The following is a 72,089-nucleotide window of genomic DNA, read 5'->3' on the forward strand; positions in this document are numbered from 1 at the left end:
TTAAGTAACAGGGTCACAAGCAAGAAAGGGCAGAATTGGGATTTAAACTGCCATGCTATATTGCTGTTTGGCACTTGTATAAGAAGTAATGTTTTCAAGTTCTAAAGAAACCAGGCACGGAGTGCAGGTTAATTTACATTAATTTACATGTTTCCCCCACCCACCTGTTTAATTAATTAATTAATTTTGGTTTATTTTTATTTCTTTGACACTGGCTCTGAACCGACACCCCCACCTGTTTAACACCATGACTAGGAAGGTGCTTCAGAATGTGGCAGAAAGCAGTCCGGAGTACTGGACTGGAAATGTTTCAGTCAGGGAGGCATCAGGTTCTCTTCTAATTGTGGGTTGCATATTCCCCTCTGAGCAAATGAGTAAGTTATTTAGCTTATTCAGCACGCAGTTTTTTTTTTTTTTAATGTGTGTGTGTGGCAGTTCTCAACTTCTCAGTTTTGAAATCTTTGCATTCAAATGGCGCTTCCCCAGAGCGCTTTCCTTGACCCTCGCAACATCCCTTCTCCCTCTCTTCATTCACTTTAGTTTCTTTATAGGGCTTATTATGACCTGACATAGAACACTAGATCTGATGTTTTTTTACTGTTTTCCTAACGCCTGGAACAGTGCGTGGTACGTGTGTTCACTTCAATTGTTACTGAACAAATGTATCCTCTGGGAAACTGCGATAGGTAACAACTCTTAGAACCAGGATGGGATCTATCACAACAATATATACACTTGGCACTGACAATTCCTAAACTGCCAAACGGAAGCAAAAGCTATGTCTTCTGGAATCTGCTGTTAAAAGGGAAAGTTACATTTCATAAACTTGGCTTGAAAGTAGCTGACTTGGCATAGTTGGGCATTGGGTGGATATGAAAGAAAGCCCTAGAGATCCAAGACAGTGAGATAGTCTCTACCAGGATTTCTTTCTTTCATTTTTCCTGAGGAGGAGGTTTCCTGAGGAGTAGGAATAACAGCAGCCACCCATGGAAGTGCTGAAGCTTCTGTCTTCTGGGAAACTGTCCTCCTTGCTTCTTGGAGGGAGCACAGCCCTAGACAGTCACGTTGAAATGATATCCAAAGTGTGCTAGACATATAACTTCAGGGTTGATCTTTTTTGTGTCAGTTTTTCCAAAACACATCTTTAAATAACACCCATACGTTTCTAGTTTGTGAATAAATTAGAATGCAAATCCACATCCACTCCCAAAAACCCACAGTCATTTCCTTCCCTGTGCTCACTAGAGCTTATCTTTAAGTAATTATCAAACCGGTTGTTAGGCGGGTCTCCGGGTGGAAAGCTGCTGAACCCAGGGGAAAGATGAAAGATGAAAGGGAGACAGCTGAAGGCATCAGCAAAAGTTATTATGACAAACAGCTTTATAATAATCATTCCTCAAAGCTGGGAATGTGTGTTTCTAATGTCTGGCTTCTGTGAAGTGTGGTTGCTGCTGTTTCTACTTTACCCCCAGTCTCTAATGTTTATGGAAGAAAGAAATCATCTAAACTTCTGGTTTGGTCTTTCTCTTTGTGAAATGCAGCAGTCTGTCTGTTGATGTCACTTGACTAGTAGCCGCATACTGTCTACAGAAGTCAACTTTTTTTAATACTGAGCAGTTTTGGAAGGAAGAGAAACACACTTAGAAGCTCGAAGCTTTTATGTGTTTGAGACTCATTTGCCCAAAGGCAAGGTTATTGAGTTCTAGAAAAATTCAGACACAGCCTGGGTCACTTTAAATATTTGCTTCATTTTGTAAAACACTCCACGCTGGTGGGTACTTAAATGATTAGATGGAGGGTTGTTAACGTTAGGTCCGTGAATGAACTTTAGGCCATCTGAGTAACCACTGACATTGTAGGCAGAATTTTACGTGTTGTTTCCATTTACGTTTTTGGGAATAATAACTCACAGCTTTCATTAGGTTCTCAAAAGAATACTTCAGTGCCGTGGAGGATCTGTGTGGATGAGTGACAAATGGGAAATCCAGAGACTTGGGTTCTTCTGTCTCCAACAGCAGCCAAAACTTCAAAAAAGACGTTACTCTCTGGACTTTTAGTCTCCTCACCCATAAATGAGGAGGTTAAATTAAATCAATCAATGTTTTCCCAAAGTTCATTCATGTACATAGTCATTTATGGACTGTCTTTATGATTATTGCCATATCCAATCACAACCTGTTCTATTTACTTAATATTTTTTCTTACATCTCATCACTTAAAAATCTATTTGAAAAGAAATCTGTTTTGTGCATCTATAAATGGAAAATCAGCATCACATGATGTAAATTTTAAAAAGGTTATTAATTTACTACATAAAGATTATTGTCTTTACACCAGTGGTAGGTGTGCCACACCTGACACATTGGCATAATAGATGTACAGTCATACCTTGGCATCTGTGGGGGATTGGTTCCAGGACCCCTCTGAGGATACCAAAATCTGAGGATGCTCAAGTCCTTTATATAAAATGAAATTGTATTTGCATATATCCCATGTACGTACTCCCAAATACTTAGTCAACTCTGGATTTCTTGTAATACTTAATACAATGTAAATGCTCTGTGAATAGTTGTAGCACTGTATTGTTTAGAGAATAATGACAAGAAAAACAGTCTGTATATGTTCATTGTAGGTCCAATGACATTTTTCATTTGCAGTTGGTTGAATCCATAGATGAAAAACCCCCCGGATACGGAGGGCTGACTGTATTACACTTAACCCTCTAGATTCACTCTTCACCTTTTTCTACTCAGAAGAGCCCAGACAACACTTTCTTCACGAAGGCATTAAGAAATGAAGATTGTAGTTTTTCTCTGTGGGCCAGATATGACAATGAGGGATGCTGCTTCTGAATTTCAATGGGAAAAATAGGAGCCTGAAATAGTAGACAGAGGCCAGAGGGTGGTGCTTATCTTTCAGAGACAAGGATGCAATGACCAATAAGCCACAGGATGGAATGCTAAGCAGCATGTTTTGACCAATAGGGTTCTGTATGATGGCTACTTGATCACAGGTCTATAGGAAAAAATAGATGGACATCCTATCCTACATTGATTGTCCACTTTCCGCTGGACATAAAGGTGCTGCTTGACACAAAAAGACAAAAAAAAATTCTATGTTCACTGAGCCTAACTCAAATCGCTGTGGTGGGATTTATAGTTTCTTACCTGGTTTCCAGACTTAAAGCTCCTCAACTGAGGGGACATCAGGTTCCTATGAGGAAGTAACCTGAAACGTGGCCAAATTGTATACCATGACAGTTTCCCTAAGCCACTGCCAGAGGGATCTGAAGCAATTAAGTAGGGAGAATGTGTAAGGTGGGGTGGGGGAAGGGAAATACCCAGACTTTCTGGGGGGTTATTAGGAAGTGATTCTGAACCTTAAAAGCCTTCATAGTTTACTCGTGAAAGCTTATAGAAGTAAGATGAGAGAGAGATTTCTTTTTTTTTTTGAGATGGAGTCTCGCTTTGTCACCCAGGCTGGAGTGCAGTGATGCGATCTCGGCTCACTGCAACCTCCACTTCCTGGGTTCAGGCAATTCTCTTGCCTCAGCCTCCTGAGTAGCTCGGATTACAAGCACGTGCCACAAAACCCAACTAATTTTTGCATTTTTAGTAGAGATGGGTTTCACTATGTTGGTCAAGCTGGTCTCAAACTCCTCACCTCAAGTGATCCACCCGCCTTGGTCTCCCCAAGTGCTGGGATTACAGGTGTAAGCCACTGCACCTGACCTTTTTTTTTTTTTATTGAGACAGGTCTCACTCTGTCACCTAAGCTGGAGTGCAATGGCGTGATCCCAGCTCACTGCAACCTCCACATCCTGGGCTCAAATTATCCTCCTGCCTCAGCCTCCCAAGTAGCTGAGACCACAGATAGGCACCACCATGCCTGGCTAATTTTTGTATTTTGTTGCAGAGAAAGGGTTTCACCATGTTGCCCAGGCTGGTCTCTAACTCCTGGGCTTAAGCAACCTGCCTGCCTCAGCCTCTCAAACTCCTGGGATTACAGGTGTGAGCCACCACATCCAGCCCAGGAATAGATACATATGTAATAATCCTACAATGATTCTTATACCAATGGAATGAAAGCTATAGTAGGAAGAGCCAAGTGTAAGGAAGCCCCTGGAACTGTACACCTTCTTCTTCACTCCCAACAAGATAGCAAGTCTTATAGGGAGAATTGCAGAGATTAGCATTACCACAGAAAAATTGGAAGATATAGAAAAGGTGTCCTACCACCTCCCCATTTAACTCACCTGTCTGACTGGTGGAAAAGCTAAATAGGTCATGAAGAATTACAGTGGATTGTTGCAAACTTAATCAGGTGATGATGCAAATGTATTTCCAGACGTGATAACACAAATGTATTTCCAGACGTGATAACTTTATTGGAGCAAATCAGCATAGCCCATGGCACCTAGTATATAGCTATTGATCTGGTAGCTGTTTCTTTCTGTTCTAATCAGTAAGAAACATCAGAAGTAATTTGCTTTTTAAAAACAGGAACAATGTAAATTTATACTCTCTTGCCCTAGGACTATGTCAACTCTCTTACAATCTATCCTAACAGTCCTGAGAGTCCTGGATCATATTTATATTCCATAGAACACCATGCTCATCCAGTACATTGAAGACACAATGCAACAGGATTTGATTAACATGAGGTACCAAGCCAGAGAGTAGAAGATAAACACCAAAGCATTCATGGTGCTAACAACATTTCTAGAGGTCTAGTAGCATAAGGCATATTGGGATAGCTAAAGTTGTTTGCAAGTTATTGCATCTTGCACCACCTTACAAAAAGAAAGAAGTACAATTCTTGTTGGTCTTCTTTGTGTTTTGAAGGTAAAGTATGCCACATATTGTATAACTCAGAAGGCTGGACATTTTGAGTAGACAGAGCATGAAAGGGGTCCATCCTTGTCACTTGGGCATTATGACCCGGAAGACTCAAATGTGTTGGAAGTATCTGCAGCTGTATGAGACTCGTGGCAATCCCTGATAGGAGAATAACAGCACAGAAACTTAGGGATTTCTTTGTGAAAAGTAGTTTTTGCCTTGCTACTGGATTCCAGCAGACACAATGTGCCTGACTATGGGATGCCAAACGATTATGTTATTTGAGTTGCCCATCTTGAACTTTGTGATATATGATCAACTGAACCGTAAAATGAAACATAACAACGTTTTATTTTAGATGGAAATATATATGATATCGGGCTCCAGTAGGTCTGGAGGGTTTAGTTAGATTGTACTAGTAAGTGGTTTTGACTTCCATGTACTTCCTCTTGATGAGTATATGCCTGGCCCATGGATTTCTGTATGGTATTCTGGCATTGGCAGAAAGTAGACAATCAATGTACTACAACCCCACTCAAGGAGAACTTTAAGTGGAATTTCTGGTTGTCTATTTTGTGTGGAAGGAGATGATGGCCTGTGATACAGATCTACACTGACTCAGGGTTGGTACCAGATGGGTCACCTGGTCAGGGACTTGGAAATAATAAAACTGAAAGATTGGTGATAAGGAGGGTCTAGAAGACAGGTTATCTGTATAGTCTTCTCAGAATGGGACATAGTATGAAGACTTTTTTTTTCTCATGTAAATGCCTGGTAGAAGAAAACCAAAGTAGAGGAAATTCTCAATAATCAATATGGCTTCTTCTGAGAGTGACATTTAGCCTCTTTCCCTGGCCACCTTGGGGTTTGCCCAATGGTCCAGTATTTGAAGTGACAATGGTGGCAGGGATAGATGTTATTCAAGGACTCAACAACATGTTGTCTCCACTGCAAAGTTGACCTGGCTATTGCCATTATTATTATTTTTTGAGATGGAGTTTTGCTCTTGTTGCCCAGGCTGGAGTGCAATGGCACGATCTTGGCTCACTGCAACCTCTGCCTCCTGGGTTCAAGCGATACTCCTGTCTCAATCTCCCGAGTAGCTGGGATTATAGGCGCATGCCACCACTCCTGGCTAATTTTTGTATTTTTAGTAGAGCCGGGGTTTCATCATATTGGTCAGGCTGGCCTCAAATTCCTGACCTCAGGTGATCCGCCCACCTTGGCCTCCCAAAGTGTGGGATTGCAGGCGTGAGCCACCATGCCCAGCTGCTATTACCATTGTTAAGTGTCCAGATGGTCAGTAAGAGAGACTAACTTCGAGCCCCTTCTACAGCAAGACTCATCGGGGAAACCGGCATGTGTGTCTCACAAAAGCATGCTCCGAATTACAAAGAAGGACAAGCAGGGCGATGGTTGGAGTGTTAATGGAAAAACACAAACTCATCAGATAATGGGAACAATTCCATTCTTCCACTGTTGCTGCTGCTATTTTGCTTAATTCTCTTTACCAAAAGGATCAGTTGGAAAAGAAGGAAACTGTTATGATTCAGCAATTTCATCTGTGAGCTTTATCTCATTTCATTCTCATAACAACTCTCCATGCTAGGTCATAGCCCCATTACAGAAATGAAGACACAGGCGCAGAGAGATTAAGTTTCACATCGAAAGTCTCATGGATAATAAGATGTGATACCGAAGTTTGAACGCAGATCTGTTTATATGTATTGTACCATACTGCTTTTTAGGAAACTGTCTGCGATACTAAGATAGATCTCAGTGGGTATCTGCTGGCTACTGTGGAGGTCATTCTACCCTCGCACCTTTGCCAGGGACACTCGGGGAGGCAAACTGAAATTTTTCTTCTGTATCTGTCTTTCAGCTGCAGTCAATGGGGTGAGGATGAGCAGAACCCTGCTTGAAGAGAGGGAGGCAATAGGTGGCAGCTACATGCTCCTGGTAAGGCTCCTGAAGTACCCCAGGTTGGGAGGCATCTCAGGGCTCTTTTTCCTGGGTTGCATCTATAGAATCTCCATCAATGGATGGAGAGAAGTCTGAGTGTCATTGAGTCGAAGACCTGGGTCGAGCCACTTAGGAGAAGGTGAAGAGAAGGGGGTAGGAGCTACTTTGTAGGAGTGACCAAATCTGGGCTGGGAGCCCTTTAATTTAGGTGTATAGCTCTGCTCGATACACACCTAGTCCTGGTGACAAGCAAGGGTCATTTTCTGCATCCCCCTTTCCCACATTATATTTCACAGGAATGAGCTAATTCTCACATGACACCCACATGGCTCTTTTTCTGTTTCTTCCTCTTGGAGAGTGAGACCTCTCACTCTTGAAATCATTTCTAGAAACTGTTCTGAGACAACTTGTCTGATTCCTCCTAGACCCTCCGATGCCCCTCAGGCTGGGTTAGGTACCTCTTCTCTGTGGCTCCAGGGGCACCCTGTGCTTGGCCTTTTCATAGCACTTTTCACGTGTGCTGTGGGTTGAGTGTATCTATTTTACATTATTGTTGTGGGATAATACATGTAAAGTAATTGAGCTTGGTCTAGGGTTTTGTTATGGTGATTGTCTACTTGTCAGTCATGTTCATCGTAAGCTTTGAAGGAAGGGACTATATCTCTGATACCTTGCACTGCACCCAGGACATGAATATTCAGTAAAGTTCTGATGAAAGAATGAATGAATTGAATACAATGAGTTAAAGAGTAGCAAAGGTAGAGGATGAGTATGCTTTTCTTGAACCATTTAAATATATATAAATAATTAGCATACAATTCCTGAAAATTTCAGTGAGAAAAATTCTTTATTTAAAATAGGCTAGATTTTTTATACTAGATTAAATAAAATACTCTATAAATGAGACTTTTAAATTCAATTATACCAAACCCAGTAATACCAGTCAGGAGTTTTCCACCAATCCCCATTTAATAAAGTTTAAATGAATTAGCTTAGAATTATGAGGATATTTGCCTTTGCTTAGAGAAAAAAGCAGTGCCACATTTCCTGAATATAATAGTGTCATGCTAGTAAGAGAAATTCTGTAATGCTTAAGACAGCTAAGAAAAAGTGATGATTAAATGCTGAGACCCTTAGACCCTTGCTCTGATGTTATTAATAGTGTTTCTAAATCACAGAGACAATTGACAGATTTTATTTCAACAAGATATTGAAAGCAAGAAGGGGACCTACACTATTTCTAGCCACTTGTATTTATTAATATATGCTTAGCGCTTTTAATGCCTTTGCTGCAGAAGGGTAATAAGTGTTTTAGCAAAAAGGTACACTGTGGGGACAAAGCTGGGAAGCTTGTGCATACAGAAAGTAGCTAATATCTTAGAGCTGTCAGGGCTCTTGGAAATGCCACGCATCATACATCATCTCGGGCTCCTGGGCTCTGTTTCCTGGAATGGATGTTTGCAGAGAGTTTGGGGCCATTGTGGTATCCATGGTTATTTCATCCTGGAAATCCACGGATGTGGTCATGTCAGCATCGTAGGTCCTATAAACATCAGCTAATTCAGGGGTCATCAGTGGGTCAGCACCTGCTGGGGTGACGCTGGGGAGTCCCTTCATCTTCCCTGAAGGGCTCCTTGGCAGGCTGGGAACATCATCCTTAGGGAGAGCAAGGAGTCCTGCATGGGCAACAGGTTCTAGCTCTGTAAGGAAAGCTGGGTTTTCTGGATCGTCTGGGTTGGCCTCCGGCATAGGGGAGCCTTGTGCACCTCCTTCTCCCTTCTCAGGGCCTTTGGTCGCAGCCACTGGGGAGTCAAATTCCAGAGTGAAGTCACCGCCCATAGCTGGCTTGTGGGGCATTCCCCCCAAGCTGGACCTCATGCCTCCAAATCCTGGAAATATGGCTTCATAGGCCATTGGGTCTCCTCTCCCGCCCTGGAAAAAAGACATTCGTTAAAGATGCCATTATCACATGCTATTAACTATACCATGCAACTCTACCTGGTCGCATTCACCAAGGATCTCTAAAAAACTGGTAGAGAATAGGAAGTTGGCTGATAGCTTTGTGTAAGCTCATTTCTCACTAAACGGGCTTTGAAACATAATGAAGAGGATTCTGCACTTATCTGGGTGGATCTTGGCGTGATCTCCACAAGAGGGAGATAACAGGGCAGAAGCAAGACTTGAGGCAAAGTGAGTTTGAATTTAATTTTAAGAAAACGAGTAGGTGAAGTGAGTACTACCATCACAAAACAAATAAGAACTGAAACTCATAACTGCATTTGTTGAGGGAGAATCTTGTCAATGGCATTTTTCAGTGTACCCCAAATGAAGTTCCATGTACGTTTTTTTTTTTTTTTTTTTCTTTTAGGGGCCTCATTGTATGGCCCAGGCTACTGGTCCAGAACTCCTAGGCTCAAGTGATCTTCCTGCCTCAGCCTCCCTAGTAGCTGGGATTACAGGGGCGAGACACTGCACCCAGCTAAGACTTAAATTTTTTTAAAGCACAAAGTTTAAGAAAAAAATTTGGCTTCCATGGAGTAACTAAAATATTTTCTTCCTGTGGACAAACAGAATTCCAGAACTGACCATGTTTCTTTTTCTACCTTTGCTGCCAGAAATATGGGGTCCAAAATCTTAGGCTGTTTGTAGCAATTGAGCAGGACTGTGTGACTTGCATATCTGTATTCTGATTTTCTTGAAATTATGACTCATTTTAAATCCTACCTTCAACTTTTTGGTTATATTTATTGTGTGTTTTTCACAAGCTCTGCAAAATCTTTTGGGAATGAGGCAGAATAGAAATAATTAATATTATATGACAGCAATTAACACTTACTTGAATTTTGAACTTCCAGTGACTTGTATTGGTGTTATATAGATACAATACTCTTTCCTTCTCCTTTCTCCTGACTCTTCATTCTTTCTCAGCTTTCACATCATCTCCTCCAGGGATGATACTGTGAATCCCTGGACTGGGCTAACTGCCCTTCCTCTCTGACTCTTTCTCTGTAATAAAACTGTTATTGCTTTTATCCCACGATTTTGACATTAGATATCTGCCCTTGTACCTATCTTTTCCATTCAGTAGACTGTAAGTTCCTTGAAAACAAGATTTTTTTTTTTTAAAAATTTATTATTATTTTTTTTTTAGCAGGGTCTTGCTCTGTTGCCTAGGCTGGAGTGCAGCGGTGTGATCTCAGCTCATTGAAACCTCTGCCTCCCAGGTTCAAGTGACTCTCCTGCCTCAGCCTCCTGAGTAGCTGCAACTACAGGCTTGAGCCCCTAAACCCGGCTGATTTTTCTATTTTTAGTGGAGATGGGGTTTTACCATGTTGGCCAGGCTGGTCTCAAACTCCTGATCTCAGGTGATCCACCTGCCTTGACCTCCCAAAGTGCTGGGATTATAGGCGTGGCCACTGCGCCCAGCCGAAAACAAGAATCTTACCTCGTTTTGTTTATAGTATTTTCCTATGTGTGTGGCACATGGAAGGCACACAAAAATACTGATATGTAATTTTTCTTTCACAGATAATATGTGTGTTTGTTAACTCGAAAGAATCTGTAGTTGACAATGATTTGTTAATTCAATATAGCTTTTGTTTGTCTTGCCTTGTGCTCTAACAAATGTAACAGATAAAAAATTTCTTAGGAAAAGAGTTGTACGACTTTATTGATCTCAAATCCTAAACTTGCATGGATAATGATAACATAATACTAGTATATGCTCATTGACAATGCACGTTGACATTTAAAATAATCACATTTTAAACTTGGTTTTCTTTTGCTTTTTGATCTTTCAATTCTGAGATCTGAAGTACTTGTAATGCTGTTGAATTTGATGTTTTGAGGGACCAAATGGTCCGAGAAAGAACAAGAACTCTGTATGAACCACATGTATCTTTTTGGTTTGAAGTGTTTATAGTTCAACGACGGCCTTTCAAGTGGAGGTTTCTCCTCTGTTCATCTACAAGCAATGGGCAAAACTCTACGCTCAAGAATAGTTATCACCCAGAAATGAAAGACTACATAGGAAACATGATGAAATCTTTGGATACTGCTTCAGACTTAAGCTTAGTTTTTGGAGTGGAAAAATCTGAGTCCCATGCTCATTTGGTGACATTCATGGCAGACGTCTCTTGCAGCCAGTCATAAGTGACTGTTCTTCCCTGGCCACTATTTTAAGAAGAGTTAGAAGACATTACTCACTGCCATTTCTTCTGAACTCATGATGCCAAGTCTGGCAGGGGCATTCTGTTCAAAAAGAAATACTGCATCAAAGTACGAACCAGCTACCTTCTTATCTACTCAAGACAAAGTTAAAAGTTATTTAGTTTTCACTTAAACCTTAATATTAATGCTGTGTACAGAGGTAAAGTGGAGAGGTGAGTCATTATGGAATAAATGTAGTCAACTTGGATAATTCAGAGCTAAAATTTATTTTTTCTTTAATACCCTTGTGTGCGTGTGTGTGTGTGTGTGTGTGTGTGTAGCCAAGATTATCCAAATAGGAAACTTGCCTCCTTAATATTTCAGTTACTAATGTAGGCGTTCAGAGAATGTTTATTTGGAATCTCTTGTGTGAGACCTAGATTTTATAATTGTAGGTCTTAAGATAAAATTTAATTAAAAACAATACTTTTTATAGAATATGGACTTACCAGTTGATTTGCTCCAAAAGGCATGTAAAACATTCCTGGATAAAGCTAAATAAAATACAATCATTATCACAAAATGCATTTTCCAATGGAAAAACTTTTAAGTAAATTGCAAACAGAGATGTGGTATTAAAAAAAAACTTACTGGAGATTGTTTATTTTGTGGCATTGGTCCCCGAGAAATCAAACGCGCTATTTGGAAAATCTTTAAATGGTGGAAAACAGAATAAGTAATTCACATAGGCAAATCCCCATTATAGTAATTTTTGAGTCACATGAAATACATTTTCAGATGGATTAGTATAGAAATAAGTATTTAATATTTAAGAAAACAAAGGAATCCATTATACTTCATATTCATGGATTAATGGGACAATGAAAAAATTCACTCTTCTTTTTTGAAATATAGAGACAGTTTTTACGACAAAGTGTCTCATTGAGATCTGTACTTACTGATGGACCTTGTGGATCAGGAAAATCCAATCCTGGGAGCTATGTTACAGATAAATATTAAAATTATCAGTCAAAAAATGAACAAAATAGATAAAAGCAAATAAAAGATAGACAAAGTGAACAAATAAAATAAAAACAAAAAATAGAAGTGTCTCATTGAGATCTGTACTTACTGATGGACCTTGTGGATCAGGAAAATCCATTCTTGGGAGCTATATCATAGGTAAATATTAAAATTATCATAAAAATGAATAAAATAGATAAATACAAATACAAATTAAAAATAGACAAAGTGAACAAATAAAAAAAGTAAAATACAGAAAGTGTCTCTTTGAGATCTGTACTTACTGATGGACCTTGTGGATCAGGAAAATCCATTCTTGGGAGCTATATCATAGGTAAATATTAAAATTATCATAAAAATGAATAAAATAGATAAATACAAATACAAATTAAAAATAGACAAAGTGAACAAATAAAAAAAGTAAAATACAGAAAGTGTCTCATTGAGATCTGTACTTACTGGTGGACCTTGTGGATCAGCAACATCTGCTCCTGGGAGCTATATCACAGATAAATATTAAAATTATCAGTCAAAAAATTAACAAAATAGACAACAAGAAAATAAAAAAATAGACAAAATGACATTAAAAATGAAAAAATTGACGAAGTGAACTGATCACATGATTATCTTGTTTGCAATTACAGTAAAACAAAATGAGTTTCATTATTTTACTTTCTTTCAGTGTTTTGGGAGGTATGACCCGAGAGTTTGCAATGGTCTTTTACTAACATTACTCAAATGTACCAGCAGGGGAATGAGGTACATCTATCATGGCTTTGCTATCTCTTGCAGATTAGAAGTAATGAATTTTGGAACGGGAACATACCTGGTTGGTTTGAACCCTGGCTCTGCCACTTAGTTTTTGTGTACTCCTGGGCCAATTTTGTAACTTCTCAAAGTCTGTCTTCCTTTCTTTAAAAAGACTGATAATATGTATTTTTATAGGATTGTAGGCAGGATGGTATGGGGGAATGACACATGCCCACAACATACTGGTTACATGGTACCTTCCTTTTCTTTTACCCATTACACTTTTCTCTACATTATTACAAGACACTTTTTGCATAGTTGTCACCTTTCTGTCAGACAGATAATGGAAAATCCTACTTGTTATGCTGAGGGATCAATCACTTTTCTCAGTCTTTCCAACACCAAAAAAAAGACCAGTGATAGGAAACCTGGACTTCTCTGGGGTTTTATTCTATTTCCTATGGAAGTTTTCATCTTTTGCAACTAAGAAACCCAGTTTTATAGGCACAGGATCTTTTAGAATCCATGCCCTGTCTCTGATGGCAAAAGATAGGAATGGATATTTATGTTTTACTCAAAAAATAAATCTCAGATATGGAAGACTGATTAAGAATATATTTATATCATGTATTATGCCTGAAGGCTACGATTATTTAAAAGTGCCCTGCAAATTAGTTTTCTTCTATTAGGTTAGCTGGTGATTCTGATCTGACTTCAAGAGAAAGGAAGTACCTCAGGCTTTGGTGGCTTATCTGATGGTGCCACCTGCTGCTGAACCAGAGGCAGTTCTCCTTCCTGCAAGAGCAGCTGTCCCAGGTGAATTGGAGGCCGAAGTGCTTCTTTCTGTGCTGTGGCCTCGTCGGCGGTTGCAGCAGCGGCCTGGAGGAAAGGTTTCAGTCCTGGCTGTTGAGGCTTCAAGGATGGCTGTGATGGGAGAGGTGGGGGATGCACAGGCAAAGAATATTCATACTGCAGAGAAATTTGAAAAGAGTGTCAGGAAGGGATGGCTCATTAAACAACGGTGCCTAGAATTTCTAAACAAAGGGGCTTGGGGCACTTTCTATCTGGAAGGGAGGCTAGGGGACTTGTCTTGAAGTTGAGTTTACATAGGAAGCACCAGTTAGTGTTAATGTTGTTTGGGGAGGTCTTGCGTGTGCCTCCCCTACCTGCTTTGGGACCACCATTGCTCATGAAGGTGAAGCTACATGAACCTCCTGGTAGGATGAGACATGTCCTTCTCTAAGTTCTCATAGCTGTCTGTATGTATCTGTATCTTTATTTTACCACTTTCTCATTGGATGGTAATTATTTGTTATAAATCTTTGTCCCCCAGTCAACGGAGAGAGAATGATATGTCTTGTTTCTCTTTATAGCCCCTGTACATAACATAGCTCCTAACAAGTGCCTGGCCCATGGTGAGTACCTAGTATATTTTTCAAATTAATGAAAGCATAAAGCATAATTAATTAAAATGCCAATCAAATTCTTGCAACATGGAAATTCACTTTGGAAACAAGGGAAGAAACAGTCACCATTAACATAATTTATTGTCCTACTAAATGGGACCTCGTGGTAATGCTCCTGCTGTGGAAGACCACCTGGAACTAAAATTCCCTGTTAATCTTGGTTCTGAGTCCATATATTAAATGAAAAAATTCCCTGTTAAAATCACCATGTTTTGTTGCTTCTTCTAGAAATTACTTGTGGCGAATGGCTCCCTATTGTTTGTAGAATGATTGCAAACTCCTCAGACCAGCAAGGAAGTCTCACAACAATTCGGGGCTCTGCTTTGCCTCTCCAGTCCTCACCCCTCTCTGAGCTCACATCTCACAATTCAGCACTTTGAAATATGTTGTCTTGTCCTATCTGAAATTTCACAATCCTTGGAGCCATTCGTAAATGTCTTCACTTTTACTACCAAATCCCAATTTGGTTTATGTATTTATTAGGCACCTAATCAATAATGGTTAACAGATTGATATATTTATTGACTTCTGTAGGGTTCATGATGTTTTATTTTTTTAAATTTCTTAATTTTTTTTTGAGACAGAGTTTCACTCTATTGCCCAGGTTGGAGTGCAGTGGCACAATCTCGGCTCACTGCAGCCTCTGCCTCCTGGGTTCAAGCGATTCTCCTGCCTCAGCCTCCCGAGAGTAGCTGAGATTACAGGTGCCTGCCGCCATGCCCGGCTAATTTTTGTATTTTTAGTAGAGACGGGGTTTCACCATGTTGGCCAGGCTGGTCTTGAACTCCTCACCTCAAGTGATCCATCCACCTTGGCCTCCCAAAGTGCTGGGATTACAGGCATGAGCCATCGCACCTGGCTATGGTGTTTTAACCAGGATTATTGTCATCATTTGAAATTAGCCTTTGAGTAATTATTTAGGAAATCTTGATTCAAATGAAAATTGTCCAGGGTGTAGCCTGCTTCGATTTTTGAGGATTGTTTGCTGATATCTTTAACATAGGTCTCATATTTTGGAGGCTGTATCTTCCTATTTTAAATAAATATGCAAATAGTTTCAAATTTAAAAATATTTCTTAAACACTAAAAGCAGTTATAGGCTTTGATTTATTTGGCACGAGAATAATTTTTTGTTAATGCTAGGACTTGGCTATTGCTAATTTATCACAACTCAAGGAAGGCAAGTAAGAAGAGGTTTTAAAGCCTGAGGTTTCAAACATATTGATGCTATTCACTCACCTGTTGAGTTTCATGTTCCCTTGGCCTCATCCATGGAGGAGAGGAATGTGGTGGGAGGAGACCGTGCATCCACAAAGAATTAAGTGATTTCCCAAAGCCAAATCTAGAATACTAAAGACATGGATAAAAAAAGGCATGCTTATATTTAAATGTTAAATATAACATTGGTTATATTTGGTTTTCTTTTCTTTTCTTTTTTTTTTTTTGAGATGGAAACTCGCTCTGTCACCAGGCTGGAGTGCAGTGGGCGATCTTGGCTCACAGCATCCGCCTCCTGGGTTCAAGCAATTCTCCTGCCTCAGCCTCCTGTGTAGCTGGGACTACAGGCACGCACCATCACGCCCAGCTAATTTTTGTATTTTTAGTAGAGACGGGGTTTCACCATGTTGGCCAGGATGGTCTTGGTCTCTTGACCTCATGATCCGCCCGCCTCGGCCTCCCAAAGTGCTGGAATTACAGGCATGAGCCACTGCGCCCAGCCTGGATTTCATTTTCTAAAAAATCAACAGATAGTGTAAATATAGCAAAAGCAAAAGTGGTGTTGCTTAATTTAAAATGGATAGGTATGGTTGGACATGGTGGCTCATGCTTCTAATCCCAGCACTTTGGGAGGCTGAGGTGGGTGGATCACCTGAGGTCATGAGTTCGAGATCAGCCTAGCAACATGGTGAAATCCCGTCTCTACTAAAAAATACAAAAATTAGCCTGGCATGGTGGCAGATGCCTGTGATCCCAGCTACTCGGGAGGCTGTGACAGGAGAATAGCTTGAACCCAGGAGGCGGAGGTTGCAGTGAGCTGAGATCGCACCACTGCACTTCAGCCTGGGCCACAGAGTGATACTCTGTCTAAATAAATAAATAATAAATAAAAATAAATCAAATGGATAGGTAAACTCTTCCTTTCAATGAACTTAAATTTCATTTTGAGCTAGTCTGCAATATTTCCATAAACTTGTTTGAGATTTAGATTTTTTAAGCACTTACGTTTTGTGCCATATAATAAAATTAATACTGCACAAAAATATTCTTTTTTTAACTAAATAAAATTCAATACTATTTTTATTTTTCCCTGTCACTCTATCTTATTTTGTTTTAGGCTCTCATTCACTTCTTGGTTCTTCCAATATTTAGTATATTGTCTATTCATAAATAAATTTAATGAATTATAATGCTGCTGCTAATATTAACACTAGCACCACCATGAATACTTGCAATAAGAAATATGATTACCTGAGAAAGTGTGTTTAATCCTTGCAGACTTCCCAACTGTCTCATTGTCTATCAAGAAAAAAGTGGGTTACTGTTTATCACATATGCTGTGTTTGACACAACTGATTTCTCGTGATATTTGACATTATCAACACAAAGTTTGATGTGGATCAGTTTAACAAAATGAAAGTAGACACAAATCATCATCGAAAGGTGGAAATATTAAATTTGGTTCTGCCATTGTTATTATTACTGCTATTAAAATAATGCAGTTGCTTTTATCATTAATTAAAGGAGAAAAAGTATTATTTAAGTGGAGGTTACATTGAAACATGGGAAAATAGCTCATTCCACTGAAATATAAATGTAATTGTGAGGAATTTGCTTCATTGACTCTTTTCTCCCCATTTATTTTACTTTGCCCCTTACAAGTTCAGCCAGAAGAGGAATTTGAAACAAACAAATAAATAAAACTTTTACCTCTTTCTCAAACAATAAATCTTTCAAAATATTAAATATAGAGACTATTGAAAGAAATGTTAAGTATCTGGATAGATTATCGAGAATTCCACCATTTCAACAGAAAGTCAATTTCACTTTTTTCATGGGAAGAGATTCAGAACGCTTTGGATTGAGTTTAAGCTAAAAAAGAAAAACAACCCTCAGTGTAATTAGCTTCCATGTGAAGTAAGCGTCTAGCTCAAATAGGTATTGATTGCCCCCAGCTTACCATGACACACGGGAATTTCACAAGACCTTGTGAAAAATTTTTAATCTTATAAATATCTTTCTATATATAACTGTCAATATTTTTCATTGACATGACCAAAATTTCTGTTTTGCTGGGGTTTTCTAAACAGAATATATATTACATGAGAACTGCAATAAGACAAATACACTGTACAACTTATACAGGAAGTATCATAGTACAATGTTAATGCTATTTTCCAGACTTATAAAAAATTAAATTTTGTACAGGTACATTTATTTCATGAGAACTTTGTCATGTAAGATAGTATAAGGAGCAGGACTAAAAGTAAACTGTGAGTAAAGAGCAATGTATTTTAATTAATGTAGTAATTTTATTAATATGTATATTCTATATAAGGCATTAAGTATTAATATTGCTTTTGTTTGCATAGAAATAATGTTCTAAAAAGTAAAACACCTGAGAGTTTAAAATTGCAGTAGAATTATAAGACAAAACTCTAGTAAATGTCATAATTTTTCTAGCACTCCTCAGGATAACAGCCACAAACTTCTGGCTAGGAAAACTGAGAAACACACCACCATATTTCTCCTGTATCACAAATATACCAATGTAAAGTTAATATGTAAAAAACTCTGGCAATACATACCTCAAGGCTCAAACTAGCCATACCCGGTGTTCCAGTTTGCTGAGGAAAGAACTGAATGAAAATAAGAATAATTTTGAGTCTCATTGGTACAAAACTTCCTTCAATGCCCATTGGGCATAGGATATTGCTCCAGTACATAAGGGCTACCTGAGGGGCCACCATTTTGGTTTATTATGCAAATAACTTGAGTGCTTGGGCAGAATGAAGAAGAGCATAAGTTATTTGGGAGAATCAACACAGTATTTGAAAATTTTGCTCCCACCTGCATCATCTATCCTTTGTCTGCATCTTAATGCTTCGTTGCTTTAAAAGCAAAATATGATTTAAAGTTACACACAAGGAGAAGTAGAATAAAGCAACAAAATAGAAAACTACTAGTACTTTATATTCTTAAAAAATTACCACAGAAAAAAGTAAAGGGGACAAACTCAAGCTGAATTTTCATGTGCTTTTGACAAATCTACATGATTTTGGTTTACCAGATGTGGCATGGGATCATGACATTCAGAAAAATCATATGCAAAATCTAACTTGATTCCTATTCAAAGGACTTCAGCAAATTCTCTACGATTTTTAGTGAAAGATTATTTTATGTATAAACCTACTATATTTTGGGATCATATCAAAGATTTTTTTTCCTTTAATAAAAAGCATTCTAGCACAAAATACTATTATACTTAACGTGTTCACTTAAAAGTTGTTCAAAAATATACCTATCTATACAATTAATTTTTTAAAATGTAAGATATTTTCCTTTCCTTTTTTTTTTTTTTCCCAAGACTAAGTTTCACTCTATCACCCAGGCTGGAGTGCAGTAGCGTGATCTCGGCTCACTGCAACCTCTGCCTGCCGGGTCCAAGCAATTCTCCTCCCATGTAGCTGGGATTACAGGTGTGCGCCACCAAGTCTGGCTAATTTTTGTATTTTTAGTAGAGATAGAGTTTCACCATGTTAGCCAGGCTGGTCTTGAACTCCTGAGCTCAAGTGATCCACCCACCTCGGCCTCCCAAAGTGCTGGGATTACAGACATGAGCCACTGCACCTGGCTTCCTTTTTTTAAAAAATAGAGATGGGGGTCTCACTATGTTGCCCAGGCTTGTCTTGAACTCCTGAGCTCAAGTAATCCTCCTGCCTTAGCCTCCCAAAGTGCTGGGATGATAGGCATGAGTCACCATGACCAGCCTTTTCCATTTTTTTTTTTTTTTGTTGTTGTTAAAGATATTTTTCTTTCGAAACCAAGCCTTATTACTTTACACAAATACCAGTAGAAAACATGGAGAATGGAAGAGTAGGAATTAGAGTAAATTGGATTTTGAGAGTCTCTGGTTCTTCGGATACTCTCACTTTCTAAGACCAAGGGGTTGTAATGCCATCTTTCCTTCAGTTATACCACAAGGATTTATGGAATGTTTACTAAACATATTGGTATTATTTTTCCTTTATGAGTAAGAAGTTAAAGAATTACACCCCCTACTTTTTCACCCCCAACCTTTTTCATATAAGTAAAATCCCACCTTCTGGGTCATGGTGAGAATTTCCTTAAATAATTCAGTTTTGGACAAGAATGGAGGGAAAGGGCCAGGCACGGAGGCTCACGCCTGTAATCCCAGCACTTTGGGAGGCTGAGGTGGGCAGATCATGAGGTCAGGAATTTGAGAACAGCCTGGCCAACATGGCGAAACCCTGTCTCTGCTAAACATAAAAAAATTAGCTGGGTGTGGTGGTGGGCACCTGTAATCCCAGCTACTTGGGAGGCCGAGGCAGGAGAATCGCTTGAACCCAGGAGGAGGAGGTGGCAGTGAGCTGAGATCTCAGCATTGAACTCCAGCCTGGGTAACAAAGCCAGATTGTTTCAAAAAAAAAAAAAAAAAAAAAAAAAAAAAAAAAAAAAAAAGAATAGAGGGAAAGGCATTATAAATGTGTAGCAAATACTCTGGGTAGGAAAGAGGTTAGCTGTATAGACAGGAAGGGTGATTGTGCATGTACGTGTGTATGTGGTGGGTAGCTTGTTAAGAATTTGGGGGAATTGTGAGAGCGGGACTTTCCTCCCCACTATTTGCCAGTGCATAAATAACACATCTTGGATTGAACCACAGAACAAAGTGTACTTTGCTTTCCATCTGCTCTAAGTCATGAATTAAAGAATATTTACACGAATGTATACAGATAGGGGATACATTTCTCATGCAGAATTAACAGGAGAAGAACATCTGATCTGACAAGCAATTGGTTGGCAATAATAAGCAATTGTTCTGTTCCTCAGAGCGGACCCAGTTGATTCAGGTGTGGATCATTACAGGTTCAAAGAACACCAATGTGTTAGACCGATGGTGAACGACTGAGGCTGATCTCAACGTCAGTATCATACAAAGGTAAGCTAGGGTGGCACCCTCAAGTTTTCTTTCATTTAAAATTCACCTTGTGTGATGAAACAGGGACTCTATTTTTATTTGTGGAATTAAGGTTTTCATCATTAGAATCAGGTTTCATCCTCTTTCTCCATTTCCATTCTCTTTCACTAAAACACTTTAAGAAAACCAAATAGCTAACCTTTTCTTTCAGGGCATTAAAATATTCTAAAGTTCATTTGAGGCCAACTATGAGCTCCTGGAGGTAAGAGATCATGTCTTATTTAGTTTAATTTTTCCAATGCCCAGCACATTGCTGGATGCATGGCGGCTGCTCAGTATATATTTGCTAAATGCATATAGCAGCCAAATAAAGTTTTTGTGATAACAGAATTGCATGCTGTTGGCTGGAGTAGTTCAGTGTTCAAAAGATTGTGTTTGTATGAGATCATTTCAATATATACTAGAATGGATCAGGTGTGGGACTGTAATACACAGTTAGCCCCATCACTATGATATGTTTTGATTTATGAAACTTCAGCTCTCAGTCACACAATTTTTGCTTACAAGGTAAATTTGCTAGTTAATTACTAGCTTCAAATAGAATTATCTAGCTGAGTTTTGTAACCATAGAAATTTGGAGATGGTTCTTTTTGAAATGAAGAAAATGTACTTTTCTTTTTCAGAGAAATTTCCTCTTTCCATTTCAACTTTATACTGATAGCAAGAAGTTGATAATAAAATTTCGCCATGCATTGTACAGACTAAGTCTTTTAACTTTGAATGAGTGGAATAAGATCTAGAAATTGTTTTGGGACTATTTTAAATAACTTTTCAGTAGAAATATCATAAGCCTCACTTACTGCTTTTTTTTTTTTTTTTTTTTTTTGAGATGGAGTCTCACTGTGTCGCCCAGGCTGGAGTGCAGTGATGCAATCTTGGCTTACTGCAACCTCCACCTCCCGGGTTCAAGCAATGCTCCTGCCTCAGCCTCCCAAGTAGCTGGGATTACAGGTGCACACCACTATGCCCGGCTAACTTTTGTATTTTTAGTAGAGACAGGGTTTCGCATGTTGGCTAGGCTGATCTTGAGCTCCTCACCTCAGGTGATCCGCCTGCCTCAGCCTCCCAAAGTACTGGGATTACAGGGGTGAGCCACCAAGTCCAGCTATCACTTACCGCTTTTGGATTGCAAGACTGACATCTGAGCGACTATGGCTTTTGACTCAATGGGACTACACCACTGGATTACATCAAGTGAGTCTATGTGTGGACTCTCAGTCCAAATACCTTCAGCGTTGTCTGGAGTCCAACAATCAAGAACCTCTTCTGGGACACACTCTAAAGACTGACTTACCGGCACTGCAAAACTCATTTCCAGGAGGCATAGGATCAGTATCAGGTCCTTCATTTTGAAAAGTGGAATCTAAAACGTAATTAAGTTGGAGAATTAAATCAGATTAATTTTTATTCAGAATGGTTAAAAGGCAATTTTTGAAAATGAGCCTGAGTCTCTGCTCTTCCAAAAACAACCAGGATAAAGGTTAGAAGAACAAAATAAAAAACTTACTTGTATGTAGTAGTTTCTGAAATAAATTGACAAGCAATTAAAAAATATCTAAGCACTTTTTAAATGGATCTACAGCCTGAATAAATATGTAGGAACAACCTCCATCAATATCCTATAAGTGCTATGTTTCATTTCATAAAGTGAATTATGAATTTAAAATCCTTCCCACTAAGTAAAATATTGGTCTACCAGGTATTATTCACAGAAGTTTATACTTTGCTTACCCTTTGGGATACATTTTGAAATGCATGTGAAATGTAATGCACCTAACAGTCATTTTATAACAAACCTTTATTTGCAGGAATAGAGGGTATATCATCGCATGTTTAGTTTAGGTAATGTACGTAACCATTCCAAAACTTATCTTTTCAAATGAGAGTAAATTGGCTATGTTAATTTCCTTTGATGTTAGTGGAAAATATGTTTCAAATTTAGCTTTCCTCTTCCTAAAATGAATTATCTTTTAAAATTTATTCTATAAATTCAAAAAGCTCTTTATTCTTACATGAATAGAGATCTGAATAGCCAAGAAATTTACTCATCTTCTAATATTACAAAAAATTAGGCAGTATAATAAAAAATAGTTAAAAAAATACAGTCTATAGATAAAAGTCTTTTTTTTTTCTTAGTTGAATGGGTGTTAGGCATGTCATCTCTTAACATGCTAATGGATTACAACAAGCAATAATTCAGCTACGGGTGACAAATGAAGATAAATCCTCTTTATAAAAGCTGTCTGGAGATAGGAAAAAAAGAATTTACAGGAAACACATGGAAATCATAAAATCCCATTTTACCTTAGATGCTGACATGCACTGTGCTCTCAGGGCCTGATGATGCCAACCAAGATAGTTCTAAGAAAAGAAGATTAAAATTTTTTTCAGGACTGTGCGTGGGACTTGCTCTGTACCTCTCATTCAGGGAAGATTAGAAACCTTTATTTAAAGTGCCAATCCACCAATCAAAGTGAAGCAAAATGGCTGGGGGGCGGGGCGGGGAGGTTGGCGGGGCGGGAATCTCTGCTCCTGCAATTAGTCCACAACCTTTTATTGCATGCAGGGACATTGGCCCAGTAGGGTCTCATTATTTTTAATTGTACTGCAGCCCCTGTACTTATTCAGAGAACTTGATAGCAGGGAAGGCAGTAAAGGAATAATGGACATAGGCTCTGAAGACAATTATTTTGGTGAGCTGGGGGAAATATATGTAAAATAGATGCAAAACAAACCATTATCTGTTTTGTGCTGGTTTTATCTGCAGATAAAGCTAGTGACCCAATGCTAGCATTATTCAGATGTTCACCCTCCTGTTTGTTGCAGTAAAAGTAACTACCCTCCTTCCCCCTCAGCACACACAGAGTCTGAAAGAAAACATTAAAATGTTAGATGGATAATGAATGTGTGTGATTTCTTTCTTGAATTTCCTAGATATTTTCATATCTGGAGATAATTGATTAGAGACAGCCAAGCTTTTGTAAGAAACTACAATTGGACCCTCTGCAAGAATCAGGTTTACTTCAGGTAAAACTTTGGTGCATTTAAAAAAAAATTTGTGGGGACAGGGACATAAATCAGAACATTCTCTATGAACTAAATCAATGGGCACAAGCGTCAGTTCACACTTTCCAGGCATTAGTATCAAGCCAGGTTAATAAGACATATTTCGATCATTTAAAAGGTTAACATCAACACAGACTGGTTTTTCTCCATGAACAGATAATATCTTGAATGTGGATTGTATATCAGCTGCTTTTGTTACTTCTCTGCCCATCCTTGTCTTTCCAAAGTTGTGATTTCAGATATGGTAGGGATAAGCATTTAAGATTAGTTTCTGAAGAAGGGATGAGTCAGTACACTCTTTAGAGAAGTAGGGATCTTGTCAATTACAGGGAACATTGAGGAAGCTGGTATTTTGAGAAAGGTGTATCCATACCCAAATGTAGGCCTAACAGCTTCAAATAATGTTATCTTAGAAGCTGCTCCTGAAAACCTCTGTGTTCCACTGATACCAGAATTATCTTTAGAATAAAAAGAAATTAAGAATGTGAATGTGTTTTGCAAACAGCAAAATGTTATTGTTAATGAAAAGTATTATTTTTGCATGCTCTCTACGGTGCTTGATGCAGTCCCTTAATCTCTTTCTTTTTTTTTTTTTTTTTTTTTTTGAGACGGAGTCTCGCTCTGTTGCCCAGGCTGGAGTGCAGTGGCTGGATCTCAGCTCACTGCAAGCTCCTCCTCTCGGGTTCACGCCATTCTCCTGCCTCAGCCTCCCGAGTAGCTGGGACCACAGGCACCCGCCACTTCGCCCGGCTAGTTTTTTGTATTTTCTGGTAGAGACGGGGTTTCACCGTATTAGCCAGGATGGTCTCGATGTCCTGACCTCATGATCCGCCTGTCTCGGCCTCCCAAAGTGCTGGGATTACAGGCTTGAGCCACCGCGCCCGGCCAATCTCTTTCTTTCGAGCCCCAGTTTCTTCTTCTGTTATGTAAGGATAATAATTAATGACCAGAAGCTTGTCTTTTTTTTTTTTGAGATGGAGTCTTGCTCTGTTGCCCAGGCTGGAGTGCAGTGGCGTGATCTCAGCTCACTACAACCTCCGCCTCCTGGGTTCAAGCGACTCTACTGCCTCAGCCTCCTGTGCAGCTACGATTACAGGCCCGCGCCACCATGCCCAGCTAATTTGTTTTGTATTTTTACTAGAGACAGGGTTTCCCCATGTTGGCCAGGCTGGTCTGAAACTACTGACCTCAGGTGATCCACCTGCCTCGGCCTCCCAAAGTGCTGGGACTACAGGCGTGAGCCACCACGCCCAGCCTGAGCTTGTCCTAAAGATTGGTGAGATGGTGAAGATGCAGCAGCTGCCGTTTATTGGGTGCTGAATGAATGAGTTGATAGTCCTTTTGGTAGGAGAAACTACATGAAATATGAGACCGCAAGAACACTGTGTGTGTGTGTGTGTGTGTGTGTGTGTGTGTGTGTGTGTGTGCATGTGTTGGAGGAGGAGGAGTGCTGGCAGCTAGGTTCATAAGCTCCAATGAGGTAGAGAAGGGACCTGATGGAGGACATTTTCTCTGCGTGGAAGTTGATGCTGAATCCATAGGAACGAGCTTCTTCGTTGGCTACAACACTGGGAAACAGTGTGTATATGTCTTCTAAAGTTTATAAACATGATCATGACACACTAATAACGATGTTTTGGTAGGATTCTTATGTTCTGCTTTGCTTTTAAGTCAAATATCCAGTATATCATACACACTGTTGCTTCTTCCTTTGTTAAATGTCACACTCCATTCTGGCTTATTGACTTCCAGGTGTTTATCTGGTAGTTTATTTCTCCTCCAATATCCTGCACACCAACACTAGACTTATCTTCCTAAAATACCGGTTTTGGCATTTCACTGCCCCACTCAAAAACTATGTAAGGATCTCCAAGGCTATCAGATAAAGTTCACGCTCTGTAACTAGACAGTCAATTTAACATTTCAGTTCATCTTTCCAATCTTGTTTCCCACTTTGCATGAGACAGTGTGCATTCATATTGTAATAATGATTGTAATCAGTTGGAGTTGGTTTCATTTCTTCAGCTAATAAACAGTTTTTTTTGTCTGATTTTATGGGATGTATGTTATTGGGAAAGTTGGTAGATATAGTACTAATTTATCAGATGAAAAATTTTTCTATTCCAAGGAAATCTGGAAATTAGTATGAATGTATGAATGACTTTTTGACAGTGATTATAGGTATTAAGGAAATTACCATAGCTGATGGAAACCATGTTATGTTGGCCAAGACCATACCTGTATGAAGAACAATCAGAGAGTCAGTCTTAAGAAAATGCTTGTGTCTGGAGTACAGCAAAATAAAAAAAAAACTCGAGGTGACAAAAGATGTGAGACACATGAAGAGACATAGGCTGTAGAAAAAGTTACAATGAAAAATTTAGAGCAACAAGATTTGGCAGAATATGTTAGTAAAGTGGTTGAGAGCACAGCTGTTTAAATCCCCTCTGTAATACTCACTGGTCATATGACATTGAATGAGCCACTATATAATCTTCATGTAGTTTTTTTTTTTTTTTTTTTTAATTTTTTTGAGACAGAGTCTCACTCTGTCATCCAGGCTGGAATGCAGTGGCACGATCTTGGCTCACTGCAACCTCCGCTTCCCAGGTTCCTGCGATTCTCATGCTTTAGCCTCTTGAGTAGCTGGGACTATGGGCACGTGTCGCCACACCCAGCTAATTTTTGTATTTTTAGTAGAGGTGGGGTTTCACTATGTTGGGCAGGCTGGTATGGAACTCCTAGCCTCAAGTGATCTGCCCACCTTGGCCTCCCAAAGTGTTGGGATTACAGGCATTAGCCACTGTGCCTGGCCTCCTTTTCTCCATGTGTATATATATATATGGAGAGAGAGAGAGAGAGAGAGAGAGAATGAGAGAGAGAGTTTCTCTCTTGTTGCCCAAGCTGGAGTGCAATGGCGCGATCTTGGATCACTGCAACCTTCGCCTCCTGGGTTCAAGTGAGTTTCCTGTCTCAGGCTCTTGAGTAGCTGAGATTACAGGCGTCCACCACCATGCCCAGCTAATTTTTTGTATTTTTAGTAGAGATGAGGTTCCACCATGTTGGCCTGGCTGGTCACGAACTCCTGACCTCAGGTGATCCACCCACCTCGGCCTCTCAAAGTGCTGGGATTACAGGCGTGAGCCACTGCACCCAGCCTCATATAATATTTTTATTTGTGAAATGTGGTCTACCATAGGTCAGCATTAATTTAATTTAAATACAAAATATAAAGTGCTTAGCACACTAGCTGGTAGCCAAGAAATGTTCAGTGATCATGAGTTATTATCATTCTTGTGGAAATGAAATATGAAGGCTAAAAATCTGCTTCATGTTAAAATTTTTTCCCAGCTTTATTGAAGTATAATTGATATACAATAATTGCACATATTTAATGTTTACATCTTGATGAGTTTAAACATATGCATATACCCTTGATACCAACATTACAACTAAGATAATAGACATATCCATTACCTCCAAAAATTTCCTTGTGTTCTTTTGTGTGTGTGTGCTTTTTTATTAAGTAGTAAGAACATTGAACAAGAAATCTATCCTCCTAACAGATTTTTAAGTGCACAATATAGTATTGTTAACTATGGGCATATTGTTGTCCAGCAAATCTCTAGAACTTACTCATCTTGCATAACAGAAATTTTATACTCATTGAAGAACAATTCTCCATTTCTACCTTCCCCCAGCCTCTGGCAACCACTATTCTTTGCTTCTGTGAGTCTGACTATTTTAGATCCCTCATATAAGTGGAATCATGCAGTATCTGCCTTTTTGTGACTGGCTTATTTCATCTGGCATAATGTCTTCTAGGTTCATCCATGTTGTCACAAATGGCAGGACTTTCTTCTTTTTAAGGCTGAATAATATTCCATTGTATATATATTTTCCATTTTCTTTATCCATTCATCTGTCGGTGGTCATTTGAGTCATTTCCATATCTTGGCTTTTGTAAATAACGCTGCAATGAACAGGAGGGTTTTGTCTAGACTTTTTTCTTGCCTCTTTACAACTTGTTTTGCAAAGTCATAGTCAAATTTGACCTCTTCTGTGACTCCTTCCCCCACTTTCCACTCCACTGTGATTTTTCCCTTCTCTGAATTCCAACTATGTGTCATTCATACACTACATTGTGACACCTTGCTCATTGAAGATCTTTAACATTTACTCTGTATGTGGTCTTCTAACTTTTTGGATATGGCTTTCATGTCTAACATTCCTGTGAGGTAGAAACCACCCAGTCTTCTAATTTGCTTCATTTGATGTTCTATGTGCATCATAATATTAATAGCTGATACATGGGTAGCACTTACTGTGGACAGGTGATAATTTGACTGTTTTACATATATTAATTTATTTAATCCTCACAAGAACTTCAGGAAACAGTGACTCTTCCACTTTCTTTTTTTTTTTTTTTTTTTTTTTGAGACGGAGTCTCGCTCTGTCACCCAGACTGGAGTGCGGTGGCCGGATCTCTGCTCACTGCAAGCTCCGCCTCCCGGGTTTACGCCATTCTCCTGGCTCAGCCTCCCGAGTAGCTGGGACTACAGGCGCCCGCCACCTCGCCCGGCTAGTTTTTTGTACTTTTTTAGTAGAGACGGGGTTTCACCGTGTTAGCCAGGATGGTCTCCATCTCCTGACCTCGTGATCCGCCCGTCTCGGCCTCCCAAAGTGCTGGGATTACAGGCTTGAGCCACCGCGCCCGGCCGACTCTTCCACTTTCTATCCACAATACAACAAAACTATAGAGAGGTAAAGTAAATTGCCTGAAGTGACACAGTCAGTAAGTGCTAGAAGTAGCATTTAGACTCAAGTATCTGGCTTTGAGTCTTTGCTTTTATGCACTATGTCAACATGAATTAGTTACCCACTGGCAAATGACATGGACCAATCAATCACTGACAGATGCAAAAGAGAGTACCACATACACCTTGTCTATAGAGAATTTATCAGAACTGCAGATAATGTTAGAAGACATTGTTTTTAATTAGTTTCCATTTATTTTGTAATAAAGATCAAGAACCAGAAAACAACATAGTGATGATGATACAAATATAAAAGAAGACAAATTAGACAGAATTTTACTACCTCATCAACCTAAAAAATTATTTTTTCTTACAGTACTTACTCATGTTAAATTCATGTTTAACATAGTTATGATTATAGTGTAAATATGATTTTGTATTGGTCTTTATGTGCTTACCATTACGTCATAAATATTGACATGTTGCTGCAGAGATAAATATTATATTTTTAATTGTCTGGATAATATATCTTCAAGTCGATGCTTAGGACTGCTGTTTTTTTTTATTATTACTATTATACTTTAAGTTCTAGGGTACATGTGCACAACGTGCAGGTTTGTTACATATGTATACATGTGCCATGTTGGTGTGCTGCACCCATTAACTCGTCATTTACATTAGGTATATCTCCTAATGCTATGCCTCCCCCCTCCCCCCACCCCATGACAGGTCCCGGTGTGTGATGTTCCCCATCCTGTGGCTTAGGACCTTTGTTTTTCAACCTTTGGTTGTTTCTAATTTTTTACAATGATTATTTTAATTAGTAAAGATTCAAAACAATTTTTACGTTTTTGAATTATTTTCTTGGTATAATTTACCATGAATATGATTTCTAGTTAATATGTGTATTTTTATGACTTTTGATAAGTATTGCTGAATTATCTAAGTTTATAGCCTACTAATAATTCATCTATACCAGTTTTACCACAACTTTGCCAGAATTTGCTCATTTAATTATTTTTCCCCTCATAAATTAATTGGTATTATGCACTATTTCATTGGTGTTTTAATTTATATTTCTTTGATCATCACCAAGGTTAAATATTTTCTTTACATATTTATTTACTAACTATATTTCAATTTTTTTGTAAACTGTTAATGTTTTTGTTTATTAGTCACAAGAGAATTTGTATGTGTTTTCTATATCATTGAGCATATATTATACAACATTTTATGTAACATATGAATGGATCTTTTATCATGTTTGATGTAAATTTTTTGATAGACATTAAAATAAAAATTTAAGTTAAAATGCCTTTCTTGGAAGGCTTCCTAGTTCACAGTAACTTCTCAGGTAGTATACTTCATAAATACTTCTTGGAGTCAGGCTGATGTCATTTTTTGCCCCTGCTGCCTTCTTTCATGGTAGATTCCAAAGTCACATACCTGGAAACTCTGACACTGAACAAATCTGGCATTGGTCCTTTACAAACAGAGGAGTTTTTAGCAGAAATATATGCCATTGATACAGTAGCTCTTGGCAGCTTGTCAAGTAAAACACTCACTTGCTTTGTGTGTTAAAATGATGATTCATTTGTTTCTGTCCTGGATTATTATCTGCTGTTTGTACCTGTAGTAAGCCCATGTAGCAGGACTTTCGGAAGAAAAGAGTTGACCACAAGCCAACACAAAATGACTTCAGCTTTTCACACATGGACCCTTCATGATTACAACAGAATCAGTTTTATAGCAGAAGTGGTATTTGGGTTTGCTCGGCCCAAAAGTTTTTGGTGTAAATAACTGAAAAGCAAGTCAGGCACATGTCCTGTGCTGTCACTTAACTGCTGAGTTTGTTAAAGAAGCATTTACTAAAGGCTATGAAGAGACGATTATATTAAGTTTAATGGAGGTAAAAAGAGAAATTCAGACTCATTAACAAAAAAATGTTATAGTCTAGTTGGAGAAACAATACATGACATTGCCACATGAGCTGTCATGAAACTTATTACGGAAAAAACGTGTAAAAGAAGATAGGGTATGAATTGCTTAATTGCTAAGAGCATGAGTTTTGGGGATCAGACTGCTTAGTTGAGATAGAGTGTCATGATTCTCTAGCTGTGTGTCCTGGACAAGTTATTTTATCATGTGGTACCTCAGTTTCCTCATCTGTAAAAGAGTGTTAATAAAGGAGCCTACATAGGAATAAATGAAATAATGCACTAAAGTGCTTAGAACAGTTCCTGATACATTAGAAGCATACAATTAATGCAAATGATTATTGATTTAGTATAAATATTGGAAGGGTGTCAAGTAAGGAGGTTACTAGAATGAAATAGGCTTAATTATAGAAGTATTCTTGTAGAAGGTGTTTTAATACAGGATTGCCAGGGATGAAAAGTATATACTGATATGTATAAGGTAAAAGACTCTTCCATATTGAAGGAATGATCCATGAAAAGAAATGAACTGGATCCATAATGGTGACAGAAAAGCAAATTGGCTGAGTTTAAGTGCTAATAGGAGTTTAGTGAAAAATGTATCTAATTGGTAGGACATGATACGATCACAATGTCAAACATGCTGAAACCTCAGTTTTTCCTTTTGGAAGATGGATATGGTAATAACTGCCTAGGAGAACATGAAGCAAAGAAGAGTATCTTTACCTTTTTTTTTTTGCATGTAAGCTACATGTAGACAAATAATAGTACCATGAAAATTAAAAGTTTTATTCTAACTTGTGGATTTTTTTGTTTCCATAATGTAAAAATCTGATATTTGGATATATATATATGTGTGTATAACGTATGTAATTTATATGAAAAACAATAGATTGTATTTATCGAGTCTTTTCTATGTTCTAGGACCTGGGCATTTATTTCGCCTAATCCTTACAACAATCCCATAAGGCAAGTAATATCGTTAAATCATACAGCCAGTAAGCAGTCTGGATTCAGCCCAGATCTGTCTGATGATGGAACCAAATTGTACCAAATGGTTCAAAATTTCTCTATGGGAAAAAGCTAAATGTATAAAAGGAATTAATTGGATGTTTGAATTTCAGTACAACTTAAATGAGAAGTAGAAGATCAGTAATGGAGGCTAGTGTGGTGGGAGAGGACTGAATGGGAAAAAGCCATAGGAGATGGAATTGTATAGAATCTCAGAGGCCACAGTAATGGCTTTGGCTTTTACTCTGAGTGAGGTAGGAAGCCATTGGAGGGTCGTGAGCAGAGGAGGAACATGATTTATCTGACGTAACATTTTATTTACTTACATTTATTTATTTATTTTGAGATGGAGTCTTGCTCTGTTGCCCAGGCTGGAGTGGAGTAGTGTGATCTTGGCTCACTGCAACCTCCACCTCCTGGTTCAAGTGATTCTCCTGCGTCAGCCTCCTGAGTAGCTAGGTTTACAGGCACTGCACCACCACACCCAGCTAATTTTTTTTTTTTTTTTGTATTTCTGGTAGAGACAGGGTTTCACCACATTAGCCAGGCTGGTCTCCAACTCCTGACCTCAGGCAATCCTCCTACCTTGGCCTCCCAAAGTGCTGGGCTCACAGGTGTGAGCCTCTGCGCCCCACTGGACCTAACATTTTAGAAGGACCATTCTGGCTGCATTTGATAGACTGAAGGAGATCAAAGGAGGAAGCACAGAGATGGGTTAGGAGGGATTGCAGTGATTCAGCTGAAAGATGATGATGGTTTGGGCTAGAGTGGTAGCAGTGGGAGCACTGAAATATGATTGATTGCATTCTGGATATTTTTTCTAGAATTTATTGATGGAGTATATGTAGGGTGTGAGGGAAAGACAGAACCCAAGGGTGGCATAGTATTTATCAAGTGCGCTTATACATCACTAGTATGGATGTCATTTATCTTTAAATGCAGCTATCTGGAACATATTCAACTTAGAAATAAGTCTCTTAGAAATAAGCAAAACAAGTCTCTTCAAAGCCAGCAAAACAGAGCGCACATTGCACTAACATCATGTACTCATAAAAGACTTGGTTCCTCTTCATTCATATCTGAGTTACAGTTCAAATTAATGTCATCATTTTATCTTTTCTTATAAGATATTAGAAACAGTAAATCAGAAGGGAAAGAGAAGTGTTTCCAGATCTAGAAAAACTTCTAGTCACCAGAAATAATAGCTGATGCCAAGAATAAAGACAAAAACAACTAAAACAAAATAAAAACATAAAAAGCAGAGAGCCCGAGGATACTCTGTACAGGACCTAATGTTTCTCGCCACCCTAGAAGCCTCTGTTAAAATAGGAATGGGTGTTTGTAATGGTCATTGTGTCATTAAAATCAGGGTAGATTATATTATGAATTTTTTGGTCAAAGAGGCAGGGAGGTAACATTGTATATGTTTTGCCTTTAAAATAATGAAATGTGTTGGAGTTCCTTCCCCTCATCAATTTCTAGGGCAAGCACAGTCAATATTCTGCTACATGTACAGAGGTCTGATTCTGAATTATGATCTCCTTCTCCACCCTAGAGAGCTGGCTTACAAACCAGAAGAAAGTATAGAGGGCCTTTCCACTTCATTTTCTCTTAAAATTGGAACATAGCTCAAGCCCCATCAATGAATTCTGTTTTCTTTTTTTCTGGAGTCTTTCTTAACACATTCCAAAGGCCTACAGATGCCCCCAAAGCTCTCAATAAGCTTCAAAGACCCCTAAGACCGAATTCCTTCAAATCTTTGTTTTAAGTCAATACTGCAGACTAAAAAGCCATACATTTTATTTTTTTAGTCAGATATTTCAATACCATTTATTAAATAATCTATCATTTTTCCAGTGACTTTTTTTTCATCCAAATATTTATTATTTTTTTTAACTTTTAAGTTCAGGGGTACAAGTGCAGGTTTGTTACATAGGTAAATTTGTGCCATAGGGGTTTGTTGTACAGATTATTTTATCACTCAGCTATTAAGCCTAGTACCCATTGGTTATTTTTCCTGATCCTCTCCCTCCTCTCACCCTTCACCCTCTGAAAGGCCCCAGTGAGTGTTGTTCCTCCCTATGTATCCAAGTGTTCTCATCACTTAACTCCCACTTATAAGTGAGAACATGCAGTATTTAGCTTTCTGTTCCTGTGTTAGTTTGCTAAGAATAATGGCCTCCAACTCCATCCATGCCCCTGCTAAGGACATGATCTTGTTCTCTTTTATGGCTGCATATTATTCCATGGTGTATATGTACCACATTTTCTTTATCCTGTCTATCTTTTATTTTTGAGTCTCACTCTGTCTCCCAGGCTGGAGTGCAGTGGTGCGGTCTTGGCTCACTAAAACTTCCACCTCCCAGGTTCAAGCAATTCTCATGCCTCAGCCTCCCAAGTAGCTGGGACTACAGGTGTGTGCCACCACACATGGCTAATTTTTGTATTTTTAGTAGAGACAGGGTTTCACCATGTTGTCCAGGCTGCTCTCGAACTCCTAACCTCAAGTGATCCACCTGCCTCAGCCTCCCAAAGTGCTGGGATTATAGATGTGAGCCACCAGGCCAGGCCTTTATCTAGTCTACCATTGATGGGCATTTAGGTTGATTCCATGTCTTTGCTATTGTGAATAGTGCTGCAGTGAACATATGTGTACATATGTCTTTTAATAGAATGATTTATTTTCCTTTGAGTTTATACCTAGTAGTGGGATTGCTGGGTTGAATGGTATTTCTGTCTCTAGGTCTTTGAGGAATCGCCACAACGTCTTACACAATGGTTGAACTAATTTATACTGCCACCAACAGTGAATAAGTGTTCCAGTTCCTCCAAAACCTTGCCAGCATCTCTTATTTTTTTGACTTTTGAGTAATAGCCATTCTGACTGGTGTGAGATGGTATATCATTGTGGCTTTGATTTACATTTCTCTAATGATCAGTGATGTTGGGCTTTTTTTTCATATGTTTGTTGGCTGCATAAATGTCTTCTTTTGAAAAGTGCCTGTTCATGTCCTTTGCCTTCTTTTTTATGTTTTTTTTTTTTTTTTCTTGTAAGTTTGTTTAAGTTCTTTATAGATGCTGAATATTAGGCCTTTGTTGGATGCATAGTTTGCAAAAATTTTCTCTCATTCTGAAGGTTGTCTGTTTACCCTGTTGATAGTTTCTTTTGCTAGGTAGACGCTCTTTAGTTTAATTAGATCTTATTTGTCAAGTTTTGCTTTTGTTGCAATTGCTTCTGGTGTCTTTGTCATGAAATCTTTGCCTGTGCTATGTCCTGGATAGTATTGCCTAGGCTTTCTTCCAGAGTTTTTATAGTTTTGGGTTTTACATTTAAGTCTTTGATCCATTTTGAGTTAATTTTTGTATATGGTGTAAGGAAGGGGTTCAGCTTCAGTCTTCTGCATATAGCTAGCCAGTTATCCCAACACCATTTATTGAATAGGGAATCCTTTCTTCATTGCTTGCTTTTGTCAGATTTGTCAAAGATAAGGTAGTTGCGGGGGTATGATCTTATTTCTGGGTTCTCTATTCTGTTCCATATGTGTCTGTTTTTGCACCAGTACCATGCTGTTTTGGTTACAGTAGCCCTATAGTATAATTTGAAGTCAGGTGATGCCTCCAGGTTTGTTTTTTTTGTTTAGAATTGCCTTAGCTACTTGGGCTCTTTTTTGGTTCTATATGAATTTTAAAAGAGTTTTCTCTAGTTCTGAGAAGAATGTCAATGGTAGTTTGATAGGAATAGCATTCATTCCATAAATTGCTTTGGGCAGTAAGGCCATTTTAATGATATTGATTCTTCCTATCCATGAGCATGAAATATTTTTCCATTTGTTTGTGTTAACTGTGATTTCTTTGAGCAGTGTTTAGGAGTTCTCCTTGTAGAGATCTTTTACCTCCCTAGTTAGCTGTATTCCTAGGTAATTTATTCTTATTTTCTCATTCAAGAAACCTCTAATTTAAAATCTTCTGTCTCTAAACCTCTCTAGCTGCCTGTTTCTGGTTCCATCTCTCCTACCAGTGACTATACCCCATACCCCACTGTCTTTTTTTTTTTTTTTTTTTCTTTTCTTAGAGCCTTGCTCTCTTGCAGTGTAGTGGTGCAATCTTGGCTCACTGCAACCTGTGCCTCCCAAGTTCAAGCGATTCTCCCACTTTGGCCTCCTGAGTAGCTGGGATTACAGGTGCACATCACCATGCCCAGCTAATTTTTTTGTATTTTTAGTAAAATCAGGGTTTTTGCATGTAGGCCAGGCTGGTCTTGAATGTCTGGCCTCAAGAAGTGATCCACCTGCTTTGGACCTCCCAAATTGCTAGGATCACAGGCATGAGCCACCACACTCAACACCCCAACCTCCCACCCCCTCTTGCTCTGAATCGCTAATCAGGCTGTCTACCTTGCTCTGGATTCTGCATGTGGACTTTGTCCTTTCTCCAAATCCTCTTCATTTTTTTCTCTGCTTTCTAATGCTTCTTTCTAAGCAAGGTGAGATAAACGGAGTAGGAAGTAGGGCAACTATAACCTTCATTATCTAGAAAATTCACTTAGGTGGAATAGCTCATTTTCTGACAAGGTAAATAAGTGGAGTATTATTGGTTATAGATAATATATGAAGACAGGTTTCACCTGATTATTTCTTTCAGATTTAGTTTTATCAGAAAAAATAAATTTCACCTATTTTTAGACAAACATGGACTACAGTCGTGACCAGGGAATCTGTATTGTGATTCTCAGATGCTTCATTTCACAGGGTGTTTGAAATGTTGAGTTAAATATCATCTTTTGTTTTTCTTAAAGAATTTCCTGACCATGAGAGTCCTGGGGATGAAGAGATTAGATGATTTTACTGAATTTTAGATAAAGTAAGGTAATGTTTGGTTGATGTTGTAAAAATGTAAGACTCTAAAATCAGCTGAAAGCTGCACGTGGTGGTTCACACCTGTAATCCCAGCATTTTGGGAGGCCAAAGCGGGTGGATCACTTGAGGTTAGGAGTTCAAGATTGGCCTGGTCAATACGGTTAAACCCTGTCTACTAAAAATACAAAAATTAGCTGGGTGTGGTGGTGGGTGCCTGTAATCCCAGCTACTCAGGAGGTTGAGGCAGGAGGTTCACTTGAACCCGGGAGGCAGAGGTTGCAGTGAGCCAAGATCGTACCACTGCACTCCAGCCTGGTGACACACACACACACACACACACACACACACACACACACACAAATAAGTAAATTGATCTGCCAGTGTAAGAACTTTTCTCAAAAGACAACCAGGAGATTTCTCATTAAGGTAAGGTGAAGACCTTGTCGTTTTCCTTCTGCTGTCTCAGCATTTCTGGCTGGAAGACAGAAGTGCAAAGAGGTACAAAACTCTTGAGGTACAAGCAGAATAATATAGGAAGCACGGATGATGAAGCACATGCATCTGCTCTTTAAACCAGCAGGATGTATTTATCTCTGACTCATTGCACTGTGCTTCCCAGGATATAATAAAATGTAGCATAGAATAAGGGGGCAAAGGGAATAGAAGGGGCTATCTATTAGGTTCTACTTTTCCTCTATGCCTGACACTTTCCCTATGTTATTATATTTATTCCTCACAAGAACCCCAGAAAGAAGATGTTATTATGATCCCCATTGTTTAGGCAGTGAAACAAGCTCTTAGGATCAAAGAGCTTTTACAACTTGCTCCAGGCCACGCAGATGAGCTGCAGAATCAAATTTCCAGTCCAGTCTGGGTTCAAAGCTTATGGCTCTCCCACTACTCCAGTATGCAAGGCTGAAATAGCACTGCACAGCCTTATCCGTTATCCGCGAGACTGCTGGCTTCCCCCCAGCCTCCCCTGAAGGCTTACAGGAACAGCTGTGTGGGAGAACGCTCACAGCTATACTACAGGTCTGCTCTTCCCAAAGCATGACCTGAGCAACACTGCTAGCCTCTTGAGATGTTCCTTGATAAAAAGCTTCTGTGATCAAATACAAACACTGCATTCTATGTCTCCAAGCCCATTACTGGTTCCAAAAAACCTCGTAGTAAAGAAACTTTAAACACTTTCCCCCAAACTTAGTTTTCTTCTAACACTTTTAACATGTGGAATTGGTGTTCTGTGGAGCATACCTTAGGAAATGCTATTTAGGATGAGTCTATTACAACTTGGGATGTCAGCTCCCTGAGGGCATGGTGTCATCTACTTTCAGTATCTACAGTGCCTGTCACAGAATAGGGGTCAATGTTTGTTAAATAAATAACTTTGTGATGTAAACTAATTACATCGCTCACTCCACCTACTCCAGACAGATCTACCTGAGGTGAAGGAACAGCCCATACCTGTGCTTACTTAAGGCCTAAGGGGGAAGATCGTTCATCCTTCAATATACATTGTGTTTAAGATTATGCAAACCATTTCTACTTACCTTGTGAGGCATATGGGAAACTCATCGATCCTCACATTGTGCTTGGAGAGGGAATGGAAACGAGAAAGCCATTTGTTAAATGTCTACTAAATGCCTTCTACTAAAAGGGAAGGCACCTTTTCTGTGGTATTTTATTTAATCTTCCTCACAGCCTTAACATGTAAGTCTAGTTGTCCCATCTTTAGAGATGATAACACACGCTCAGAGAAATCAAGGAACTAGCCAAGATACATATCCGACCAGCATGTCAGAATTTGAATCCAGGTCAGTCTGACTTCAAAATCCATGTGTGCTCTGCCCTATCATATCCTGCCCCTAGGTAGGAAACTGGATTTGAATGGATTACACATTTTTTATTTTGAGACTTTGATGTGCCTTAAATATATTGTGGATATTAATTTGTAATAATTGTTAGAAGGAAGCCCACAGGCATGACTCAATTACTTTCATTTTGGTTGTCGGTGCTCTACTTTTTTTTTTAAACAAAACAAGATAAATTTGTTTCTACCATTCTAAAGCCTGGAGTTGTAAGTTATGTGGAAGTGCTCTGCAGGTGTGTATGTTGTGTTACCATGCTGCTTTTTCAGACACAATCTCCTTGTTCTTTTCTTAGTTGAACTTCATTACCTGTACCAGTCCTGTAAAACAACAAAACTTACTGATTTGGTTTAGAAGGGCTGGTCAGAAATGGTAGTCTCTGATTAAAGACCTAAACCAACTTGGAGAAAATTATACTGTATTCAATGTACAGTTTTGCTTGACAGGCAATGTCTGAAGGTGTGTATGGGGTAATTACCCACAGAAAAGATAGGCTGGAAAAACATGAAAATGAGTTGCTCCAAACCAGAGAAATGAATCATTAGCAGAAAGCAAACCAGATGAGTCAGCATACCTTAAATTTTAAGGTCTTCTTGAATCAATTAAGACATCAATTAGAACTAGAGAAGCATTTTAAAGAGCATGATCAAAAAATATTTTTGAGATAAAAATATGTAAAAGAATTAGGAAATGTAAATTTGTCAAGTAGTATCATTTGTCCAGATAATTCCTGTAGATATATACAACTGCTAATGATGACTGTAAATGAATATAAAACTAATAATAATTAATATTAATGAGCTGTTAGAATGTGCTGAGCATACAATAATCACTTGACATGCATTATCTCATTTAAAACTTGGAAGTTCTGTAAAACAATGCAAATATTCTTCTGAATGGCAATTATAACCAAAGCTGGGGAGGAATTTCTCCAGTTATCAGGGCAAGTATCTTCCTTGTTGATCTCACACCTGGCTGGCTTCACCAGGTATATGTTACCTGCCTTGCCTGGGTAGGCATTTTGGTTTCTTTTACACCTGACCTAAATCTTAAGTGCTTTTATTTCACTATAACATGCAGGATAAATATGACTAAATTGTCTTCAACTCACAGAGCAGTATGTGGTTTAGACCATTATAAGCTATAAGAACAAAATATGCTCTTAATTAATTAAAGCAAAATAGATGCATTTTCAGGCCTTATGGAGATGGAATGTGATCCAAGACCTTGTGATAGCTCTGGTATCTGCCAGCAGCTTCAGTGACTTAACAGGCACTGTAGCTTTCTTTAGTGACAGCCCCCCTTATGGAGACACAGTTATTCTCTGTCACTGCTTTAAGTGATCCAGCTGTTAGTAACTACCTCTTCCTGAGTCTGATTGTTCTGTTTAGGAAGCCCATATTTGGCAGAGTTTTTGAGTCAGCGCATCTCATGGACTGTTGGCCAGGAAAAGTATCCATCTCTAGTCCAATCAGTTGTGGCAGGAGGGCAGGATGGAATGGCATAAAGCATGATTTAAAAACCTTCTAAAAGCGACGTGGGCCTGGAAGGCATTTTGCAACTCCCAGAAATAGGTTTCCACTGTGAGACACCTGTCCAGAATAAGCTTCCTGACACAATGGTTGTATTAAAAAACAAAGTTAAAACTAGATGACTATTTTATTAATTTATAATAAGCAGAGTTCTCTCTCTAGTCAGACTATTCATAATCACTTTAGTATCTCCCTATAGAAAGATCAACATCAATATCAAAATCATAATCATATAATTTTGTGTGAACACAGGTGTTAGATGGCAAAAAAACAAAAAACAAAACAAAACAAAACAAAAAAACCCCAAACTTAACACATGGCTCATGACAGGGACATATCCTATAGCTCATGATAGGGCTGGATATGCCACTGGTCCTGGAATATGTGGAGTTCCTTGGCTACAATCTCCTGCATCTTTCTCACATTTGAGATGGCCTTACAAATGGTTTGGTTCACTGAAAACAGCTCCTTTAGTGGGTGATGTTTGGCTAGACACTACTAGTGATGGTCTCCATGATTTTTTTTTCCCCCAAGAATAGTGTTTTTTTTTTTATTTTTTATTTTATTTTATATATATTTTTTGAGATGGAGTCTCTCTTTTTCACCCATGCTGGAGTGCAGTGGTGCAATCTCGGCTCACTGCAACCTCCGCTTCCCAGGTTCAAGTGATTCTCCTGCCACAGCCTCCTGAATAGCTAGGATTACAGGTGCCCGGCACCATACCCAGCTAACTTTTGTATTTTTTAGTAGAGATGGGGCTTCCCCATGTTGGCCAGGCTGATATTGAACTCCTGACCTCAGGTGATCTGCCCGCCTCAGCCTCCCAAAGTGCTGGGATTACAGGCGTGAGCCACTGTGCCCGGCCTAAGAATGGTGTATTAATCAGGGTTTTCCAGAGAAACCAATAAAGGTATAGTTATATATAGAAAGACATTGAATACATATAGAAAGGAATTGGCTCACTTCATGATGGAGGCTGACAAATTCCAAGTTCTGCAGTTTGCAATCTGGAGACCCAGGAATGCCCATGGTGTAGTCCTAGTCTCCAAGCTGGGCAGGCTTGAGACCCAGGGGAGCTGATGTCTCAGTTGAAGTCTAAAGGCAGGAAAAATCCAATGTCCAGCTAGAAAATAGGCAGGAGGAGTTCTCCTTTCTTCTCAGATGTCAGCCATTTTGTCCTCGTTAGGCCTTCAATTGATTGGATGAGGCCCACTCACATTGGAGAGGGCAATTTGCTTTACTCAATCAACTGATCTGAATGTTAATCTTATCCAGAAACACCCTCACAGACACACCCAGAATCATGTCTGACCCTGGTGTCCAGTCAAGTTGACATGCAAAATTAACCATCACACATGGTGTTTAATGTTTTAATTTATAGCTAAATAAATGTTAATTTTTTTCAAAATAAAACTATCTTTTTTTAATTATAAAAGTAACATATGGCCTTCTTTGGTACTTCCAGTCACAAGCCTTTGCCCAGCCCAGCCCAGCTGAGTCTCTGGTTGTTTATAGTGCCATCGTGGTTGTGGGACCCGAGGTATAGTGCATGTGCAAATTTTTGTCCCCTAGGACTGTGACACAACCACAGCCAAGGCCAGCATTCCAGGGTCTACCCAGGATGGCAGGACCAATATGGAGCTCTTAAAGTGTATGAAGCAGAATCCAGAATCTGCATTTGAAGAAAAGGTCTATTAAGATTTTCTCATCTACATGTCGTCCTGTGGGGTGGTGGTTCTCAAAGTGTGGTCTATGAACTCGCGGAGGTCCCTGAGACTCTTTTGTGGGTCCTGAGGTCAAAATTGCTTTTATAATGATACAGTTGATCTTTGAGCAACATGGGTTTGAACAGTGTGGGTCCACTTATTAGTGAATTCTTTTCAATAAAGATATTGAAAATATTTTTTTAGGGGAGGTGACCAAGATGGCTGACTAGAAGCAGCTAGTGTGTGTGGCTCCATGGAGAGGAGTGGAAGCGGCGAGTAAATACAGCACCTTCAACTGAACCATCCAGGTACTCACATTGGGACTAATGGAAGAAACAACTTGACCCACAGAGAATGGAAAAAATCAAGGCAGGACGATGGCCCACCCAGGAGCAACATGGAACCAAGGGAACCTCCCCTCACTCAGGGAAGTGGTGGGTGAATATACCACCCTGAGAACCCCCAATTTTCCCATGGATCTTTGCAACCCTCAGGTCAGAAGATCCCCTCATGAACACACTTCACCAGGCCCTTCAGAGCTACGTGGAGTTTTGGCATAGCAGCTGCTCAGGCACTTGTGGAGACCTGTGAGCCTTAGATACTTGGTCTCTCCAGGCTTCCTAGCAAAAAAAAACTGCAACATTGGCAAACTGGGAGGTTAGACCCCCGTAAAACCCCTAGGAAAGAGGCCGAATCCAGGGAGCTAAGCAGCAACAGTCTGTAGGCCCCACTTCCACAGCACCTCACAGGCTAAGACCCACTAGCTTGGAATTCCAGTTAGCCACTGGTAGCAGGGTTGCACCTCCCTGGGACGGAGCTCCCAGGGGGAAGGGTGGGCCATCGTCATCTTTGTTGTTTGGGCAACTTAGCCATTCCAGCCTTCTGGCTTTGGAGAATCCAAGCTGACCAGGGGTGGAAGGGATGCCCCAGCACAGCACGGATGCTCTGTGAAAACATGGCCAGACTGCTTTTTAAAGCGCGTCTCTGATTCTATTCCTCCTTACTGGGCAAGACCTCTCTACCATGGTTGCCAGCATCCCCTGCCAGTGCTTTCTGGCCAACAGAAATTTGAAACCTCCCTGGGATGGAGCTCCCAGAGAAAAGGGTGGACTGCTATCTTTGCTGCTTGGGTGACTTAACTATTCTGGCCTTCAGGCTTTGGAGTGTCTGAGGTGACCAGGGGCTGAAGGGTACCCCTAGCACAGCATAGCTGCTCTACAAAAATGTGGCCAGACTGCTTTTTAAAGCAGGTCCTTGATCCCATTCCTATTCTGTGGGTGGGACCACACAACTGGAGTCTCCATCCACCTCCTACTGGTGTGCTCAGGCTGACAACAGGTCTGTACCTGGGATAGAGCTGCCAGAAGGAGAGGCACACTGCCATTTTGCTGTTTCACAGCCTTCAATGGTGATAACTCCAGGTACTGGAAAATCCGAGGTGACTAGGGACTGGAGAGAGCCCCCAGTGTGCTGCAGCAGCCCTGTGGAAAAGTGGTCAGGCTGTTAGATGGGTCCCTGTTCCCATATCTCTTCACCAGGCAGGTCTTCCAGGCCTGAACCTCCAGCCACCCCTCACCAGAGCTACTGAGCCAGTATCAACTCAGTAACTCCCTGAACAGAGCCTCTGGGGAAACTGAAAGCCTCTTTGCCACTGCCTCTGCAATGAAACGGCCCTTGATACCCTGGGACTCGTGAAGAAGCAAAGACCCTAAGTGCCATATCCATACCTCCAACAAGATGCAGTTGACTCAAGGAGAGGAGGTCAGTTCATCTCCCATGGGTTTCACACCCCCCACTGCTTGTCACCAGAAAGGGAACGCCTGGCTTAGGCCTACAGTACAGACCTTTCATCCTGGGTTGGTTGCACTGAGTGATTATTGACCTGCATCTCTGTAGTGTGGAGCCCCCAGGAGACAAGAAAAAGATGCTTGGCCACAACCACTACTAAGGTCCCTTCCTCTGCTGCCTCCAAGTTGGGGAAGGAATATAAACACTGAGATTGCTCCAGAGCTGTAGTGGGTAGCCAGGAGTGCCAAACCATGATCTACAGCTAGCGCTCAAGGGAGAGAGGAACTCACACTTTCAGAGCATCGAGAGGGAACACAGCTGCAGCTGTGAGGAAACATAGGGGAACCACACAACAGAGCTAGAGTCTACCAACTGACCAATAATCCTATATGCCACCTACTGGATCACACCCCAAAGCTTCAACACTAAAAATACCTTGCTAACATATCCGCCTCTGAAACCAGAGACAAGAAGTCAGTTTCATATAAAGACCCTGTACAAAGCCTTAGCCTGGTGAAAACATCTAGGAAATAAGTCTATTGACTGTACTCAATTTACACTGCAGTTAAAGGAACTCCCATATGCAGAGATGAGAAAGAACAAATGCAAGAACTCTGGTAACTCAAATGACTAGAGTGTCTTGTGTCCTCCAAATGACTGCACCAGTTCTCCAACAAGAGTTCTTAACCAGGCTGAACTGGTTGGAATGACAGAAGTAGAATTTGAAATACAGATAGGAACAGATTCAGTAGGACGGCAAAACCCAATCCAAGGAAAACAAGCATCACAATAAAGCAATACAGGAACTGAAGGACAAAATAGCTGGTATAAAAAATAACCTAACAGGTCTGACAGAGCTGAATAACACAATACAAGAATTTCACAGTGCAATCACAAGTATTAACAGCAGAATAAACCAAGCTGAGAGAAGAATCCCAGAACTTGAAGACTGGTTTCCTGAAATAAGATAGTCATAAAATGGAATGAAGGAAAACTTTGAGAAGTATGGGATTATGCAAGGAGGACAAATCTATGAACCATTGGCATCCATGAAAGGGAAGGGGGAAAGAAAACAAATTGGAATACATATTTTGGGATATCATCCATCATGAAAACTTCCCCAACTTTGCTAGAGACACCAACAGTCAAATTCAGGAAGTACAGGATTCTACACAAGAAGAACATTCCCAAGACACATAATCATCAGATTTTTCAAGGTTGACATGAAAGAATGTTAAAGACGGGTAGAGAGAAAGGGCGGGTCACCTACAAAGGGAACACTATCAGGCTAACAGTGGACATCTCAGCTGAAATCCTACAATCCAGAAGAGATTGGGGGCCTATAATCAACATTCTTAAACAAAAAAAATCTTCAACCTAGAATTTCATATCCAGCCAAACTAAGCTTCCTAAGCAAAGCAGAAATAAGATCCTTTACAGATAAGCAAATGTTGGGGGAGTTTGTTACCATCAGAACTGCCTTACAAGAGATCTTGAAAGGAGCACTAGATATAGAAAGGAAAGACTGCTACCAGCAAATACAAAAACACACTTAGTCACACAGACCATTGTCACTAGAGAGCAACCACACAAATAAGCCAACATAATAACCACCTTACAACACAATGACAGGATCAAATCCACACATATCAATACTAACCTTGAATGTAAATGGGCTAAATGCCCCACTTAAAAGGCACAAAGTGGCAAGCTGAATAAAAAAGCAAGACCCAAAGGTATGCTGTCTTCAGGAGATCCATTTCACATGAAATGACACCCGTAGTCTCATAATAAAGGGATTCAGGAGAGTCTACAAAACAAATGGAAAACAGAAAAAAGCAGGGAATGCAATCTTAATTTCAGACAAAAAAGATGTCAAACCAACAAAGATCAAAAAAGACAAAGAAGGGCATTACATAACAGTAAAGGGGTTAATTCAACAAGAAGACCTAACTATCCTAAATATATATGCACCCAACACAGGAGCACCCAGATTTATAAAGCAAGTTCTTAGAGACCTACAAAGACACTTAGATTCCCACACAGTAATAGTGGGAGACTTCAACATTCCACCGACAGTGTTAGACAGTTCATCGAGGCAGAAAATTTAACAAAGATACACAGGACCTGAACTCAACCTTGGACCAAATTGATTTGATAGACCTTTACAGAAGTTTCCACCCAAAAACAACATAATATACATTTTTCTCATTGTTAAATGGCACATACTCTAAAATTGACCACATAATTGGGTACAAAACAATCCTCAGCAAATGTAAAAGAACTGAAAGCATACCAAATCCACTCTCAGACCACAGTGCAATAAAAATAGATGTCAAGACCAAGAAAATTGCTCAAAATCATGCAATTACATGGAAATTAAACAACATGCTCCTGAATGGCTTCTGGGTAATTAATAAAATTATGGCAGAAATAAAGAAGTTCTTTGAAACTAATGAGAACAAAGATACAATGCAGCAGAATCTCTGGGGGCACAACTAAGGCAGTGTTAAGAGGGAACTTCATAGCACTACATGGCCACATCCCAAAGTTAGAAATATCTCAAATTAACAACCTAACATCACAATGGAAAGAATTGGAGAAGCAAGAGCAAACCCACCACAAAGCTGGCAGAAGACAAGAACTAACCAAAATCAGAGTTGAAATGAAGGAAATCAAGACACAAAAAAACATTCAAAATATAAACAAATCTGGCCGGGCGCAGTGGCTCACGCCTGTAATCCTAGCACTTTGGGAGGCCGAGGTGGGTGGATCATGAGGTCAGGAGATTGAGACCATCCTAGCTAACATGGTGAAATCTCGTCTCTACTAAAAATACAAAAAAAATTAGCCAGGCATGGTGGCGGGTACCTATAGTCCCAGCTACTTGGGAGGCTGAGGTAGAAGAATGGTGTGAACCTGGGAGGCGGAGCTTGCAGTGAGCCAATATCGCACCACTGCACTCACTCCAGCCTGGGTGACTGAGCAAGACTCTGTCTCAAAAAAAAAAAATTATATACACACACACACACACACACACACACACACACACACACACACATAAATCCAGGAGTTGGTTTTGTTAAAAAATTAACAAGATACATAGGCTGCTAACTAGACTAGTGAAAAAGAAAAGAGGGAACATCCAAATAAAGGCAATTATAAATTACAAAGGGAATGTTACCACTGACCCCACAGAAATAAAAATAGCCATCAGAAACTACTACAAACACCTCTATGCACACAAACTAGGAAACATAGAAGAGATGGATAAATTCTGGGACACATACACACTCCCAAGACTGAACCGGGAAGAAACTGATTACCTGACCAATAACGAGCTCCAAAATTGAATCAGTAATAAATAATCTACCAGCCAAAAAGAAAAAAAAAAGAGAAAAGCCCAGGACCTGGTAGATTCACAGCTAAATTCTACCAGATGTACAAAGAAGAGCTGGCACCATTCCCATAGAAACTCTTCCAAAAAGTTGAGGAGGGGGACTCCTCCCCAACTCATTCTATGAGGCCAGCATCATCCTGATACCAACACTTGGCAGAGACACAGCAAGAAAAGAAAACTGTGGGCCAATATTCTTGATGAACATTGATGCAAAAATCTTCAACAAAATACTTTCAAACTGAATCTGGCAGCATATCAAAAAGTGAATCCACCACAATCAAGTAGGTTTCATCCTGGGGATGCAAGGTTGGTTCAACATATGCAAATCAATAAATGTAATTCATCACATAAACAGAGCTAAAGACAAAAAGCAAATGATTATCTCAATAGGTGCAAAAAACGCTTTCAATAAAATTCAACACCCCTTCATGTTAAACACTATTAATAAACTAGGTATTGAAGGACATACCTCAAAACAATAAGAGCCATCTATGACAAATCACAGCCAACACTATACTGAATGGGCAAAAGCTGGAAGCATTCCCCTTGACAACCAGTACAAGATGCCCTCTCTCACCACTTCTATTCAATATAGTATTGGAATTCCCGGCCAAAGCAGTGAGGCAAGAGAAAGAAATAAAGGGCATTGAAATAAGAAGAGAGGAAGTCAAACTATCTCTGTTTGCAGATGACATGATCCTATATCTAGAAAACCCCATAGTCTTGGCCCATAAGCTCCTTCAGCTGATAACTTCAGCAAACTTTCAGAATACAGAATCAATGTACAAAAATCAATAGCATTCTTATATATCAGCAATAGCCAAGCTGAGAGCCAAATCAGAAAGGGAATTCCATTCACAATTGCCACAAAAAGAATAAAATGCCTATGAATACAGTTAACAAGGAAGGTGAAAGATCTCTGCAATGAGAATTGCAAAACACTGCTCAAAGAAATCAGAGAAGACACAAACAAATGGAAAAACATCCCATGCTGATGGATAGAAAGAATCAATATCATTGAAATGGCTATTCTGCCCAAAGCAATTTACAGATTTAATGCTATTTCTATCAAACTATCATTGACATTCTTCACAGAACTAGAAAAAACTATTTCAAAATTCATACGGAACCAAAAAGGAGCCCAAATAGCCAAGGCAATCCTAAGTAAAAAGAACGAAGCTGGAGGTATCATGCTACCTGACTTCAAGTTACAGGCTACAGTAACCAAAACAGCATGGTACTTGTACAGAAACAGACACATAGACCAATGGAACAGAATAGAGAGCCTAGAAATAAGGCTGCACACTTATGACTACCTGATCCTTGAAAAGGCTAACAAGAAGCAATGGGAAAAAGACTCCCTATTCAATAAATGGTGCTGTGATAACTGGCTAGCAATATGCAGAAGACTGAAGCTGGACCCTTTCTTTTCCCCAATACAAAAATTAACTCAAGGTAGATTAAAGACTTAAATGTAAACTCCAAAACTGTAAAAACCCTGGAAGACAACCTAGGCAATACCATCCTGGACACATGAATAAGCAAGAATTTCATGATGAAGATACTAAAAGCAATTGCAACAATAGCAAAAATTGACAAGTGGGATCTGGTTAAACTTAAGAGCTTCTGCACAGCACAAGAAACTATCAACAGAGTAAACAGACAACCAATAAAATGAGAGAACATATTTGCAAATTATGCATCTGACAAAGGTCTAATATCCAGTATATATAAGGAACTTAAACAAATTTACAAGAGAAAAACAAACCCCATAAAAAAGTGGGCAAAGGACATGAACAGACACTTATCAAAAGAAGACATATATATGGCCAACAAGCATATGAAGAAACCCTCAATATCACTGATCATTAGAGAAATACACAATGAGATACTATGTCACACCAGTCAGAATGGCTATTACTAAAAAGTCAAAAAATAACAGATGCTGGTGAGATTGTGGAGAAAAGGGAACACTTATAAAAGGTTGGTGGGAGGGTACATTAATTCAACCACTGTGGAAAGCATATGGTGCTTCCTCAAAGAACTAAAAGGAGAACTATCATTTGACCCAAGAATCTCATTACTGGGTATATATCCAGAGGAATATAAATCATTCTACCATAAAGACACATACATGCAAATGTCCCTTGCAGCACTGTTCATGATAGAAAAGACAAGGAATCAACCTAAATGCCCATCAATGACAGATGTATAAAGAAAATGTGGTATATACACCATAGAATACTATGCAGCCATAAAAAAGAATGAGATCATGTTTTTTGCAGGAACATGGAAGGAGCCGGAGGCTATCCTCAGCAAACTAATGCAGAAACAGAAAATACTGCAAACACTGCACATTCTTACTTATAAGTAGGAGCTAAATGATGAGAACTTATGAACACAAAGAAGGAAACAACAGACACTGGGGTCTACTTGACGGTGGGGGATGTGAGGAGGGAGAGGAGCAAAAAAGATAACTGTTGGATACTGGGCTTAATTCCTGGATGATAAAATAATCTGTACAACAAATCCCCATGACATGAGTTTACCTATGGAAAAAAACTTCAAAACTTCAAAACTTCACATGTACCCCTCAACCTAAAATAAAAATAAAATTTTTTTTGAGATTTGTGATATTTTGAAAAAGTTTACAGATGAATCATGTAGCCTAGACATATTAAAAAATTAAGAAAAGTTAGGTGTGTCATGAATGCACAAAATATATGTAGATACTACTCTATTTATGTGTTACTTGATTAATTATGTTATTGATAAGGCTTCCAGTCAACAGTAGGCTATTAGTAGTTAAGTTTTTGGGCATTTAAAAATTACACATGAAGTTTTGACTATTCAGGGTTGGCACCCTGCATTGTATAAGGATCAATTGTACTAAGAAGTTATTTGCTCTTTTTATTCTTATTCTATCACGATTGCATAGCGGTTTTCCAGAGGCTACATGATGTGTGACACAGCAAGATAATGAGTGCAGAAGCAGATATGAGAATCTACCTATCTTCTAGGTAGTCAGACAGTAAAGAGAGTTACAAATACGTAAAAACAGTGCTACAATTCTTACTAAAATTTTTGTGTTTTTTTGTAAAGTAATTTTGTTTTGTTTTGAAAATATGTAATTTTTCATGTAAATAGTTTATTTATGTTAACATGTATTTGGTTTATTGTTATTTTTAAGAAGTTAATTAAAATGTTAAAAAATTTGGCCAGGTGCCATGGTTCATGACTGTAATCCCAGCACTTTGGGAGGCCAAGGCAGGCGGATTACCTGAGGTCAGGAGTTTAAGACCAGCCTGGCCAAGGTGGTGAAACCCCATCTCTACTAAAAATACAAAAACTAGCCAGGCATAGTGGTGCGTGCCTGTAGTCCCAGCTACTCGGGTGGCTGAGGCAGGAGAATTGCTTGAACCCAGCAGGCGGCGGAGGTTGCAGTGAGCAGAGATACTCCAGCCTGGGCAACAGGGTGAGACTGTCTCAAAAAATAAATAAATAAATAAATAAATAAATAAATAAAATAAAAAATAAAATTTTAAAAAAATTGCTTTAATCCAAGCCTGAGGTATTGCTCTTCACACGAGGGCATTAGCTGCGGGGATCTACCTACAGACTTTGACCTAAACGACGAATGAAAAAAACGTACACTGACACACAGATATTCTGCTTTTCCAGTCCTGCTGAGCATCCAACTGCCTGCACACCAAAAGAGGTTTGTCACTGCAGCTGACCTTGAGCATCTCGCACTTCAGGCATTTATTTAGTATACAATTAACAACAGAAACTTTGAGTAAAAACACTTGTGGATAATTAACATCGTTAAGAGAGTAGTTCTAGGAATGATTAAAGCTCAGGTACTGCGGTCTAAAGTAAATACTATTAGGGGGCAATATCTTTGGTCAATCTCTGACCTACCTGCTACCCAGGGCCATCTGGCTCAAAGGCTAGTTAATGGAGGTAGGGTAAACAGATTTAACTGGGGGAGCCTCTATTGTCTTTAATATTTACCTTATGATAATGCTCTAAGGTAAGAACTGGCTGCCTGCAGCCTGTTCAATTATTACGAGCTATGTAACCTTTTGGCCTTCTAAAAGGTTTGTGAGTATTCTTTATAACTTCCCTTAATATTTCCTTTTAATATTTCTGCCACCATCCTGAGTGAATCACAACAAAAGCCCTTTGGGCTCGTTGGTCATTTTTAAGAGTGTAAAAGCGTCCTGAGACAAGAACATTTGAGAACCTATGTAATAGAATTTTGTTTTAACCAGTGATATAATGCAACATTGGAGAAAACACCTGGTTATGTTATGTGATTCTAATTCTGTAAAATCATAGATATACAGATGCATAGAGAAGAGACTGAAAAGAAATATATAAAAACAGTAATCATCTTTGTGAGAATTATGGATGATAAATTTTGACTACATTTCTTTTTAGCATTTCTACAATGGATGTGAATTCTTTTATTATTAAGATGAAATAGGCTGCTCTGCCTATGGAGCAGCTATTCTTTCATTCCCTTACTTTCTTAATAAATTTGCTTTCACTTAAAAAAAGATGAAATAATATATTAGATGTCATTTAAAATATAGCACATGCTGATTCTGTGGTAATGCGTATGTGGTAAAATAGATTAGAATGAAATATTTTAGATATTTGAGATTATTTTCAACTCTATGCAATTTAGTCCTTGAAAATAATTTCTCCCATTTCAAAGAAGGATAAAAATCTGTCTAACCTCAGGATGAGCTTACCTCTATTTTCTCAGAACTCTTTCAAATGATTCCCTTGTAGAGAAAATTTCTGCAGAGAAGAGGACTGAAAATTAGACATGAGGTCAGAACAAAATGATAATGCAAATCTGAAGATACAATTCTGGGAACCTCGGTTTTGGGATTTCTCATGTTGCAACTCATGTAATTGCATTCATTCCTGTTAGGTTGTTGCCATGTCATTGATAGTTACATTGGAATGCACAAATTTAATTAATAAATCCTTTTAGTCATTTCTAAACACATACTGGATGATTTTTGTTAGTATGCTCAGATGCTGAGATTACAAAGGTGAATAATCATGGCCTCTTTCCTCAAGGAACTTACAGTTTGTGAGAGAATCAGACATATAAAGAACCAGTTAAGGTTTGGTCTGACAAGTGTTATAGTAGAGAGATGTGTCAAGAACTATACTATTATATAAAGTTTATAAGTTAGTTTATTTACACAACCAGAATTTATTAAGTTCTAACTTTGTGCAGAGTATAGTGGTAGAGGGTATAAGATCATGGCAAATAATTTTGCCTCCTAGAAGTTTACACTCCAGTTGAGGAGACATTTATGCACACACACACACACCACCCCCTCAAATCCACAGTGGTAGTTCAAGGCTAAGGGCTAATTACTTATAGTAAATAGAGCCATAGGATTTTATGGAAGAGAACTTTAGGGGCAGGAACAGTTGCAAAGCCTAATTGCAAATGACCTTGAATGAACCTTGAAGAGGAGATAGAACTGCAGGTCAGAGAAGAGGGAGACAATGTCCGAGGCTGGGCGGGGCGGAGTGGGGGGTGGTGGGGCGGGGCAGTAAAATAATATACACCTTTTGTTCTCTTCAGACTTGAAGCCCCTTTCTAAATAACAAATATTTCCTTTTCTGAAGTTAAATTTATGGCAAAACCCATCTGCACATATAATTTAAATAATACATTACATTAAATAAAAATATGTTCTTATTATAACTTAAAGGAGAAAGAAAAATGTAATAGAATGTACATTTTAATATATAATGCTTGAGCATGACTACAGAAGTAGCCAAAATGAAATAGATGTTTGCACCTACTTGTAATGACCAAGGCAGAACTTAGAAGCAGCTAAATTAAAAGCCATGCTGAATACAAAGTAGAAGAAAATGAAAGAGCAGAGGTACAGAGGATACCAGAATAAAAACTATTGCTAGGATAAGTAATGACAGTCTAGACCTGTCTATATATATGAGAAAGAGATAAATAACCTTACCTGCAGGAGGATAACATGTCAAGACAAACTACAGATTGTTGAAGTGAGAAAATGAGGAAGTATAATATTCTTGCAAATGACCTGGACCTTATTTATGAGTGTGTGTTAAAATGATTCCCTGTGTTGCATGGGATGGAGACAAGACAGAATATTTCAGAAAACAAATGCTATCTTGAAGCCACATGAGGAGGTATACATTCCGTTTTGAGTATCTCAAAAGACCACAGAGCTCATGTGCTTTGATAGTCAACAGGAACTTAGCTATTGAAAAAAGGAATAGCAGTACAGGGGACAATAGAGAAGTTTCGTGGCAGATCTCTGAGACTGGACGATTGAAAAGATAGGAAAAGACTGAAGAACAACAGGCAATTTCAAATAATAATTTTTATGACGTAGATTTCTTATCATTATGCCACAAAATTAAAATAACAGATGTTAATAAAACGCAATGAGATCATTACATTTCATGTCTATCAATTACTATTTTTTTTTTTTTGAGCTGGAGTTTCAGTCTTGTCGCCCAGGCTTGAGTGCAATGGTGCGATCTCGGCTCACTGCAACCTCCACTTTCCAGGTTCAAGCAGGCCTCCTGCTTCAGCCTCAAGACTAGCTGGGATTACGGGCATGTGTCACCATGCCCAGCTAATTTTGTATTTTTAGTAGAGACAGGGTTTCACCATGTTCGCCAGGCTGTTCTCAAACTGCTGACTGCCTATCAATTATTATTAATGGTGTCAATTTTTTACTGAGAAGTATTTGCATCAGCTACAAATGCCAGTGATGTAAGTGTGTGCTATTGGCTCAAATGCCATGAGTGGTGCTGCCTGTAGGGACATTTCCACAATGTGAAGAACTCTTGGAAAAGTTTGAACAAAAACAAAATACGACATATGCAAATCGATAAATGTTATTCATCTTCCCATGATTAAGATGAGGAGATGAACTTAAAATATTTTGCTTGTGTTAACACTGAGCAAGGAATATATATTGTGTTCTAGATAAAAAAGAATTAGATTCTAGGCTCGGATAAACACATTGTTTTATTTACCTGCATGAAAATCTGGTGGGGCATTTGAAAGTCATGCCGAGTATGAACCAAATATTCCTAGTCTGGCTCTTCTCTATGCATTATGAGACATCTAGCAGCACACATCAATAGCACCTCAAATCATTGGCACAGACAAACATGCTCATAAAAGCTGCCAAAATTCCTCCCAGGAGTGTCCAATCTTTATTATGAGGTCCTACACGGCAGTGAAAAATACTTGGGTTAAGTGAAGTTACACTGTTAAACTAATTCATTATAGTGGATTTGAAAGAAGTGATGTGTTCTTTTTTTGGGTAGAGTCAACTGGTGGAGACAAATGCCAATGTAGATTTTGTTCAAAAAGTATTGAGAAGCAGTTGGAAGGTTCTAATGTCTTATTGTAAAATTCACACCTTTGTAGTTTCTCATGTTTCTGTAATTTTTATACTATCACAACTCAAAAGGATCAAACTTCTTGGATACAAAAACAGTGAGTCCTGCTGCATTCACTGCAAAGCAAAAGAAAAAAAGTTACAAAACAAAAAACAATGAGCTTGCAAGTTGTACTGACCCACTAGTAGATGTTTAAGCAGCTCTCAAATCCCAGCTGTCTGCCATACATTTCTGGTTAAAGTATCAATTGTAGGCAATGTTTATTTTAGGGATGTTATTCCTGGAATATCATGTTTGCTCACCACATCAAGTAGATAACTACTAGTTGTGTAATAATGGGGTTAGAAATGAAGTGTCTGCTAGAATTTTGTTTTCTGAAATTTTGTAGTTTGCAATGATGTGAATATTTAAATCATGTCTAAGTTAGGAAAGAATCAAGAATGTACCTGACTTTTCTGAAGACAACTGACCACATTTGTACTTAAGTTTTTGGGTCTTTTTTCTCCTTTAGTGTCAGCTCTCTTACTGTATATTGTATACTGACTGTAGCGTATTACAGAAATTTGAAGTTTAAATGTTCAGTATCTTCCAAAGGACATTGTATCCTTTCATTAAGGATAGATGTTATTTTCCTGTTTTTTAATGGAGAAAGAAGTTATTTTCATAGTCCAACATGAATACATACCAATCATCCTTTCTTGCAAGAGTTGGTGCTTTTTCTTGAGTTCAGGCCCAAGAAATGTTCTGAGACTTGGTAATTTCCTGGAAAAAAGTATAGATTACATCTTATATCTTTTGTATTTCCAGCTATAGTGTCTAGCACATAATAGGCACACAGTGAGTGTCTTTTGAGTGAAAGAATCAGGGAAAAATACATGTGTAGAGACAGTGGTCACTGCGCTGTGATTTTTCTTGGTTTATTTTCACTAAGTCTTTTTCTGCTGATGTTGTCTGGCCAGCAGAGGGCATTCAAGGTCCACCTTACAATCAGGGAACGCCTTGGGGAAAGGAGAACATGTCTAGCTACAGAAATTCAACTGTCAGAAAAGGAAACTGATGAATTTGAAATGTCAAGAGGGCTTAATTTAAGTCTTCCAGTATAAGATTACTTTTATAGTGCTAACTAATCTTGACACCATGTGAATAATACATTAGAGGAAAGTGTTTATTTTTATTTGATTTTGAAATGTGGAAATACCAGAAAGTTTAAAGAAGAAAATAAAAATTGCCCAGAACTAACTTTGGCTCACAGTTGGCTGTATATCTATTTTTATTTTTAGATACATAATATATAGAATGTAAGTTCCACAAGGAATGGGATTTTTGTATTTACTGCATTATTCCAAGTGCGGTTTGAAGTGTATGGAAACTCACCGTGCTATCTTTCCAATGCTTTTATAAGTCTAAAATTATTCCCACATAAAAGGTTAAAACATAAAAAACTGTTTATGTTGCAAAACAAAAAGTTTAACTATGCTTTTCATCTTGATTCAGTTCTTAGCATATGACTGCAACCCTAACCATCTTCATGAAAAAGAAGAAATAAAAAATATAAATGGAAATCAGATTTTCTTTTGTTAAGAATAATTTTATTACAGAATGCAGAAGCAGCCTTGGCGATCTACTGTGAAACCTTAACTGTCACAAGTTCTGTAAAGCATTGTTCCTGTGAGGTGAAAACTATATTTTCTGCCTTTTTTTTTTTTTTTTTTTTTGCGATGGAGTCTTGCTCTGTCACCCAGGCTGGAGTGCAATGGCGTGATCTCGTCTCACTGCAACCTCCACCTCCTGAGTTCAAGTGAGTCTCCTGCCTCAGCCTCCCGAGTAGCTGGGACTACAGGCACCCACCACCACGCCCGGCTAATTTTTTTGTATTTTTAGTAGAGACAGGGTTTCATCATGTTGGTCAGGCTGGTCTCAAACTCCTGACCTCAGGTGATCCACCCACCTCGGCCTCCCAAAGTGCTGGGATTACAGGTGTGAGTCACTGCACCTGGCCTGAAACTTTTTTGACATACGCATTTCTGAAACTTTTTCTTGGATTCAGTGGAGGTTTTTGTTTGTTTATTTTTTATTTATGTATTTTTTTGAGATGGAGTTTGGCTCTGACTCCCAGACTGGAGTGCAGTGGTGCCATCTCGGCTCACTGCAAGCGCCGCCTCCCGGGTTCACGCCATTCTCCTGCCTCAGCTTCCCGAGTAGCCGGGACTACAGGCACCCACCACCACGCCCGGCTAATTTTTTTGTATTTTTAGTAGAGACAGGGTTTCTCCATGTTAGCCAGGATGGTCTGGATCTCCTGACCTCGTGATCCACCCACCTCGGCCTCCGGGAGTGCTGGGATTACAGGTGTGAGCCACCGGGCCCGGCCTGCATTTTCACGTATGTCATGTGTGTAGTGTCAAGTCTGCAGTATGCCCACTATTTGACTTCTTTAAAGCATCTAGAATAATTTCAAAATTTTAATGTGCTTACCATTGTAATGGTTTAAAGACAGATTTGATCAGATCTGAGAACGTAAGCTCATAACTTTCAGCAGTCATGTAGTAGTCACTTGTTTGGCATGGTGTAAAAGCTTCCCTAAGCATGTTTCTGAAGACTGCATTGGTGTAACCAGCTTCAGTTAGTCTGGTGAGACATTTCTTTGAAAAGCAAATCAGATTACAATTACACTGTGTAGGGCAGACAGAACGTGGAGGTGAGTGAATGATTGGTAATTAACTAGAAGAAACTTGCTGACACAACGTCTGATTTTTAGCAGTGATATAGATGCATGTTGGTGCTTATAGACGTGAATTTTCCTTTTCTGTTACCCCACAACTACATCTTTCCGAGTGGTAGAGTTTGGGAAGAAATAGGACATAATTAAGCAATCTTACACTAGCTGATCAATCACACAAATAGTGCCCACAAAAACATACAACACAGTCCTGGTCAGAGTCATATCTTGCAACTCATATAGATCCCTCAGGGGCATGGGTGCAATTGGTCATCCTCACTGGCTACTCACAGATAAGAGTTCTTCCATCTCTCATAGAAATTACAGTTTAAGTTTATATATTACTCTATACAGCAGAGGGGAACAAAGAAAGCTTCCCTTTGGATTCACGCATTTTCCATGGCTGCTAGATTATTTTAGTTTAGGCCCCACACTTTATTCGTCCCAGGCTTCCAAAGCAAGTAGTCATTTCTATCCGATTACCCATTGGATAGGGCTGATGGAGGGGTCTCATTCCATGGATGGAGTGCATATGAGGTGGTCAGATCTTTCATACTGCTAAGACAGAGCACCTCTTAGCTTGTCTTCCATTTGATATTATTCTAACAACTCTCTCTTCCCTTCTTTTTCTTCTCTTACCAAATGCCCCCTCTATTATCCTTGGGAAATATCATGTTGCTGCAACAGAGAGTGACAAAGAGAAAAAAACAAATTATCTGAATGATTCCAGTTTACAGGAAGGGATAAAGAGTAAACAATTCACAATGATAGGAAATTCCAACTTAATTTTTTATATGGTTAGATCAACAGAGACAAAACTTTTTTTGCTACAAAAATGTCTTTTTTCTTCAGACACATTATGGTTTATTACTATCATGTAATATTTGGCAACTATCTTTCTTTTTAAAATTTTTTAAATTATACTTTAAGTTCTGGGATACAAGTGCAGAAGGTTCAGGTTTGTTACATAGGTATTCATGTGCCATGGTGGTTTGCTGCACCCATCAACCTGTTATCTACATCAGGTATTTCTCCTAATTCTATCCCTGCCCTAGTTCCCCACCCCTCGATAAGCCCTGATGTGTGATGTTCCCCTCCCTGTGTCCATATGTTCTTACTGTTCAACTCCCACTTATGAGTGAGAACATGCGGTGTTTGATTTTCTGTTCCTGTGTTAGTTTGCTGAGAATGATGGTTTCCAGCTGCATCCATATCCCTGCAAAGAATATGAATTAATCTTTTTTTATGGCTGCATAGTATTCCATGGTATATATGTGCCACATTTTCTTTATCCTGTCTATCATTGATGGGCATTTGGGTTGGTTCCAAATCTTTGCTATTGTGAACAGTGCTGCAATAAACATACGTGTGCACGTGTCTTTATAATAGAATGATTTATAATCTTTTGGGTATGTACCCAGTAATGTGATTGCTGGGTCAAATGGTATTTCTGGTTCTAGATCCTTGAGGAATCACCACACAGTCTTCCACAATGGTTCAACTAATTTATACTTCCACCAATAGTGTAAAAGTGTTCCTATTTCTCCACATCCTGTCCAGCATCTGTTGTTTCCTGACTTTTTGATGATCGCCATTCTAACTGGCATGAGATGGTATCTCATTGTGGTTTGATTTGCGTTTCTCTAATGACCAGTGATGATGAGCTTTTTTTCATACGTATGTTGGCCGCATAAAAGTCTTCTTTTGAGAAGTGTCTGTTCATATCCTTTGCCCACTTTTTGATGGGGTTGTTTCTTTCTCGTAAATTTGTTCAAATTCTTTGTAGATTCTGGATATTAACACTGTCAGATGGATAGGTTGCAAAAATTTTCTCCCATTCTGTAGGTTACCTGTTCACTCTGATGGTAGTTTATTTTGCTATGCAGAAGCTCTTTAGTTTAATTAGATCCCATTTGCCAATTTTGGCTTTTGTTGCCATTGCTTTTAGTATTTTAGTCATGAAGTCCCTGCCCATGCCTATGTCCTGAATGGTATTGCCTAGGTTTTCTTCTAGGGATTTATGGTTTTAGGTCTAACATTTAAGTCTTTAATCCATCTTGAATTAATTTTTATATAAGGTGTTAAGGAAGGGATCCAGTTTCGGCTTTCTACATATAGCTAGCCAGTTTTCCCAGCACCATTTATTAAATAGGGAATCCTTTCCCCATTGCTTGTTTTTGTCAGGTTTGTCAAAGATCAGATGGTTGTGGATGTGCAGTGTTATTTCCGAGGGCTCTATTCTGTTCCATTGGTCTGTATCTCTGTTTTGGTACCAGTACCATGCTGTTTTGGTTACTGTAGCCTTGTAGTATAGTTTGAAGTCAGGTAGCATGATGCTCTAGTTTTGTTCTTTTTGCTTAGGATTGTCTTGGCTATGCAGGCTCTTTTTTGGTTCTATATGACATGTCAGTAGCTTTTTTTCTAATTCTGTGAAGAAAGTCAATGGTAGCTTGGTGGGGATAGCATTGAATCTATAAATTACTTTGGGCAGTATGGCCATTTTAATGATATTGATCTTTCCTATCCATGAACATGGAATGTTTTTATCATTTGTTTGTGTCCTCTCTTATTTCCTTGAACAGTGGTTTGTAGTTCTCCTTGAAGAGAACTACACATCCCTTTTAGATTGTATTATTAGGTATTTTATTCTCTTTGTAGCAATTGTGAATGGGAGTTCACTCATGATTTGTGTATCTGTTTATTATTAGTGAATAGGAATGTTTGTGATTTTTGCACATTGATTTTGTATTCTGAGACTTTGCTGAAGTTGCTTATCAGCTTAAGGAGATTTGGGGCTGAGACAATGGGGGCTTTCTAAATATACAATCATGTCATCTGCAAACAGAGACAGTTTGACTTCCTCTCTTCCTATTTGAATAACCTTTATATCTTTCTCTTGCCTGATTGCCCTGGCCAGAACTTCCAATACTATGTTGAATACGAGTGGTGAGAGAGGGCATCCTTGTCTTGTGCCAGTTTTCAAAGGGAATGCTTCCAGCTTTTGCCCATTCAGTATGATATGGACTGTGGGTTTGTCATTAGTAGCTCTTATTATTTGGAGATACATTCCACCAATACATAGTTTATTGAGAGTTTTTTTTTTAGTATGAAGGGGTGTTGAATTTTATGGAAGACCTTTTCTGCATCTATTGAGATAATCATGTGGTTTTTGTCATTGGTTCTGTTTATGTGATGGATTATGTTTATTGATTTGCGTATGTTGAACCAGCCTTGCATCCCAGGGTGAAGCTGGCTTGATCTTGATGGATAAGCTTTTTGATGTGCTGTTGGATTTGGTTTGCCAGTATTCTATTGAGGATTTTTGCATCAATGTTCATCAGGGGTATTGGCCTGAAATGTTCTTTTCTTGTTGTGTCTCTACCAGGTTTTGGTATCAGGATGATGCTGGCCTCATAAAATGAGTTAGGGAGGATTCCCTCTTTTTCTATTGTTTGGAATAGTTTCAGAAGGAATGGTACCAGCTCCTCTTTGTACTTCTGGTAGAATTGAGCTGTGCATCTGCCTAGTCATGGCCTTTTTTTGGTTGGTAGGCTATTAATTACTGCCTCAATTTCAGAACTTGTTATTGGTCTATTCAGGGATTTTATTTCTTCCTGGTTTAGCCTTGGGAGGGTGCATGTGTCCAGTAATTTATCCATTTCTTCCAGATTTTCTAGTTTATTTGTGTAGAGGTGTTTATAGTATTCTCTGATGGTAGTTTGTATTTCTGTGGGATCAGTGGTGATATCCCCTTTATCATTTTTTATTGTGTCTATTTGATTATTCTCTCTTTTCTTCATTATTAATCTGGCTAGCGGTCTATTTTGTTAACCTTTTCACAAAACCAGCTCCTGGATTCTTTGATTTTTTGAAGGGCTTTTCATGTCTCTATCTCCTTCAGTTCTGCTCTGACCTTAGTTCTTTCTTGTCTTTTGCTAGCTTTTGAATTTGTTTGCTCTTATTTCTCTAGTTTTGTTGATGTCTATTAGGTCCACTTGGTCCAGAGCTTAATTCAAGTCCTGGATATTCTGGTTAATTTTCTGTGTCATTGATCTAATATGGACAGTGTGGTGTTAAAGTCTCCCACTATTATTGTGTGGGAGTCTAAGTCTCTTTGTAGGTCTCTAAGAACTTGCTTTATTAATCTGGATGGTCCTCCGTCTCTTTATTTTGAGCCTAAGTGTGTCTTTGCACTTGAGATGGATTGTAAACGTGCACTGGCACCTGTGAGATGTGCAGAGGACTTGAGAGGTTTTCTCAGAGCTTGTCAAGATGTGGGATCTGAGCTTCATTGCTCTGCAGTATTGACTTAGGCAATGGCTAATTTGGTAGCTGACAGATCTAAAAGAAACCAAGGGTCAAGCCCTAAAGTGGAAAAGTTTTATAAGTGTAGAAAAATTGGGCATTTCAAAAGAGACCACCACCAGATCTCTGGGAAAAAGAGGTCTTGTAACACAGTTCCCATCTTAACAACAACAACAAAACACCAGGACTTTGCCCTTGTTACAATAAAGGAAATCACTGGGCTAATCAATGCCACTCAAAATTTCATCAAAACAGCAGCCCCTGTCAGGAAGTGAGAAGGCAGCCTGGACCCGGGCACCTCAAACTATGAGGGCATACCCTGTCCAGGCCACATCTCCGTTTCCGGGGTGGGTTTCCCGAGGCACATTGATTCTCTCTCCCCAGGAACTCCTGGAAGTGCAGGATTAGATCTCCCAGTTAGAGAACAGGTTACGTTAATTGGAAGAAACAAACTCACTAAGATTCACACTTGTATTTGGAGATCTTTGCCAACAGGATATGTGGGATTAATTTTGGGTAAAAGTCATCTTAACTTACAGGACATTGTAGTACCAGGAGTTGTTGATTCGGATTGTGAAGGAGAAATTCAGGTGGTGGTAATATCACAAGATCTTTGGGTTTTTGAACCGGGAGAATATATTGCTCAACTGTTGCTTATTCTCTGTAAATTGCAGCCTTCTCTATGTGAGAAGTGAAGAGGTCAGGGATTTAGAAGGGCAACTAGGAGACAGATTTATCTATCACAACCCATAGCATCTCATAGACCCACTTGTGCAGTGTAGATTGAAGAAAAGAAGTTTTGTGGGCTTATGGGTACGGGACAAGAGACTGGTCTCTCATGGTAATAGATCTTGAGGATTGTTTATGAGAGGGATGAGCCTTGATTTGCTTTCTCTGTCTTCTGTTAATCAGAAAGAGCCTGTCTCTCATTATCAGTGAAAAGTTTTACCCGGGGGGCAATTAACCAAAGAGGGAGAGGCTGAGTTACAGCTTGTAGAACAAATGCTCAGCAATGGCATGCCTCCCGGCTATAGCCACAAGAGCCTTTGCTTTTATTTCAGTAGATTTATTAATGTGGGGACGAGGATATGCTTGTGTCTTTACAGAAGATGAACAAACCTTGGGGGTGCCCTCAAGATGTGTGCGACCATGGAGACTGGAGGGACCCATGGATTCCAACTACAGTCCTGGTTCCCCCAGTACGAGCCATGAGCCAGTTGAATCTGAATGCGAAGACGGAATGAGGACTGAGCGGAGTCACGCTGACATCAACCTTCATAGCATGGGGACAGATCACGAAGACTAAACAGGAAGCTGAGAAACTGTGGAGCGCCAGTGTTTCACCTTTTGCTGGAACTCAGAGGTACAATAGATGTTTAATGGATCAATACTTTCTGACTGAGCTCCTCTCTGAATACAAGACACCCTAATAGTTAGGCAGGAATATTATCGCCCCTATTCTGCATGAAGAAGTTGCAGAAGACGGACCTTCATCCTTCTGCAACCCTTAGGATTAAAGGTCCTCTTGTAAAAGGGAAGGGGGGGTTATGTAAGAAGCAATTCAAACCAGAGCGGCTCCATTTTGAATAAGGGCTAAAAAAATGAAGCTGGATTACCAATCGGCAATTAAGGGCTGCACAGCCTGCAATTGTCTTGCTCAATTAATTTAAAAACAAAAAGGAGGAGATGTTGGAGGCCACACAAGTGTTTCCTATGATCGGGCATGATTGAAGCCTGTTAGTAACAATATGAACCTGTGATCAATTGAGCAGCTGATCAATCGTTACCTCCTCCTCCCTGCTTTTGTTACCCAATAAATACAGGGGGTGGCCTTTGCTCACTAGAAGCAGGGAGTTCTCTTCTTTTTCCCCATGCTAACTTTTCCTTAAAACAGTTTCTTTTTTCCTTGGTTTTCATTTCTACGTTCGTGCCTTCATTCGACTGTAATGATGGTCTCAAGCAGTAACAGTAGTAACTGCTATAGTGATGGTCTCAAGTAGTAACCATAGCAGTCAGCCACAAAGAGGTCCTTTACATCCCTTGTAAGTTGTATTCCTAGGTATTTTATTCTCCTTGCAGCAATTGTGAATGGGAGTTCACTCATGATTTGGCTCTCTGTTTGTCTGTTGTTGGTGTATAGGAATGCTAGTGATTTTTGCACATTGATTTTATATACTGAGACTTTGCTGAAGTTGCTTATCAGCTTAAGGAAACTTTGGGCTGAGATGATGGGATTTCTAAGTATACAATCATGTCATCTGCAAACAGAGACAATTTGACTTTCTCTCTTCCTATTTGAATGCACTTTATTTCTTTTTCTTGCCTGATTGCCTTGGCCAAAACTTCCAATACTATGTTGAATAGGAGTGGTGAGAGGGCATCCTTGTCTTGTGCCGGTTTTCAAAGGGAATGCTTCCAGTTTTTTCCCATTCAGTATAATATTGGCTGTGGGTTTGTCATTAGTAGCTCTTATTATTTTGAGATACGTTCCATCAATACTTAGTTTATTGAGAGTTTTTTAGCATGAAGTGGTGTTGAAGGCCTTTTCCTCCTTTTTATGGAAGGCCTTTTCTGCATCTATTGAGATCATCATGTGGTTTTTGTCATTGGTTCTGTTAATGTGATGGATTATGTTCATTGATTTGCATATTTTGACCTAGCCTTGCATCCCAGGGATGAAGCCAACTTGATAGTTTTCAAAAAACCAGCTACTGGATTCATTGATTTTTTTTTTTTTTGAAGGATTTTCATTTGTTCTACAAGCTGTAACTCAGCCTCTCCCTCTTTGGTTAATTGCCCCCAGGTAAAACTTTTCATTGATAATGAGAGACAGGCTCTTTCTGATTAACAGAAGACAGAGAAAGCAAATCAAGGTTTATTTTTTGAAGGATTTTTCAGAACTGAAGGAGATATCCTTCAGTTCTGCTTTGATCTTAGTTATTTCTTGTCTTATGCTAGCTTTTGAATCTGTTTGCTCTTTCTTCTCTAGTTCTTTTAATTGTGATATTAGGGTGTCTATTTTAGATCTTTCCCACTCTCTCCCGTGGGCATTTAGTGCTATAAATTTCCCTTTAAACACTGCTTTGGCTGTGTCCTAGAGATTCTGGTAAGTTGTATCTTTGTTCTTATTGGCTTCAAAGAACTTATTTCTGCCTTAATTTCATTATTTACCCAGTAGTCATTCAGCAGCAGGTTGTTCAGTTTCCATGTAGTTGTGAGGTTTTGAGGGAGTTTCTCAATCCTGAAGTGTAATTTGATTGCACTGTGATCTGAGAGATTGTTTGTTATGATTTCTCTTCTTTTGCATTTGCTGAGGAGTGTTTTATTTCCAATTATATGGTCAATTTTAGAATAAGTGTGATGTGGTGCTGAAAAGAATGTGTATTCTGCTGACTTGGGGTGGAGAGTTCTGCAGATGTCTATTAGGTCTGCTTGGTTCAGAGCTGAGTTCAAGGCCTGAATATCCTTGCTAATCTTCTGTCTCATTGATCTGTCTAATATTGACAGTGTGGTGTTAAAATCTCCCACTATTATTGTGTGGTAGTCTAAGTCTCTTTGTAGATCTCTAAGAACTTGCTTTATGAATGTGGGTGCTCCTGTATCGGATGCATATATATTTAGAATAGTTAGCTCTTCTTGTTGCATTGATCTCTTTACCATTATGTAATGCCCTTCTTAGTCTTTTTTATCTTTGTTGGTTTAAAGTCTGTTTTATCAGACTGGGAATGCAACCCATGCTTTTTCTGGCTTTCTGTTTGCTTGGTAAATCTTCCTCTGTCCCTTTATTTTGAGCCTATGTGTGTCTTTATACGTGAGATGGGTCTTGAATCTTTATCCAATTTGCAGGTCTGTGTCTTTTAATTGGGGCATTTAGCCCATTTACATTTAAGATTAATATTGTTAGGTGTCAATCTGATACTGTCATTATGATGGTAGCTGGTTATTTTGCCTGTTAGTTGATTCAGTTTCTTCATAGTGTTGATGGTCTTTACAATTTGGTATGTTTTTACAGTGGCTGGTACTGGTTTTTTCTTTCCATATTTAGTGCTTCTTTCAGGAGCTCTTGTTTGGCAGGCCTGTTGGTGACAAAATCTCAGCAGTTGCTTGTCTATAAAGAATTTTATTTCTCTTTCCCTTATGAAGCTTAGTTTGGCTGGATATGAAATTCTGGGTTGAAAATTCTTTTAAGAATGTTGAATAATGGTCCCCACTCTCTTTGGCTTGTGGGGTTTCTGCAGAGAGATCCGCTGTTAGTCTGATGGACTTCTCTTCGTGGGTAACCAGACCTTTCTCTCTGGCTTCCCTTAACATATTTTCCTTCATTTTAACCTTGGTGAATCTGACAATTATGTGTCTTAGGGTTGTTCGTCTCGAGTAGTATCTTTGTGGTGTTCTCTGTATTTCCTGAATTTGAATACTGGCCTGTCTTGCTAGGTTGGGGAAGTTCTCCTGGGTAATATCTTGAAGAGTGTTTTCCAACTTGGTTCCATTCTCCCCATCACTTTCAGGTATGCCAATCAAATGTAGATTTGATCTTTTCATATAGTCCCATATTTCTTGGAGGATTTGTTTATTCTTTTTCTTTCTTTTTTCTATAATTTTGTCTTTATGCTTTATTTCATTAAGTTGATCTTCAATCTCTGATATCCTTTCTTTCTGCCTGATTGATTCAGCTATTGATACTTGAATATGCTTCATGAAGTTCTCGTGCTGTGTTTTTCAGCTCCATCAGGTCATTTATGTTCTTCTCCAAATTGTATTCTAGTTAGCAATTCCTCTAGCCTTTTTTCAAGGTTCTTAGCTTCCTTGCACTGGGTTAGAACATGCTACTTTAGCTCAGAGGAGTTTGTTATTACCCACTTTCTGATGCTTACTTTTGTCAATTTGTCAAACTCATTCTCTGTCTAGTTCTGTTCCCTAGCTGGCCAGGAGTTGTGATCCTTTGAAGGAGAAGAGGCATTCTGGTTTTTGGAATTTTCAACCTTTTTGCGCTGGTTTTTCCTCATCTTTGTGGATTTATCTACCTTTGGTCTTTGATGTTGGTGACTTTAAGGTAGGGTTTCTGTGTGGATATTCTTCTTGTTGATGTTGATGCTATTCCTTTCTGTTTGTTAGTTTTCCTTCTGATAGGCCTCTCTGCCCCAGGTCTGCTGGAGTTTGCTGGAGGTCTACTCCAGACCCTGTTTGCCTCAGTATTACCAGTGGAGGCTGCAAAAAAGCAAGGATTGTTGCCTGTTCTTTCCTCTGGAAGCTTTATCCCAGAGGGGCACCTGCCAGATGCCAACCAGAGCTCTTCTGTATGAGGTGTCTGAGGGTCACCTCACACAAGAGGGGCACCCTTGCTGTGAGGTGTTTCCCAGTCAGGGGGCATGGGGGTCAGGGACCCACTTGAGGAGGCAGTCTGTCCCTTAGCAGAGCTTGATTGCTTTGCTGGGAGAGCCACTGCTCCTTCAGAGCCAGGAGGCAGGGGAACATTTTAGTCTGCTAAAGCTATTCCCACAGCTGCCTCTTCCCCCAGGTGCTGCGTCCCAGGGAGATGGGAGTTTTATCTATAAGCCCCTGACTGGGGCTGCTGCCTTTCTTTCAGATGCCCTGCCCTGTTGGGGGAAGTCAGGGACCCCAAATGGAAGGACTGGCTGGAGCCATGGCAGAGGAAAATTGTGAAGATTTCATGGCCATTTATCAGTTCCCAAATCATACTTTTATAATTTCTTATGCCTGTCTTTACTTTAATGTCTTAATCCTGTTATCTTTGTAAGCTGAGGATGTATGTCACCTCAGGACCACTGTGATAATTATGTTAACTGTACAGATTGATTGTAAAACGTGTGTTTGAACAATATGAAATCAGTGCACCTTAAAGAAGAACAGAATAACAGCGATTTTTAGGGAACAAGGGAAGACTACCATAAGGTCTGACTGCCTGCAAGGTCAGGCAAAAAGAGCCATATTTTTCTTCTTGCAGAGAGCCTATAAATGGCTGTGCAAGTAGGAGAGATATCGCTAAATTCTTTTCCTAGCAAGAAATATTAATATTAATACCCTGGGAAAGGAATGCATTCCTGGGTGGTGGTCTATAAACAGCTGCTCTGGGAATGTCTGTCTTGTGCAGTTGAGATAAGACTGAGATATGCCCTGGTCTCCTGGAGTACCGTCAGGCTTACTAGGGTTGGGAAAACTCAGTCCTGGTAAATTTGTGGTCAGACTGGTTCTCTGTTCTCGAACCCTGTTTTCTGTTGTTTAAGATGTTTATCAAGACAATACGTGCACCACTGAGCATAGACCCTTATCAGTAGTTCTGGTTTTTCCCTTTGACCTGTTCCCTCAGAAGCATGTGATCTTTTTAAGACCCTTATTAGTAGTTCTGCTTTTTTCCCTTTGAAGCATGTGATCTTTGTACCTACTCCCTGTTCTTACACCCCCTCCCCTTTTGAAACCCTTAATAAAAACTTGCTGGTCTGAGACTCAGATGGGCATCATGGTCCTACCAATATGTGATGTCACCCCTGGTGGTCCAGCTGTAAAATTCCTCTCTTTGTACTGTCTCTATTTCTCAGCTGGCCGACACTTATGGAAAATAGAAAGAACCTAAGTCGAGATATTGGGGGTGGGTTCCCCCAATACTGCCCAGAGAGGAGGAATCTAGAGAGGCAGTCTGGCTACAGTAGCTTTGCTGAGCTGCAGTGGGCTCTGTGCAGTTTGAACTTCCCAGCAGCTTTGTTTATACTGTGAGGGGAAAACTGCCTGCTTAAGCCTCAGCAATGACAGACGCCCCTCCCCCCACCAAGCTCGAGTATCCCAGGTCAACTTCAGACTGCGCTGCTGGCAGTGAGAATTTCAAGCCAGTGGATCTTAGCTTGCTGGGCTCCATGGGAGTGGGATCCACTTAGCTAGACCACTTAGCTCCCTAGCTTCAACCCCCTTTCCAGGGGAGTGAACGGTTCTGGTCTTGCTGGTGTTCCAGGTGTCACTGGGGTATGGAAAAAAAATCTCCTGCAGCTAGCTGGGTGTCTGCCCAAACGGCCTCCCAGTTTTGTGCTTGAAACCCAGGGCCCTGGTGATGTAGGTATTTGAGGGAGTCTCCTGGTCTGTGGGTTGTGAAAACCATGGGAAAAGCGCAGTATCTGGGACAGGTTGCACCATCCCTCACAGCACAGTTCCTCATGGCTTCACTTGGCTAGGGGAGGGAGTTCCCCAACCCCTTGTGCTTCCCGGGTGAGGCGATGCCCCACCCTGTTTTGTCTTGCCCTCCGTGGGCTGTATCCGCTGTCTAATGAGTCCCAATGAGATGAGCAGGGTACCTCAGTTGGAAATGCAGAAATCACTCGCCTTCTGCATTGATCTGGCTGGGAGCTGCAGCCTGGAGCTGTTCCTATTCGGCCATCTTGCCAGCTACCTCCAAAATTTCTTTAAGAATGTTAGGGAATTGGTGCATAATTATGGTTTATCAATAAAGAAGATGCAATTTAGTCATTAAAATCATTTTTAAGCAGAATAATGACATAAGAAAATATGTGAATAGTAGCGTGCTGGCCTCTGTGACATCCCTTCTGTTGTCTCCAGCATCAGCCGCTATCCTTTCCTTTACCCCCAGGGTGCCTCTCCAGTCTGCGGTCATGACCAGTGCAGTTTCCCCTGCAGAGCTCACCCCCAAACAGGTCACAATCAAGCCTGTGGCTACTGCTTTCCTCCCAGTGTCTGTTGTGAAGATGGCAGGATCCCAAGTCATTGATTTGAAGCTCGCTAACAGCGCCAGGGTGAAAACCATGGTCATATCTGCTGCCTCTGTTCAGAGTGCCAGCAGCACCATCATTAAAGCTGCCAACGCCATCCAGCAGCAAACTGTCATGCCAGCATCCAGCCTGGATGATGCCAAACTCGTGCCAAAGACAGTGCACCTTGCCAACCTTAACCTTCTGCCTTAGGGTGCCCAGGCCACTCTGAACTCTGCCAAGTGCTAACCAAACCTCAGCAACAAATAAAGCAGGCAATAATCAATGCAGCAGCCTCACAACCCCCCAAAAAGGTGTCTCGAGTCCAGGTGGTATTATCCTTGCAGAGTTCTGTGGTGGAAGCTTTCAACAAGGTGCTGAGCAGTGTCAATCCAGTCCCTGTTTACATCCCAAACCTCAGTCCTTCTGCCAATGCAGGGATCATGTTACCAATGCATGGGTACAGGTACTTGGAGTATGGGGACTCCTTCGCACTTGAAAAGAGTCTGACCCCAGCACTGCGACAGATGGAGTGTGTGCATCAAAGTAACATGCAACCTTTGTACAAAGAACCTCTTTTTTTTTTTTTTTTTTTTTTTTTTACAACAAATGTAGCCTCCTTTCCCATGCCCATGGGCATAAGGAGAAAGGGGTGGTAATGCAATGCTCTCACTTAATTTTAAAGCTAGTCCCAGCAGATCAAACGAGTTTCTCTGTCAAGTAATACTTCCACTTCAACTTCCACTCTTCAGAGCCTTGTGGGAGCTGGCACACACACTGTCACAAAAATTCAGTCTGGCATAACTGGAACAGTCTTATCGGTTCCTTCAAGTACTCCCATCACCCCAGCCATGCCCCAAGATGAAGACCCCTCCAAACTGTGTAGACATAGTCTAAAAGGTTTGGAGTGTAATGAAGTCTTCCAGGATGAGATGTCACTGGCTACATATTTCCAGCAGGCTGCAGATACGAGTGGACAAAAGACTCACTAGCTGCCAGATGCTGCTTCCTAACCGGTGCAGTTATGCATCACACCAGAGAATCCATGAGCACAAATCTCCCTACACCTGCCCTGAGTGCGGGGCCATCTGCAGGTCGGTGCACTTTCAGACCCACGTCACCAAGAACTGTCTGAACTACAAGAGGAGAGTTGGTTTTTGATGTGTGCATTGCAATGTTGTGTACTCTGATGTGGCTGTTCTGAAGTCTCACATTCAAGGTTCTCATTGTGAAATCTTCTACAAGTGTCCTATTTGTCCAATGGCATTTAAGTCTGCCCCAAACACGCATTCCCACGCCTATACACAGCATCCCGGCATCAAGATAGGAGAACCAAAAATAATAAGTAAGTGTTCCATGTGCGACACTACATTCACCCTGCAAACCTTGCTGTATCGCCACTTTGACCAACACATTGAAAAACAGAAAGTATCTGTTTTCAAGTGTCAAGACTGTTCTCTTTTATATGCACAGAAGCAACTTATGATGGACCATATCAAGTCTATGCATGGAACACTGAAAAGTGTTGAAGGGCCCCTAAACTTGGGTATAAACTTGCCTTTGAGCATTAAGCCTGTAACTCAAAATTCAGCAAATCAAAACAAAGAGGACACCAAATCCATGAATAGGAAAGAGAAATTGGAAAAAAACCCTCCATCTCCTGTGAAAAAATGGAAACCAAGAAAGTGGCCAGTCCTGGGTGGATGTGTTGGGAGTGTGACCACCTGTTCATGCAGAGAGATGTGTACATATCCCACGTGAGGAAGGAGCACGGGAAGCAAATGAAGAAACACCCCCGCTGCCAGTGTGACAAGTCTTTCAGCTCCTCTCACAGTCTGTGCCAGCACCACCGGATCAAGCACAAAGGCATCAGGAAAGTGTATGCCTGCTCGCACTGCCCATACTCCAGATGTACCTTTACCAAACGGTTGATGCTGGAGAAGCACGTCCAGCTGATGCACGGCATCAAGGACCCTGACCTGAAAGAAATGACGGATGCCACCAAAGAGGAGGAAACAGAAATAAAAGAAGACACCAAGGTCCCCAGTCCCAAGTGGAAGTTAGAAGAACCAGTTCTGGAGTTCAGGCCTCCCTGAGGAGCAATCACTCAACCACTGAAAAAGCTGAAAATCAATGTTTTTAAGGTTCACAAGTGTACCCTGTGTGGCATCACCACCGAAAACCTGCTGCCGTTCCACGAACATGTCTGTCAGCACAAATAGGATGGTTCTTCCTACCAGTGCCAGGAGTGTGGCCTCTGCTACACGTCTCACGTCTCTCTGTCCAGGCACCTCTTCATTGTAAACAAGTTAAAGGAACCTCAGCCAGCGCCCAAACAAAATGGGGCTGGGTAAGATAAGGAATAAGAGAACAAACCCAGCCATGAGAATGAATCCCCTGATGGTGCCATGTCAGACAGAAAGTGCAAAGTATGAGCAAAAACTTTCGCAACTGAAGCTGCCTTAAATACTCACATGTGGACACATGGCATGGCCTTCATCAAATCCAAAAGGATGAGCTCAGCCGAGAAATAGCCACAGATGGTCCATGTGGAAAATCCCTGTCCACATTAGAATAAAAAAGACATTTTTGTTACAAAATGTGAATAGTAGGATATATAGATAGTAGTATATATGGCAGTATATACTACTGCAGTATAAACCCAACTTTGTGAAAACATACATATAATATACATAGAAAAAAGTTAATGGAAAATATTCATCAAAATGTTAATGGTAGGATGATAGGAATACATGAGTGGTAGGAGTTGAGTGACCACTTTTTTTTTTTTTTTTTTTTAGACAGAATCTTGCTCTGTCGCCCAGGCTGGAGTGTGATCTCAGTTCACTGCAACCTCTGCCTCCCAGGTTCAAGTGATTCTCACTTGATTCTCCAGCCTCAGCCTCCCAAGTAGCTGGGATTACAGGTATGAGCCACCACACCTGGCTAATTTTTTATATTTTTGGTAGAGATGGCATTTCACCTTGTTGGCCAGGCTGGTCTTGAACTCCTGACTTCAAGTGATCCACCCGGCTTGGCCTCCCAAAGTGCTAGGAATACAGGCATGAGCCACCATGCCTGGCCTGAGGGACTAATTTTTTAAATAATTTTCTGTATGTAGAAAAATTTGTATCTGCTTCTGTTTTAAAAAACGAAGTCAAAGTAATCAGTTGGTGACCATAAGTCTCATTATTTGATATGCTATACCAGCTTGACAAAATACCACGGCCAAGGGGGAAGGTTGGGTAAATGTTGGTCAAAGGGTACAAAATTTCAGAGAGAAGGAATACATTCAAGAGATCCATTGTACAACATGGTGATTATAGTCATTAACAAAATATTATTTTCTCAAATTGCTAAAAAGAGTAGATTTTAGGTGTACTCATCACAAAAAAGTATGTGAGGTAATGTATGTGTTAATGACCTCAATTTACCCATTTCACAATGTACACATATTTCAAAACATTATGTTGTAAATGATAAATATATATAATTTTTATCAACTAAAATAAGTAAATTAATTTTAAAAAATAGTACATATTTTACAGTACTGGTATAATTGTTTTACTTTTTAAATGAAAATATTTATA

At 39.6% G+C, this 72,089-nt stretch overlaps 1 protein-coding gene and 1 pseudogene across 6 annotated transcripts; one reads left to right on the plus strand and one right to left on the minus strand.

The window, feature by feature from the left end:
- Nucleotides 1-7,980: 7,980 nt before the first annotated feature.
- On the minus strand, nt 7,981-22,757 carry AMBN (ameloblastin). 6 transcript variants are annotated; one of them, XM_045392525.3, is made up of 14 exons: nt 22,710-22,757; nt 21,700-21,768; nt 17,995-18,045; nt 16,658-16,705; nt 15,428-15,538; nt 13,455-13,646; nt 12,432-12,470; nt 12,257-12,295; nt 12,082-12,120; nt 11,909-11,947; nt 11,601-11,660; nt 11,459-11,503; nt 11,007-11,051; nt 7,981-8,732 (listed from the first exon to the last, which is right to left on the minus strand). In XM_045392525.3, the coding sequence occupies exons 1-14, from the start codon at nt 22,722-22,724 to the stop codon at nt 8,187-8,189; spliced, it is 1,338 nt and encodes a 445-aa protein (XP_045248460.2). In that variant the 5' UTR covers nt 22,725-22,757; the 3' UTR covers nt 7,981-8,186. The 6 variants fall into 6 exon arrangements, with proteins under 6 accessions (XP_045248460.2, XP_045248459.2, XP_015305593.3 ...); XM_045392524.3 differs by having other exon boundaries at nt 13,455-13,691; XM_074039906.1 differs by having other exon boundaries at nt 8,639-8,732; nt 11,459-11,493; nt 13,455-13,691.
- Nucleotides 22,758-61,936: 39,179 nt separating this feature from the next.
- LOC102144175 (zinc finger protein 532 pseudogene) lies at nt 61,937-70,431 on the plus strand (annotated as a pseudogene).
- Nucleotides 70,432-72,089: the final 1,658 nt, after the last annotated feature.

The sequence above is a fragment of the Macaca fascicularis genome, chromosome 5 (genome assembly GCF_037993035.2).
Source record: "Macaca fascicularis isolate 582-1 chromosome 5, T2T-MFA8v1.1".
Classification (NCBI taxonomy): domain Eukaryota; kingdom Metazoa; phylum Chordata; class Mammalia; order Primates; family Cercopithecidae; genus Macaca; species Macaca fascicularis.

What these genes read in the sequence shown, in the direction of transcription:
- AMBN (XM_045392524.3), bottom strand. An exon ending in GGGAACATGAAACTCAACAG is followed by an intron (nt 13,692 to 15,427) that starts GTGAGTGAATAG and finishes ATTTCTCTGCAG; the next exon opens with TATGAATATTCTTTGCCTGT. An exon ending in CTGATCCACAAGGTCCATCA is followed by an intron (nt 12,121 to 12,256) that starts GTAAGTACAGAT and finishes CCTATGATATAG; the next exon opens with CTCCCAAGAATGGATTTTCC.